We start from the raw sequence: 50,840 nt of genomic DNA, 5'->3' as shown, positions 1-50,840 counted from the left end.
AGGCCCGAAGCTTTACTGTCTTTTTTTCAAATGCTGGCTGACTCTTTGCCATTTTTAAAAAAATTTCAGATTTACAGCTGTTGAATTTTTTTGTTTCACTCATTTTGATTTGATCATCTGGAAAAACAAATTTTGGAACATTTGGCTGATCAGACTGACATTTAATTCCATACTCGTACAGTAAAGGAATGCTGAGTTTCGTTAAAATAATGCATACATAAAGAGGGCCAATAACTAATCAAGATCTTTTTAAACCCTGAACGAATATGCCTTCATTCTTGCTTACCTTTAGTGTACTGCAGCAGAACTTAAGGTTCAAGGTCTGGGTGGCACTGTGAAGTATAAAAATTGCACTTCATTTGCGATGAGCTGCGACTTCACATGGTACAAGAAAACTATACCAACAGCCTCCATTTTGAAACACTTCTTTATAAAGTCAGTATTATTAATATTTTGGTAGATAGTAGCAACGTAAGCTGAAAAAAGACCCAGTTTCTGGAATTTTCACTTAAAAGGCGAGGGCGTTGCTTTCATTAAATAAAAATAGATTCTTAATACAAGTAATTATATTCTGCGACATCTCTTTAAAAATTTTCTTACTATCTAAATACCCAAAATAAATATGGCATGCTTCAGTTACTGACTGCAAAAAGTTAAACTTTCAAAAGATCTGCACTATTCAAACGGCGTTTTCCTGTATGCTTCATTATTGTATATACAAAAAAAGTAAATTGATGCAGATTATCCTTTGTTACACAAGATATAGGAGTTACAAGCTACACTGCACATTTTTTTCCCCCAAAAGATGTTTATTTTAACGTATGATGGACTGGAGAAGTGCACTGCAAAGAAGCCAAAATATAGGATCTGAGGTATTTGTTATCCGATCTTCTAACAACCTTTTCTGACCAAATCAAAGCTGACAGTGCATCTACTCAGCCCACTGACATTAAAATAAGCATGCTGCTTTTCATAGAGCAGTAAAGTTATCAAATCTCTACCACACTCTCCAAAACTTCAAAGTGTAAACAGATAAAATAATCCAATTAAGAAACTTACATTTTTCATACATATAAATGATAGCAGAGCATTCTCATCAATTGACTGACCAAACGGGTTTCAAAACAAGCGGCATTACTGGCTGGGTTCCTGACAGTATAACATAGGCTCCCAATTAAACCACAGATTAAACCACTACTTCAGAGAAACTCTTTGTGCCCTCTTGGAGAGGGAAATTGAAGGGGAGAGGGAAAAAATGTGTCAATTACCCATCACTAAAAGCGTGACAACCTATTACAACCCAGTCTTGTAAGTACAAAAGCACTACTGGCAGTTGTTAATGGAGGGGGGAGAGGCAGCGTTAGCAGAGTGTCAACAACTGCCCCAGACAGATTAAGAGCAGTAACACTAGGAGCGTGGGAATGAATTTTACAGGATATTTTGTTCATGTTGGCAACCCTGCTAACAGAACTGTATATTGCAAATAAACATAATTACCCCCAAAAGGTAAAATCTGTCCAAACATCACAACTTAAGAAATATAAACGTTCACGATTTCAGAATAATATTCTAGCAATCATGTAATAAGAAGTAGAGTTCGAAAAGGTGCTTTTGGTCCTGCAGGCATTAAATCTTTTAAGTGACTTAACTGAGTCACAGCCACCTGTGTAAATGCAGAAAATGACAGCTCTGGCAGAGAAATATAAATTCCACATGCACTACAAATCAATTTTGAATTATGGCAGTCTAAGGCAGATATCCAGAGCTGCCAACATATATGCAACAATTCTGATATAGAATTAGACTGTGGGAGGTGATGGTCATCCTCACCTTGGGATCCGGGACTGCTGCTGACCAATGTTAAGGAGTCTGGATCATCCAAACTTTTGAACAGGCACGTGTAATCCCGGTGAAGATTTTGTCATGACTAATTCAATTTGGCCTGGATTTTGTCTGCAAGGTCACACTGTCAGAAGTGCTTAGGTCTATAATCTGACAAAGAATAAAAGCCTAAATTTAAAAATGAACAGAAAAATAATCCTATACGGTACGAAACGTGACCACCCTACAGAACAGTAATCAAGAGAAATATCCCTGACCATTCATAACTCTCATTTTATCACCTTGTTTACAATCAATTGAATCTTGGGATTCATCAGGCCAATGTGGAGAAGGGTAGAGTGGTACTTGTGTATGAATCAAATCCAAGTATTTAGCGGCACATAGCTGTTTACGGCTACATCATACCTTTAAATGATAAACTCCACCAGCAATAGGCAAAATGCATTATCGTTACAAACATTGCACCTTGATCAACCCAAGACAGAATTACAAACAAGGGTGACTTTCCTTTTGGTAAAACTATGTCATCATTTTAACTTGCCTCCACCCCCATCACTTAATTCCAATTGCAATGGAGAACACAAGTTGGAAGCCTCTCAATTAGTTGTGATCACAAGTTCAGGCTTCTTTTCCATAAGCACATCACTCATCAGTCACTGAACCAAGCAGGGCAGTAATGATGCAGAATCAGGTCTCATGGACAGTGCAATTCATTTAAGATCAAGGGAAACATCTCAGCATTAGATTAACACAATTCCTAGAATATCAAATCATCTTCCCAAATGATTAAGCCAAGAGATCTACACAGATACAAATCCACAGTTCATCAGCAAAATCGTGAAATAGATGGTTATGCTTAAACAGGTACTATTGAATAAATTACCCAACATCAAAAGGCAGAAAGATATGCACCTTTTTCTACTAAAGCTAAAAGCACAGGTAAGCAAGTAATCAAACTTCCCAGATCAGCGTTTCTAATAATATGGACTTGAAAAGTCTGCCATGATTGGAAGGGACATTGTGGTCGGGGGGAAGGTTGGGAAAAGGGAGAGAAGATGCAAAACTGTGAAGTGATATCACAATAGAACTTTTCCCATATTATACAGAAGAGTCCAATGCCTAGGTGCCTTTTTTTAAAAAACGTTAGTCAAAGCAAATTGAAACAAGTCTGTAAGATTGTGTGTTTAGTTCTAAGTTTTCAGGTCATCATCTAATTAGAATGATTAAATGCAATCGCCAGCCATTGTGGTCCCACTCAAACTCTTCATCCTCTTGTCTTATGTTGCTCGCTATCTTTAGAAGGTTTCTCAAAGCCTTATCTTCTTGAACATTATTTGATTAATTTCCAAAACTGCTCCAGTACTGCCAGTAGCTGTGTCTCTATGAAGCATCTTGGGATGTTTCCTACCTTAATGCCACTATACAAATGCAAGTTGTTATAGGCCAGGTGCTGGGAATTACTTATACCTCTGCCCATTACACATTTAATTCATGGAATTAAACCTTGTTAAAAAGACAGTATGGAGATTTGAAATTGTATGTTGAAATTTGGCAAACACGTAAGGGAAGCAACTTGGTACCATAATGTTAATTCATCCCAAAAGGCTAAAAGAACTGAAAAACATGTGATCTTATTTCATAAGTAGCAAAACCGGAAGATGAGATTTGATTGCAGGATCAAATCACTCATCAGGAATGATGACAGTTTGGAGCATTTAAGGGGGAAATTCAACATATAATTTCAGTCTTTGAATTGAGGATATTTACAATAGGAAAGTTGTTAATTTAAAAAGTGAAGTCACAATGGTACTTCAGCTGCCTCAGTTGGCAAATCCACCACACAAGGTTCTTAGCCACACAGATCAGTAAATTGCCAGTTAGTCCAAGTTGAATTAGCTGATCTCAAATGGGGATGGCAGCAGATTGTGCTACAGTTAGTATCATCACAATCGATTAATTGAGGGATAGAAAAAGAAAACTGCCATTATCACTGTTTGAGTGTTGTCCGGGTGTCTGGAAGGCGTTGCACAAGGCCTGAGCTCAGCTGCAATTCGCTCCACAGTTCATTAACTTGTTGCTGTTTTCCATCAATGCTGACATGAAGAATAGCCACTTAGAGAGAAGGTAACTGGCACTGAAATAATCCCACAAGTCAGTGATTTTGGGAGAGGAAACTGAAATATGTGGGATCATAAAAATAAACTTACACAGATAGTGAAATGCTTTGCAAACAATCCCATCTTTTCTATCCATATAGCATTCATTAATACTAGCACACCCTCTTCCCTAACAATTTGAAGAGTGGATGTCCTGGGAATTAAGATTTGTTTGCTACCCAAGTAGGTATAGTTAAAATTCAAAGTTTCAAAAGCTGCAGAATAGTCACATCACTGAATAACTCAAATAGCATGTTGGCCTGAAACTCAATGTACAGATCATTCACTCAACCAAGTGTTCCATGTCTATACAGCACAAGTTGTCCTGGACTGAAAACCAAATTTGTATCAATTTGGCATTAAAAAGCTCCGGCAAAGCTGCAGTTTGTTATGAAATAAACCTCCTGCACAGAACTACCAAATCCTAAATCTTACCATTTGCACAAACATACTGAGTGATTTACTCAGACTGATATTTAATTCATTACTGTCATTACGGAGGACTTTGCTTGTCTATACATTGGCTTAATTAAGCAAAAGGACACTTGCATCTATTTCTATTTGGTGTCACTTGGAACCAACATAATAGGCCACCTTAGCACTCTCAAAATCCCAGTTGTTTGGCCATGTTAAGTTAGTGATAGCAATTGGTTATTCATTATCACTAAGTTTAAACTCCTAGACTGCACCATGATACCATTTATAGACATTAAAACATGATAAAACATGCAGTTTATCTGAAGCCTGCTTGAGAACAAAACAAAAGCTGCTGTATTGCAGGTACATTTATACAAGTATTGTTCTATTATGCACACACTGACAGAGGAACAAACAACATAATCAATAATTAAGAACCTTAAAATCAGGTCAATCTAAAATTTTCACAGAAGAATTATAGACTCCAATAATTGGCTGAAACATGGATTTAGGTCTTAGCTGCAGCACAAGTTCAAATTTAACACCAGTCAAAAAAGGATTCCTCAGTAAAAAAAAAATCTCACAGCCAGTGTTCAAAGAGCATTTTGACACTTCAGATATAAAATATTCAGAACATAATTAGGGGAAAAATATAAATTTCTGGAGGAATAAAGTAAATTCAACCCAAATTAATGACTTTAAAATAACAATGGAATGAATGGCCTCCCTGTGCTGTAAATTTCTATGATGCTTAGATATTGTTTATGATGAAGGGAAATGCAACCAACAAACCAATCTGTAATAATTGGGGTCCATAAGGATAGAGACCAGGAAATGCACTGGAATGACAGAATCCTCCATCTCACCGCAGACCAAGGTATCCACCACCAACAGTGGGTGACCATCCTTAGGGTGAATATTTTAATCTTTTATCAGTTTAACATTGCAGTATAAAAAAATCAAGCCAGTATGTCCAAATACTTAAAAACCCCCCACCTACCCCTCCATAAAGTGCATTCAACTTTATTCCTATGGTCTTCCCATTTTTATTCCGGAATTTTACATTGTTTACTTCACAGCCAGGTCTATAGCAGATTTACTAAGTACACCAGCCTGCAGTGAGACAGGAACCCAACTTCAGAGTTCAAATGACCCCGAGTAAGACATAATCTCTAATGCCACCCATAACATTAAGAAGCATTTGGATTTAAAGTTAATGCACAGACATCTAGAAAAGTCTCTTCTTCAAGATCTACGAAATGTTTTGAGGCAAACTGCACTGAGTAATGCCAGAAACTAGTAAAAAAAAGTCAACATATTAAACAGAATTTCAATAAAATTCCTCAACAAATCAACTGCAATTTACTTCAATTATGCTATTTTAACATGCACCACTTAAAAAATCACTTTCCATTCGGTATTAGAAAAGTATGAACAAAATGTATCCTACATTACAACTCAACTGGTTCCAATTGCAAATACAGTACTTTCTACCATTAAAATCAGAGAATAGTATAAAATACATCAAAATTGTTACTGGCCACTCGTGAACCTGCCCTCACAATACATAAATTTGGATATTTGTCCATTTTCTTACCAGCTTTGATGCTTCAGTGGGTTCATGACGCACAGGGCTATACAGAGCCGAAGGGCTATCAAAGTTTTAACAATCTATCAATAGGGTGGCTTTGACAGTTCTAGTTAACTTTCTGGGACACCTTTTTAATGGGACGGGCTTGTTGGGGGGAGGGAGTGTGGTGCAGGAAGTAAGACAAGAAGGAAAAGTGAATGTTCCCTGCTCCTAACTGCAACCGAGTGCCTGTTGCTGGAACATGCATGGGAACGTATTTGGGCTTGGGTATGATGACCTCCACCCTAACTGTGGACAAACCTACAGACAACAGATGCCCAAGAACATTAATGAACAATGATTTTTTTGGGCACAATATCAGACAGCCAACAGCATCCTGGGAACTTCACCTTAATATGAGTCTCCCTCTTCAGTTAAGACAAAATGGAGAAAAACGAATAGGAAAACTGACTTCTCAATCTCCTTCATAGCCTCGAGAGCAGGAAGGCTAATCAAACCAGTTTGACTTGACAAACCCATTAAGACCAATGGAGCATTTAATTATAGGTTAGGCCTTGAGGAGTTTTCTATGAATGCATGTCTTTTATTAGGATTCAGGTTCGTCTTTAAGATATATAGGTTACATCATTCAGTGGTCATACGCTTTTTGGTCAGGTGTGATTACTCACCATGAGTTTTTGTCAACGTTAAGCTCTTCATGTACACATGACATCGGCTTACGAATCCTTGTTGTTAATTGTTAAAAGCTTCTTGGGGTGTTCAATGAATTCCACAGCAAGACAGCGTAATCTGCCCATTGTAAAAGTTTATTGTTGGGCACACTTCTAAAATTAAGTTGAGCTGAGATTGTCAGTTTGACTATGTGACAAAAGGACCTGAAATGGACAAGGACAGCAATGAAAACGGGAAAATGGTTGTTGTACTGTACTCCATTGTTGCAACTGTGAATACTCTTTATTAGAGATAGCGAAACAGGGTGAAGTGTAAATTTGAATGAGATATGGGGGAAAATGTTTTAAATGTTTTCCTGTTTTAATAGCTGTATCTTCCTAAACAAAGAGACAATGGCGCATATGGTTGCAAATGAGGTATGGCGAGAATCTGTCTTTTTAAATCTCCCCAATTAAGAACATTGAATCACAAAATCTGCATTAGAAAATAACGTGCAATTGTAGATATATGGACTATCTACTTCAAAAATTAAATCATTTACTCTATGGAAGTTCACAATTCTCTTCCTGCATTTTTGTTACAAATAGGATTCAAAAACTTTCAGTCTAGATTCTTAACATTAGACTTCAGCAAAGATTTTCATACACGAACAAGACTAACATTGAGAGTTAACCTGCAGATGTCTTGTGGTTCTCGGTCATAGTACTCATTCGGCTCTCCACATCTAAAAACAAGCAGTCCGCAACACCTGGACTACAGAGCACTCTTTTTGTAGCTTTCCAGAGACAGAAGGCTTTCATTAACGCCTGTAAAATTCGATTCTGTGAACATGTGCCAGCTGTGAAACTAAGTTACAGTAATGGACACTACCTAAATTCACATCATGCGGACAGAGCAATAATTCACTCTTTCAAATATCAGACAGGAATTTTTTTCTTCCACTTGAATCAATTAAAAGGCATTCAAAACAGCATGTAGAAGTTTATTACAAAAGTAGTTTCTCTTAAGAAATTTAAGACATCTGCTCAGAACAATGTTATCCGTGGCAAAAACTGGATCACTTCATTCTCATACCCATCAAAATAAATGCAGCGCCCAAAAAATTTACTCAGTTTACAACTTCAGTTAGCCATTTCTAATACAATTCACAGCAAAAAGACAACTTTGCTATTGAAAACATAATGTGCTCATTTAAAAACCTGAAATAATTTCCACCATTCTAAGCATCAACATAAACAACAGATATTCACGTTCATTTATTAAGTTGAACATCATGGCAATTGAAATACAACACAATCCTGGCCTACCTACCTTCAACCTAACAAAATTCCATATGGTTCAAGTAAATCTAAAAAGAAAACTATCACAGCATCACCTAAAATAGCTGTCCATTCTGCATTCCTCAAACATTATTTACTACAGTTTAGGAAATACTTACCCATAATAAAGGTTTTTAAAATCAGAGCAAAACTAGCAGGTAATTTAATTCCTACAAGCATTACATGCTAAGTATGTGATCAGGACATGTTAATTTCTGCATTGTTAATCAAATTTCAATGTATATATTGAGAAAGAAAATAGAGGACATGGGCAAAAACAATTTCAAGTGTTACTGCACAGTAAGTCATCTCTATTTCAGTCACAAGGTTTAGTGTACTTACAGTGCAAAGCTCCTTGAAGGAACAGAATCAAGGATGGTGCACAGCATACGCCAGGTTACCCTTACAGAGCTAGCTCTACATTGGCTGGAACACACCTGTACTTCAATAAATACAGTGGCAAACAGAGACTGCAATTGCATTCATCTTTTGCATAATTAAACTGAGCAACTATCAGAATATTCAAGTGCTTACATGGGGAAAAAAATCTAATTGGCAGAGAAACAATCACTTTCAAATAGAGGGAAAAATATGCAGAAGCAATTCAGATAATCTTTCGAGGTTTTAAAATGGCAAATTCCAACTAAATAACGTGAAAAATAATGCATCTAAAGCAGGTCATAATGCATTAGAAAAACAATTCCATTGTCAATTTGAGGAACTACTTAATCATTAACGATACTTTGACTGATACCTTACCATCAGCTTTCCTAAACTCCTTCTGTCAGAAAAAAAAGTTATGGGGCACTATTTTACATGGCAAGAATTGCAGACCATAAAAACAAATTGACAAACTGCCTCCCAATAAATTTGTCACAGACAATTAGAATAAAATTGCAAACAAAAGCTAAGGATGCCAGCCACAAGATTAAATAGCATTTCACGTTCATATGTTTTGCTATAGAAAGATTATGCAAAAGATATACTGCTTGCAACTTTGCATTATGCATCATTACTGATGAGCTAAATTGCAATCACGATGGCTTCAGGAACCTGGACTACAGCAGCTATTCGGATCTGAATTGAAATTATGCACATTTAAAGTCTCAGTTTGACCCAACAGAAAATTCCATATCACAAAGAATGTGTTGTCATACCAGGTTACAATTCACCCATAGATCCAACTTACCCACAAACAAGGGTTTTCATATTATTTATTGTCAAGCACAAAACAAGCATTTTTAAAAGTGAACAGTATACAATGAAATTAATACATTTTACAACAGAAGCACATGTCACTATAGTGACTGAATAGAAATTGAAAATACATATGCTGGAATGTTCAAACTATTGTGTTTCACTAAAAGCAAACCAAATTTGCAATTCTACACAAAAATAATGGTTATCAAGTTCGCTACCTCTTAAGTATGACAATAGCAACAAACACTATTTTTCTTAAACCAAAAACAAAATTAAGATCTTCATCAAGGCGTCTGCATCCATAAATTTTACAAAGGCTTTTCCCCAAATGACGCAAATATCTCCACTTCACATTACTGGGCCTGCACAGAAGAAATACATAGAAATACACAAGTGGTTACCAACATGAAACATTTCAAGGTCACCGAGTGTGGACAGGATCCTCTATCTGTAAAAAGAAAGGTTAAACATAGTGCTGGACAGCAGCTCTCACTTTTCGCATTGCCTGTTTCGGGGGGGGGAACTTTAAGTAAGAACAGCCATTCAAATAATATGCCATTCAATGCTCTTCAAATATGTTTTGCTGAATTTAATGTGTAGTTAACTTTCAAGAGTACAAGGGTGTTGATATACAATGTGTTCTGCACATCATATAAACTTAATTTCACTACCCCAAGTAACTTATCGATGAGCCTCGCAGAAGTTATCAGTAGGGATACACCAAGGTTTTTGCATGCAGAGTCAAAGATACACTCTCAAGTACTCTTTGTTTACTGGGATTTACCTGTGGGGGTTGCTGTGCTGGCGGATGCTGTGGAATTCCCTGGGAGTTTGTCTGACTGTAGTAAGCCGCTTGCTGCCTGTAATACTCAGCCCACGCAGCACTGTAGTCTGGTTGCCCGCCTGGCTGAGCTGCTGTACTAGAAGCTTGAGCTGCCTGACCTGAAACAACAAGCAGGACTGAATCACTGACCAAATTCAGATGATTCAAATTTAATTGAATCGCACTTTCCAGAGACATACATACTTTGTTTCTTGTAGTATTCTTCCCAAGCTTTGGTGTAATCCTGTTGGGCTCCTTGTGGTTGTCCCTGTTGCCCTAAACAAAACATGGGTAACATTTTTATGAAAAAAATCTAATCAAGTGAAGAACATACAAAAAAATGTAGATAGTTTGGGTCTTTAAAGTAACAGATTCCAACATGCAGAATTATTCATTCATTTAGGTCCATCTGGGTCTGAAACTCTTGGCGTCATCACCCAATACCTTCCTTAAAAAAACTAGGGCTACATAAAATCTTATTTATCCTTTGGAATATCTAAAGATTAACAATGTGCACAACAATTTACATCAAGGCTGTTCAAAAATGGCTTTGAATTAGTAATTTCTAAAAGTTAGGTATTTATTATACTGGAGTGAACAATCAATATGTTTGAACATAAAGGCTCAAAATACTTATGCCATCTGCCTACTATGCCTTTTGCAATTGGATTTTCTTTTGGGCTGCCATGAGAAGCAGAGATCAGATTTAATCTCAGGTGATTAGCAGGAACACAGAAATGATACGCACCTCAGTTAAACAAAGTAGGCACGGCAATCGTGCTGTTTATAGGCCAATGCTGTTTTAAAATTGGACTGAATCCACCCAGGTAGAAACATGCAGTTTCTCTGCATCTGAGAGTAAGCCCTACAATCTATCACTGAGCGAAACTGATATTTTACGGAATGCTGAATTCAGTAGAAATGAGCAGGGTTGAGTTTTAGAGTGCTGGGGCCTCAACTTTTTACAATTTATATGAATGACTTGGACGAAGAGGCCGAAGGAATGGTGGCTAAATTTGCTGACTACACAAAGATAGGTAAGAAAGTAAATTGTGAAGAGGACGCAAGGAGGCTACAAAGTGACATAGATAGTGGCAAATGGAGTATTCATGTGGGAAAATGTGAAATCCTTTATTTTGGCAGGAAGAATAAAAAAGCTTATTGTCTAAATGGTGAAAGATTCAGAGCTCAAACTCAGAGGAATCTGGGTGTCCTAATGCATGAATCACAAAAGGTGAGTATGCAGGTATTTGGGAAAGCTAATAGAATGTAATCATTTATTGTGAGGGGAATTGATTACAAAAGTAGGGAGGTTATGTTTCAATTGTACAGAGCGTTGGTGAGACCACATCTGGAATAGTGTACAGTACTAGTCTCCTTATTTAAAGAAAGATGTAAATGCGCTGGAAGCATATCAGGGAAGGTTTACTAGACTAATACCAGAGTGGGCGGGTTGTGTTATGATGAAAGGCTAGACAGCTTAGGCTTGTATCCACTGGAATTTAGAACAGTAAGAGGTGACTTAATTGATACCTTTAAGATCCTGAGGGATGTTGACAAGAGTGGATGTGGAGAGGATGTTTCCTCTTGTGGGAGAATCTAGAACTAGGGGTCACTTTAAAAATAAGGAGCTGCTCATTTAAGACAGATGAGGAGAATTTTTTTCTGAGGGTTGAGTGTCTTTGGAACGCTCTTCCTCAAAAGGCGGTGGAAGCAGAGTCTTTGAATATTTTTAAGGCAGAGCTAGATAGATTCTTGACTAACAAGGGAGTGAAAGGTTATCGCGGGTAGGCAGGAACGTGGGGTTGAGCTTACATTCAGATCAGCCATGATCTTAATGAATGGCGAAGCAGGCTCGAGGGGGCCGGGTGGCCTACTCCTAATTCATATGTTCACATTACTAAGGATTTTTACACCTTCAGCCTTTTCCTCTTGTCTTTTGTGCATCTTCTTCTATCAATCTAAATTTTGATCAGGCAAACTAAAGTATTTACCTAATTTCTTGTAATATTCTTCCCAGGCTTTGGTATAATCGGTCTGAGGAGTCTGGGCTGCGTTGGGTTGGTTTGGATCACCTGCTGATAAAAGTACAGCAACGTGAATATCATGTTAACACCCAGGCTGTCAATTCCCATGGAGGGAAGAGAAGGAGAAGGCAGTTTTGTAACATAAGGAAAACCCAAAAGCTGCTAGACTAATTGAGAAGAGCTTTTCTAACCCTCTTTGTGTAAAGTGATTTAGGCACATAATGCCACTGATTTAAGAAACAAGAATAACATAACAGCTAATACTGGTTTCCAAAAGAAGTCAGAGCTTATGAAATTTCTGTTGGGGTAAGATGCAAGCTTAGTTCTCAAAAGATTTTAAAAACTGCAGCAATTAACTTTCTGTCAGTGTAGCCAGAAGATCTAATAAAAATACCCGATGATTTACCCTGTGCAGAATTTGGGGTATTGCCCTGACCAGTGCTTGAAGCTGCAGGTGGCTGCTGTGCTTGTTGCTGATAATACTGAGCGTAATATGCTGCCCATGCAGCTGTATTTGCATCTCCAGCTTTATCTACAATAGATTAAAAATATTTTATTACTGCTGGTATTCAAACACTGTAGGTAAAAATGTTCAAGTTATTTAATACATTACAGTATTATAGCAAGGTCAGTGGATCACTTTTCTTTCCTCCTTCCTCCCCTGAAGGCATCAACTCCTGCTCATGTATGATTCCACAAGTGCAAGCTACTCTCCAGTATCCCATCCAAGTGGTCAGTCTGCACGTGTCAGCCGCAACAGTGCAAAAGTTGTACAGCTATTTAACTGGAGAGGACATCCCAGTCAAAGCTGACCCTGACCTCAACTGATGCTGGCACACACACGCTTCTACAGCAGGGGTCAGTAGATAGCAATTAGGTTGGGAACCCTAAATGATCCCACCCTGGCTGAGATCAGCCAATTCTGCACACACCAGGAACCAAACCTGGGCCCTGTGCGTCTGTATGGCCCAGTTACATGCTGCCTTTATCAAGTGAGCCATTGAGGAGCTCGGTGGATTGCTTTTTAGAAGTTCTAATATGAAATGTTAAAAAAGTTGTGTCTTACTTGGATCTGGTTGACCCTGTTGCTGCCAGGGCTGATAGGCATTCCCCCATCCTTGTGGAGCATACGGTGCTGGTGGACCACTGCAGAGGTTGAGAGATTAAGTAATGGCAACATACTACATACCTTACTCTCTAGTCAAGTTTAAAACAATTGTGCTATTTAAATCAGATTACTTACTGTTGAGGAGGACCAGGTGGCCCTGGATTATAGGGCCCTGGATTATAGGGTCCCATTGGAGTCCCAGGGCCTGGAGGACCAGGGGGCCCATGAGGGCCAGGAGGCAAGTGGGGTCCATGAGGACCATGGGGACCAGGCGGCCCAGGAGGACCAGTAGGAGCCTAAATACACAAACATATATTGTGAAATATAATCAGGCACACAAATAGCGAAGTTCCTGTGAAGAGAAGAGATCACCAGCCCACAAGAAAATCGAACGTATGACTATTCGCAATGAGAGTTAAACGAGATGATATTTTTAAAAAAGGACATTAAAAATATTCCCCCTTCAATGCAAATTCCAGACCAACAGAAGTCAACTCCATAATTTCCATAAAGCAGTAGGCTAAACTTTACATTCCACATTAACCTAGCAGCATTTCATCATGAAGAGGAAAATAAGCTTATAGTCGTTTGCTAGTATATATGCTGTTACTATACAGTAGCAACATGAGTGGTATTCGCCACTAACAGGATGCTGCCATCAAGATGTTCTGCCTAACACACAAATGAGTAATGTGGTATATGAATTTCAGTGCAGGGTGATGTTAGGTATGTAGGCCGTATGTCCCAAAGGCTGGCGGATCGTGACTTGAGTATTGCTGAAGAAAGAGACATGGCTAAGCTTTTCGTCTCACACTCATCAGAACACGCCACAAGAATACCAATGTTAGGGGAAGATGACAATTTATACTGTTTGTGAAGAGAGTGCTGATAGGTTGGCAAGTGTCGTTGCCATGGAGAATGCGCCACTGATGGGCTTTTTTTATTCATTCATGGGCTGTGGGATTCGCTGGCTGGGCCAGCATTTATTGCCCATCCCTAGTTGCCCTTGAGAAGGTGGTGGTGAGCTGCCTTCTTGAACCGCTGAGTCCATGTGGTGTAGGTACAGTCACAGTGCTGTTAGGGAGGGAGTTCCAGGGTTTTGACCCAGCGACAGTGAAGGAACGGCGATATATTTCCAATGTGTTGCTACTGTATAGTAACAGCATGAAACCACTAGCTTCACCTGTTGCTCAAATTTTTGAGATATCTTGCCCTTCCAGGGTAATCTAGGGCCAAAAGTGACGGACTTAGGCCCGTTCATGAGCTTGTGTGAAATGATCCAATCACAGTAGCCATTACCCTGCAGGGTGGCTTTGATACATCTTATTTCAGCACCAAGCAACGAGCTATCGCTTGAATATATGACAAGGTTTGTCGACACTCTGTGCTGCGTCCACGTATGTACGGGCTGCCCAAGATACACAAAAGTGATGTTCCTCTATACCCCATCTTACCTATGACCGGTTCTGCACAACATGAATTGGCCAAATGGTTGAGCGAATTGTTACAATCAGTTTTGTACATACACAGTGTAGGATTCCATCACATTTGCAAAGGCCGTACAGGATTTGTATATTGATAGCAATGCTGTGTCCATGTGCTCATTTGACATTGCTAGCCTATTCACCAATGTTCCACTTAAGGAAGCCATAGATATTTGTGCTACAGCACTATATAATGGCGATCTAGATCCACCACCATTGTGTGAATCAGTATTCATCAAACTTATTAACTCGGCAACTCGCGCAGTTGAGTTCAGTTTTAACGGCACCATGTATGCCCAAATAGATGGTATTGCCATGGGATCCCCTCCTGTCCCAGCTCTCTCAAGCATCTTTGTTGGGTTCCATGAGAAACCGCTCTTCGATGGAATGACACCTAACCTCTTACGTCTAGCACATTTCTGATATGTGGATGATACGTTTGCTATATATAAATCCACAACTGCATGGAACAATTTCCTTACATGTCTTAATGGGCTCCATCCTGCGCTCAAATTCACCTATGAAATGGAGCAGTTAAACGAACTCCCCCTGCCTTGATGTGCTAGTTGAGGAATCTGCCAGGGATTCTCTACCATGGTCTACCATAAGCCTATCTTCACTGGTCAATGTACGTGTTGGGATTCTTACAGTTTCACGCGGTATAACATTGGTCTTATTGGCAACCTTGTAAATAGGGCCCGAGCCATTTGCTCACCATGCAAGCTTGACACCGAAATAAGGCACATCAAAAACATCCTGCAGGATAATGGCTACCCTGATTGCATCATTTCATGCTGTGTAACACACGAGCTCATGAATGGGCCTAAGACCGTCACTTCTGGCCCTGAAAAGTGCCCAGTCTACCTCAGAGGTAGGGCAAGGCATCTCAAAAATTTGAGCAACAGGTGAAGCTAGCTGTTTCACGCTGCTACTATGTAGTAGCAACACAAATGGTATTCACCACTAACAGGATGCTGTCATCAAGCCAAAAAGACTTTCTGCCTATCGCACAAATGAGTAATGTGGTATATGAATTTCAGTGTCAGTGTGATGCTAGGTATGTAGGCCGTAAGTCCCAAAGACTGGCAGGTGGTATCAAACAGCATGTCCCAGCCGCTGTTCCAGACCGTACCCAACCAGCCCATGCTTGCAAAACTCAAAAGTGTCCAACGTTAGATGTAATTCCACGATTGGACAACATATGCTGAATAATCCTTAGTGTGCGAAGAATTACACTGACAACCAATTTAAGATAGTCAGTCGAGCTCGCAGCGTGGCACATTTCCGTGCACTGAAAGCTACATATATTAATACACAGGGCTCTTTTATTTGCACACAGAAAGAATATGTACATATGTTGCGCCTGTTTCAGCTGAAGAAAGTAGGTGCCAGCCATTTGCTGACTCATTCCTCAAGGCAGTGCCTTGACCAATCAGGGTCAAGCTGTCTGGTTTAAATTTCAAACAATGCTGGGCAGTTAACTGTCAGTCACCATCAGTGGTGAATTCTCCATGGCAACGTCACTTGCCAACCAATCAGCACCCTCTTCATATACAGTATAAATCGTTGTCTTCCCCTTATATAGGTATTCTTGCGAATGTCCTGATGAGCGCAAGACAGAAAGCTTACACGTTTCTTTTTCAGCAATTTTCATAATACTTACATTCATAAAGCTACAAATTTAATCCTAATTTTAGGACACTTCCTCTTGCTTTGGCTTGTGGCAAAAATGGAGATTGTAGATTACCAACCCAATTACATTTGGATTTGTTAATGATTGTGCAGCAGCTTACCTCAAAATTAACAATGCATTGAGCAAGATGATTTGATCAGCTGATTTGTCATGCAGCAGGGTTATGAGGTATTGTTACACTATCGATCACTAAGACACTGTGCTCGTGCTGGAACCATGGGCCCATTAAGGCTCACCCAATCCACTGGAGGGCAAAAAAACTTGTATTTATACAGGACCTTTAACTTTACCCCAAGATGCTTATCAGGAGCATTAATATCAAATTTTGCTTCATAATCAAAAGCTTGGTCAAAGAGGTAGGTTTTAAGGACCATCATAAAGATGATGAAAAGAAGCAGAGATGTTTAGGGAAGGAGCTGCAGAGTTTAGCGCCTTGGCAGCTGACAATCAAAATCAGGATACCAGAATCAGGGTTTCGGAGCTAAAGGTTAGAGAGTTAGGGAGGTTACGGAGGTTATTGAAAACGAATGTGAGAACTTCCAAATCAAGGCGTCAACTGGGAGCCAACATAGATCACTGAGCACAGGGTTAATGGGTGAACTGAACTCAGTGCGAATTGAGACATGGGCAGCAGAGTTTGGATAACAAACTTATAGAGGGTAGAATGTGGGAGAATGGCCAGGAATGTGCTGGAATCATCAAGTTTAGAAGTAACAAAGGCATGAATGAGGGCTGCAGCAGATGAGCTGAGGCACAGCAGAAGCAGGCAATGTTATGGAGGTTAAAATAAACGGTCTTACTGATGGCACAGATGCGCTAAGAAGCTCATCTCGGAGTTACATTAGACACCAAGATTCCAAACAGTCTAGTTCAGCCTCAGGAAGATGCAAGGTTGAGGGATAGAGACTCGTGAAAGGAGTCTGCAGTGCAGACTGAAGACAAAAGGATTCTGTCTTCCCAATATTTAACTGAAGGAAATTTTTGCTCATCTAAATTGGATGATAATTTGAAAAGTGTCAGAGTCAAGCCTGGTGGTTTGGCTAGTTAGAGGTGGGGGCCAGATGAGGTGCCAAACTCTCTGATCAGTAACAAAGCTGTTTCCTGGGGAAACAGCTAGGACTGCAGGAAATCACTCCCTGACTATCCACAACAACAATCAAACAAGCTCCAGGAGATGAAGGTCATCCATGATGCATAACTAGATAAATTTAACAATCTGCTCCTTTACCACAAAGATCTCCATTAACATTCTTTGCTTTGTACACAGTACCCATCAAGATCCTCCTTTGCAACTTCTCAGCAGACTTTGGTAATGGTCCAATCTACTCCGCCTCTTTGTCCATTATTTAACATAAGAACATAAAATTTTAGAAACAGGGACAGGAGTAAATGATAGAGGCTCTCAAGTCTGCTCCGCCATTCAAAACGATAACGATCTTCTGCCTCAACTCCACTTTCCCAGTTGGTCCACATATCCTTAGATTCCATCAGACCAAAAATCTGGACCTCAACCATAAAAATCCTTAGATGGCATATTCAGAACCCCCTGGGGTAGAGAATTGCAAAGATGCACAGAGTAATGAAATTTCTCATCATCTCAGTTCTAAATGAACTACCCCTTAACCTGAGATTGCTGGTGTTCTAGATTCCCCAGCCAGGGGAAACAATGTCAATGTTGACCCTTGTCGAGCCCCTTCAGAATCTTGCATAATTCAATGAGATCTAAGCTCCAAGGAGCCTTTCATCATAAAAGACAAACCCCTTATCCCCAGAATCAATCTAGTAGATCTTTGCTACACTGCCTCCAATGCACATATATCTTTTCTGAAATATGGAGACCAAAACTGCACAGTACTGCAGGGTATGGTCTCACCAAAGCCCCATATAATTGTAGTATGACTTCCTTATTCTTGTACTCCAATCACCTTGCAATAAATGCTATTTGCCTTCCTCATTACTTGCTGTACCTGCATGCTAACTTTTGTGTTCCTTGTACGAGTACACCCAATTGCCACTGGACAACAACATCTAGAAGTTTTCATGCCTTTTAAAAAATATTCTGCCTTCTATTCTTACTAACAAAGTGAATAACTTCACACTTGATCACATTACACTCCATCTGCCACCTTGTTGCACATTCACTTAACTTGTCTATATCTCTTTGCAGCCTCTATGTCTCTAGGCCCTTAAATTGAACTATTTTAGATATCAGCCATTACATCGCATATTTGCAAAGTGTTGTTCAATATGTTAGCCTCTAGCTACATGCAGAAACTGTGGAATCCAGATGTGGCTGACTGCACTTTCCATTAGTAAGTTTAAAAAAAATCAGTAATAGACATTGTTGGGAATGTGACATTATTCAAAATTGCATAGCATTTGCATGTGTACTTTAACCTTTTAGTACTTTTGGTAAACAGTCAGATGAAAAGCAGAGTCTGCAAGTATATTTTTGATCATAGTTTGCACTTTACTTCTCTAGTTACTGCTTATTTGGTTATCTGCAAATAGACGGGTGAAGTGCCAGACTTCAGCACATATGGAAACACCAGCAACAATGTATGAAGAGCAGAGCTGCCATCATGGTCAGAATAACTGAAATTATTTACCATTCACTTGCTTAGTGTCCATATAAAAGAACATCTGCGTGCTTTATATGTGGAGTACTACACAAACATTAGCTGCTCCATATGCTATGAAGTCCAATTATGAAGAGCAAGAGTCTGTGGTTCCATCAACCACTTGATTCAAAGCAATGCTTGATTATTCTACCAGTGACTTCCCTTCTACCATCACTGTTGATCTACTTTACGTAGCACTAAATCCCTTCCCTAAATCCTAGAAGTACTGTCTGGCAACAGCCTGGAAACAAGCATTTAGGAAGCCCATCATGAGGTATTAAAACCATTAAACCACTAATGTGAATCATGGTAATCCGTTCATATACTTGGCAAACAAGTGAAAATTGTTAATCTACAATAACTAATCCTAAAAATCCCTCACATAGCTTTATCACAGGATTAATTTTAAAAAGTTGATTTTTTTTTGTGTCTCAAAAATCTCATTTAATAAACACATTAGAGCTTACCCCAATCTTCTCTTCAATAAGTTGTCTAGCATAATCAATCTGTTGAGTTGATCCACGAATAATAAACATTTTAAAATTGGGATCAGCATTTGGAGGTGGGTTTCTCTGAAGCTCTATCCGTGCTCCTGACTGTTGGCTAATTGCCTTTACAGTCTCACCACCTAAGGCAGAACAGATTTTCAAAAAGAAAACTTGTGTTAATCTGTCAAGCATGAATGTCATTCACATTTTCACTCCTTGGTTAACCCACAATCAGTAATCAAACATTGTGCCCTTACACTTTTTAGTCAAAGCCAAGGAATGCTGGGAAATTTAATGTTTTGCCATTTTACATGACAGTGTCAGCAACAATCATTCCCAGGTCAGATATATCAGAGGTTAAATGCAGAGTAAAGCCTCCAACACTTTGCCCAATTATCTGCCTTCACTTTAAGTTCTCCTCCCTTCCCTCAGTCCTCAGCCAAAGCAGAGGCTAAAACAAACATACGAATAAGAGCAAGAGTAGGCTATTCAGCCCCTTGAGCCTGCTCCACCATTAAAATGATGGCTGATCTGATTGTGGCCTCAACTCCACATTCCCACCTACCCCCTCAATAACCTTTGGCTCCCTTGTTAGTCAAGAATTTAGTATGAACACACAAGTTAACAGCAGGAGTGGGCCATTCATCCCCTCAAGCCTACTGACCCAGTCCAGCCTGCTGTTCAACTAAGATTGCATCTATCCTTTTTTTGTTGGGCGGTTGAAACTTAACTTCCAGGCACTTCTGCAAATGCAGTTAATTACTATCCTTTGACCAAAATACCTTAAACTGCGCTTGGGTGTATTAAAAGTCTCTCAAGGATACCACAACCACCACCCCCCCTCCCCCCACACACACAACAGCCCCAGGGGAATCAGTGTCAGATCAATAGCCATATCCTAAATGCTGATGTTTTACTTGTGAACCATCTGAGAATATTCAGTGCAATTTTCCAACATTTTAACCTGCAAAAATAGCTGGCCTTGCTAATCGCGTCAGAATGTTGTTGTCAGCAGGCTATTTCTAGTCAAGTTATAACGTGGCCCATTTTCCACCTCTGACCAATGCTGAAAAACAGAACCACCTGCACCAATGGTTAGAATATGGAACTTGCTACCACATGGGGCAAACAGCATAGGTGCATTTAAGGGAATCTAGATAAATATGTAAGAATGAAAGGAATGGAAGAGTTATGCTGATAGGATTAGACATACAGGTCACAGGTGCTTGTGCAGCATAAACACTGACATGCTTCTTAAGATGAATGGCCTCTGAGTTGTAAACACTATGCAATGCAATTAGAAAAAGATAACTTCATTTGAGCAATTCTGTAAAAGAAAAGGGCTCTCTCTAAATGTGTGTAGTTATTTGTGTGTATAATATAAAATCAGGAACGAATCAAGAGCAACTTTTCAAGACAACACATTACCTTTGCCAATGATTATGCCAGTCTTGCTGCTGGGTACTGTGAAAGTGAACTCTTGAAGTCCACCAGGAGGGCCCATATTCCAGTTCCCTTGGCCTCTCCCTCTTCCTCTGCCAGGTCCAGGACCACCAGGACCCGGAGGCATGCCAGCCTAAAAGTGGGGGTGAAAAAACTTCTGAACTACTATTTACAGAATGGTCCCAAATGGCGAGCATCATAAAGATATTTCCAAGCTGCTATCAAAATTAAACACAATATAGGTACGGCAATGAAAACTAGTCAAACACTCTTAGGACAGACATTTAAATTGGCATGCTTAAAAAGAAAGCATTTGTAACCTAACCTCCACACTCCGTAGGAGGTCTGTAAGTATTTCTGCAGCATGCTGACATCTGTCTGGAGGGCCCAGGATCTGAGCTATTCTTTCTGGCGTCGTCCCGTCATCTTGTGATAAAAAAATTATTGGCAAGTTTTTTTTGGGAAGTTAAACAAAGAAAGGCATGAAATCTAATTTATTCAATTGCAGAACAGTTAAGGTCACATTAAATTCACCTGGCTTGAACTGAATCCTCACACCAGCATCGTTCTGTATCTTCTTGATCATTTCTCCACTTCTCCCTATTACAATACCAACAGCAAAGCGAGGTACAGGGACCTAACAGAAAACGTAATTAGTATCTCTACAACAAAGAGGCCCTTTGGACAAAACCAGTGGCAATTATAAATAACATTGCCAAATTTGCCTGTAAAAGCAATGCACCAAACCTGTCAATACAGTAAAAATTAAACATAAGTCAATCAAAAATAACTTGGTCGCTGAAACTCAATAATTCTTTGTTGCACGGACTATAGATTTGAAAAAATTGTGTCCAATGTTCAACCCGTTTGTACAATTTGCTTGGACAATATATCTTGCACTTACATCCAATGCTTCGTTTGTTCCTCCCAAACGGGATCCATACTCATTACGCTGCTCCCTAAAACCACCTTGGTCTCGGTCACGAATTAGATCCATCACCATGTCCTTGGCTTGCTAAAGAACACAATAGAAAAGTACAGAAGCTTATACTCATCTTCCAGTCATCGGTAACACTGTTGTAAAAAGGTTAGGAAGGAGTGCTGAACCTTACCTGTACTTTGAATGGATCTCCTGTTATGCGGAGGGGTTTGTCTGATCCTGTTGGCTGAGGTCCATCTTGAATCATCACCATCTTGACTCCTGCACGTTCCTATTTTGCAACAAAACAACTCCATGTACCCACCTTCGCAAGTTTAAATACCATGTCTCAGCATTTATGAAGCAAAGCCAAAACAGTAAACATAACTCTTACCTGCAATTGCTTGATTGTTTCTCCACCTTTCCCAATAACAAGTCCAGCCTTGCTTGCAGGAATCATGATTTCCTGCACTGAAGTACCTGGTCCATCTCCATGATGTGTACCTGGACCAATTCGGCCTCTTTCAACTATTTGATCAAGTAGCCTCTTTGCAGCTCTATAATATCAAATGCATTAAAAAGACAGTGTTTTAAGTATGGCAATGGTGGATGAAAGGGGAAGAGGAAAATCTTCATGCAAGTTTGATATACCTCTCAATCCGCTCTGAGATTTGAATACAAGATAAGGGAGATAGCTAACTATAACTGGACTGCTAATGCATAAACCATGCATACACACAACTGAACACCATGTATTATTCTACAGGCTATGATATTATGGCATGCACTATATAGAAATCGCTGATTATTTGAAGTACACTTACAGAATGGAATCAGGACTTCCTGTCAACATGCAGGATCTTTCTGGTAAACCGCCACTGTCTGAAAATGAAATGCACATTAGATCAGGGTATACAGAGCCAGGACACAAGTATAGCAGAACAGATAGAAAACTGGCTGGAAAACAAATTAGGGGTTAATGGTTAGTTGCTTAGACTAGTAGAAAACAGGAATGGTATTCTACAGGGATGACTGCTGGATCGTTTGCTCACCATATAAATAGATGATTTTGTCAAATCGAAGTACGAGACCAAAATATGTGGATGACGCAAAATTGGGACTTTAGCTAATTCTGAGCAAGACTGCAATAAAATACATGACACTAACGACCTCACAGAATGGGTGCATAAATGGCAACTCAATTTCAATTCATTAAGTGTGAGGTGGTGCATTTTGGGAGCAGAAGTAAGGAGGTCACCACTCCTGGAAAATAAGAGAGTCTAAAAGGTGTACAGGTACAGTACAGATTCACAAATCATGACATGTGCCAAGGCAGCTTAACAAAGCCATAAAAAATGTAAGCTTTGTTTACAGAGGAACGGAATTTAAAACAAAGGTTCTGTTACTACATGCAGAGAACCATGTTCACAGATCTGGTCTTCATATTACATAAAAGATATAGAAACCCTTGACAAAGCACAAAAAAGATTCACAAGGATGATACTACAATTAAGTGTAGGAGAACTAACAAAAAAGATGCATTTAAAGGGGTTATGGCAATTAGCTTAGATGCAATTAAGGGGAAGCTACATTAGGTGCATGGGGAGAAAGGGATAGAGGGACATATTGATCAGGTGAGATGAAGTAAGGTAGGATGATGGTCATGTGGAGGATAATCAATATACACTCGTTAGACTCAACAGCCCATTTCTGTGCAGTAAAATTGAATGTAACATTTAGACAATCTAGAGCATCAAATATAATTAACAAAGTGCAGTAGCTGTCCTTCAATGAAGAGGAAACAAATTAAGATCTCGACGGCTGATTAACGTGAACAAAATCAGCACGTTTGGAGTAAACTAATTGTATGTAGTTCTAATTCTGAATGTGTTAACTGTCTATTTATTCCAATTGACTTTTTCAGTTTTCCTCTAAAGAAGTGCTCAAAGATAATTTGCCCAGGCCACCGTGTACTTAAAAACTAACTGCATATAGCAAAACTAGGCTTTTGATTCAATGCGAATACAAATGATTTGGCTATAAAAAAAATTTCAAAGATGAAGAAACTCTTACCAGGCGCAATCTGTACTTTGCACCCAGACTCTTGCTGTATGCGCGAGATCTGTTCCCCACCTCGGCCAATTACTAAAATAAAAAATTACTTTTATTATAAGCATCATTAGCTCATCAAAATGTAATTTTAAAGCAAAGACAATCCATACATTAAGTCAAATTTGCTTGTGAACACAGCTTTTCCACATTTGCTATGTTGCAACAATATCAATCTTTCCCATGTTTGCAATTGATTCTGTGCAACACAAATGAGCAAATCCTATCTCTTCGATCCATCCCTAGTTATACAGAAAACTTCTGGTTTTACACAATGTTTGCAAACTCTATTCCCTGGTAAAAGATTGGATGGGGGAAGACAAAGGAGGAAAGAGAAGGCAGGAGGTGGTGGGAGAAAAAGACACAGGCAGCCAGCAAGGAAGGCAGGGAAAAGCTTGGGGACAAGAGGGAGACAGATAAGGAATGAAGTTGGGTGTGAAGAGGGCAGGAAGAGGGCGAGAGACAAGTGAAGGAGTAAAAGAAAAAAACTGTTTCCCCTAATTTAAGTCACAAAACAAGGAACGAAATCAGGGTAGCGGTGGTGGTGAAGAGAACTGATTTTCTCACTCTCATTCAGCGTGCATTACAGTCCCAAACAGGCAGGTGTCATATAAACTGTTGAAACTTTTAACATTTGCTAAAATGAGGGCATTCTTATCTTTCTGCATTGACTCAGAACCAAACAGAATATAACCTTTCTGACAAGCGTACCTATCTGGCCCTCATGTTTCTTTCTACACTAAAGTTCAAAACGCCTGTTAATTTATAGAAAATTCCCATCAGTTTTTTTTTTCAGAATTCCTTTGAAGGAAGTAGCATATTTAACATCGAAATGTAAGTCAGCCAACGTAAACGAAAGGGTGAGTCAGCCAAGGCCAGACCCAGACTGGAGGTCTGACTGTCTGCACTGGGTTAGCTGATCCCACTTGTGACTATGCTGAATGGGGGAAGATCACAAGCAGTGCTAGTGAATCCCCTGAAAACTCGATTTGCGTGCAGGTCATCAATGGATGGTGCGAGTCTTGGGTGTGATTTGTCTCAGCCACCAACTCTTTCTGCTCTATGAGTGGCAGATCAGAAGATTGTTGTTCTTTATATTCTGTCCAAAGAATGACTAAAAGGTTAATAAGGAGTGAGAAATTAGAGTACAAGAGAAAGTTGGGCTAGAAATATAACAGCAGTGTTGTTGGAGCTGCACTCATCCAGGCAAGTGGAGAATATTCTATCACACTTCTGACTTGTGCCTTGTAGATGGTGCACAGGCTTTGAGGAGTCAGGAGGTGAGTTACTAGCTGCAGGAGTCCTAGCCTCTGACCTGCTCTTGTAGCCACAGTATTTATATAGTTTCAGTTTCTGGTCGATGATAATCCCCAGGATGTTGATAGTGGGGAATTCAGCGATGGTAATGCCATTGAATGTCACTTGCCACTTGTCAACCCAAACCTAGATATTGTCCAGATCTTGCTGCATTTGAACTTGGACTGCTTCAGTATCTGAGGAGTCGTAAATGGTGCTGAACATTGTGCAATCATCAGCTTATGATGGAAGAAAGGTCATTGTTGAAGTAGCTGAAGGTAGTTGGGCCTAGGGCGCTACCCTCAGGAGGTCCTGTGGTGATAACATGCAACTGAGATGATTGACCTCCAACAAATCTTCCTTTGTGCTAGGTATGACTCTAACCAGCAGAGAGTTAGCCCCCCCGATTCCCACTGAATCCAGTTTTGCTAGGGCTCCTTGATGCCACACTTGGTCAATTGCTGCCTTGATGTCAAGGCAGTCATTCTCACCACACATCATAATTGTGAATCAGGTGGTGAAAGGGAGGGAGGAACTTAAAACAATTACAATCACCTGGGAAAGGGTACAAAGAAAATTTATTAAATTTTAAAAGCTAAAAGCTGACAAAGTCCCCAGGTCCTGATGAACTTCACCCTAGGGTCTTAAAGGAAATGGATGCTGAAATACTGAATGCATTGGTTTGAATTTTCCAAAATTCACTAGATTCGGGAAAGATCCCATCAGATTGGAAAATAGCGAATGTGACTTCTCTACTCATGAAAGGAGGGAGACAGGAAGCAGGAAACTAGAGGCTAGTTAGCTTAACATCAATTATTAAGGAGTTATAGTGGGACACTTAGAAAACCTCGATAAAGCCATGTTGACTTTGTCTGATTGTATGAAAGGGAAATCAAGTTTGACTAATTTATTGGAGTTCTTTGAGGAAGTGACAAGCAACATGCATAAAAGGGAACCCGTGAAATGTTCTGTATGTAGATTTCCAGAAGGCATTTGACAAAGTGTCACATCAAAGATCACTACACAAAATAAGAGCTGTAGGGGGTACCATTTTAGCATGGATAGAGGATTGGTTAGCTAACAGGAAACAGAGGGTAGGCATAAATGAGTCATTTTTGGGTTGGCAAGATGCGACAAGTGGAGTGCCCAGGGATCAGTGAAGGGCCCTTCACTGTTCACAATATATATCAATGACTTGGATGAAGGGCCCAAATGTATCGTTGCTAAATTTGCTGATGACACAAAGATAGGGAGGAAAGTAGGTTGTGAAGAGGACCTAAGGGGTCTGCAAAGGGACATAGATAGGTAAAGTGAATGGGCAAAAATTTGGCAGATGGGGTATAATGTGGGAAAATATGAACTTGTCCAATTTGACAGGAATAATAGAAAAGCAGGATATTATTAAAACGGAGACAGATTGTAGGACTCTGAAGTACAAAGGGATCTGGGTGTCCTGGTACATGCATCAGGAAAAGTTAGTGTACAGGTACAGCAAATGATTAGGAAGGCAAATGGAATGCTGATATTTACTTCAAGGGAAACGGAATATATAAGTAAGAAGGCTTGGCTACAGTTGTTGGTGACACCACATCTGGAGTACTGTATACAGTTTTTGTTTCCTTATTAAGGAAAGGATATTAATGCGCTAGCAGTTCAGAGAAGTTTCGCTCGACTGATTGGTAGGGGTGGGGGGACGTGGTTATTTTATCAGGAAAGGTTGGACAGGCTGGGCCTGTTTCCATTGGAGTTTATAAGATTGAGAGGTGATCTTATTGAAACATATAAGATCCTGAGGGGACTTGACAGGGTGGATGCTGAAAGGATGTTAGCCCTTGTGGGAGAGGCCAGAACCAGGGGACAGTTTAAAAATACGCAATCTCCCATTTAAGGTGGAGATGAGAGATGTTTTCTTCGAGTGTCACGAATATTTGGGACTCTCTTCCTCAAAAAGTGGTGGAGGCAAAGTCATTGAATACTTTTAAGGCAGAGGTAGCTCGATTCTTGACTAACAAGGGAGTCAAAGATTATCAGGCTAAGTGAAATGTGGAGTTGAGGCCACAATCAGATCAGATATTAGGACAGGTGGCCAAAGGTGATCCTTAAGGACGGCCTTAGGGATGACTGACGTGAAGACAGGGCAGCAATGACATGTTCCGGGAAGGCGGCGGGGGGGGGGGGGAATGCAGAGAAAATATTTGAGTTGGGGTGAGTAGCAATTTAAAGACCACTGATTAGAATTTTAAATGAGGCATGGGGAAGGGAGGTTGGGGGTAGTAGCCAAGATAGATATTAGCAAGGGCAAACAACACAGGATGAAAGATGGGAGGCTGGCCAGAAAAGAATTAGAATAGTTGAGTCTGGAGATGGCAAAAGTACAAAAGTTTCAGCAGCAGATGGGCAGAGGCAGGTGTTGTAATGGAACGGGAATTTTAGTCACAAAGGAGAATGTGGGGTCAAATGCTCAGCCAGGGAGGCCAACAACCTGGTTCAGCTTAAGACTGTGGGTGATGGGGTTAACAGAATCAGTATTAAAAGGTATGAAGTTTATGGTAAAGAACCTCAAAGATAGCTTCAGTCTTTCCCAAAGGTAACTTGAGGTTCAAAGATTGGATGTTGGATAAGCAGGCTGACAGCATAGCAATGGAGGGTTCAAGAGAATGGTCGAGAAATAGAGCCAGGTATCATCTGTATAAAACTAAAATAAAATAATTTATATATTTACTTACTAAATCCAACCATACCGTCGGGTACTTTGTACTCCTCTGTGGCGATTGACCTAAATTTTTAAAAAACATTCACAAATTATTCAACACAAAGTTTGTGCTGCGTTTAGTTGCCCTCCAACTTGCTTCACAGCAGCCAATGAGTTCTGAGTCAGTACTATTTTATTAAAACTGGCTTCCCTAACTATTCCATTTGTTCTGGCATCAAATATGAGCCAGAGAAATCAGTAACTTCTCAGCTTTGTTTCACCCAATTTATACAGTTATCACAGCTGACGTGGAGGAAGAATGGTGCTACAAAAGTGAATTAACTGAATTAAAGAATAAAATTCAATCAGGTTGGCAACCCAATGACTGCTACCAGAAAGTGGGCATATGCAGATGTCAGTCCAGACAGAATTTTACTCAGCTATGTTGTGGTTTTCCAACATTCCAGGCTCACACACAAAAGACTGTCATTTGGATAAGGTATCCCAGGCTACCCCAGTTTAGCCAAAAAAAGTCCACTGCTGTTTAGCAACATTTTATTTATGGACATCTTTTAAAATCGTTTGCTTGAGTCAAATTAATTTGAACTAGGATAATACAATTACACAGCTGGACTATGCAAAAAAAACAGTTTAAGACGGAAGTATTTCCCAATTACTTCACTTAAACTAGCCAATAGTTTCAGATAGTCCCCACGTGATGTTGACTCCGTTAAAGGTGTTTCTCTGTAACGTTATTAATAGAGACAATATATCTGTTTAACGTTGCCAGTTTCACTTTGTCATTTGCCAGAATTCCAGCTGAGACCTGCATGCTCACATGACCTTTTCCCCAGTGCTTCTGCACCCGCCCTCAGCGCTGAACTCCCTCTTGGTCCTGTCATAAATGCTGAAGTCCCTCTTGCTCCAGCCCTCAGTGCTTAAGTCATCTTCCCCTCCCCGGATCTTATTCTCACCCTCTATTCTTCCTTTTAAAGTCCCTGGTGTTCGTTGCCACCAACGGGGGATTTCTTTAGCTGTTCCTCTTCACCCCAGTCCCATCCTTGCTCTACCCCCACCCTCGTTTCCATTCTCAGTGCTGAAGATCCTCTTGCTCCCACCCCGGCTCCCTTCCCTGCCCTCTGTTCTCACCTTTAAAGTCCCTGTTGTCCAATGTCACCACCATGGACTTCTTCAACTAGCTCCTCCTGTCCCTGCTCCCACTTCAAGTTCGCATACTGAACTCCTGGGACTTCAGCTGTTACCAGCACCGACCAATATCTGCCACTAGATGGAACCCAGTCAAGCCAAGACCAGCTGAGTGCATTTATTTTACATTTACTGTATATTGTATTCCCTTTATTGTTAAATGTATTTTCTTTTAAAGGTTATTTTATTTATGAATGTGAGCATTTAAGAACATACAGCATTTCAACTTATGTTTTAATGCTTTTTCTGCTGAGAAAGCTAACTCTAAGAACTTCTTTTATATTTAGTGATTTATTTTATTTTGCAAGTTATTTCAGCAGAAATGCACAGTACTGCACAAGTACAGTACAGCATTTCAACCTGTACATAGGTTCCTTTGGATATTTCTCGTGCAGAAAAACCAAACTCCAGTTTTAACATTGGACCTATGATTCACTTAAGATAAAGGCAAAATACGGCAGACGCTGGAAATCTGAAATAAAAACAGAAAATTCTGGAAAAGCTCAGCAGGTCTGGCAGCATCTGTGGAGAGTGAAACAAAGTTAACGTTTTGAGTCCATAGGACCCTTCTTCAGAATTCTGAAGAGTCATGCGGACTCCAAACATTAACTTTCTCTCCACAGATGCTTCCAGGCCTGATGAGTTTTTCCTGCATTTTCTGTTATGATTCACTTAAAGTCATGATTTTTAAGAATGCAGCTACAAATTTTAAGTGAGGACTTACCGTACTGTAATTTTTTTTAAAGGAACATCCATTGGTGTTTCCAATTTCAGGACAGAACAGCCACAGAATAACTCAATAGAGCAAATGTACTGCTTGGTCTTCACACATTTTTAAGCTCTTAAAATTGGCTGTGAACCACGTGCCCTGGTCCAATTATCTCCTAACTTCTAAACCCATTTCACCTGAAGACTATACTTGATCTTGACCTCTGTGCACAATGCCACATTCAGTTGCCTAGTTGCAAACTGCCAATGCTCAGCAAACCTCAATCAAACCTGTATTTATACAATTTAGAAACAGGATTTGACCGAGATCCATTACATAGAATCATAGAATGGTTACGGCGCAGAAAAGTGGTCATATCTGTGCCAGCTCTCTGCAAGAACTCAGCTAGTCCCACTCCTCTGCCCTTTCCTGTAGCTCTGCAAATTTTCTCTCTGAAGGTGCTTTTCCAATTCCCTTTTGAAAGCCCTGATTCCATCTGCCTCCACCAGTCTCGGGTAATGCATTCCAAATCTTAACCACTCTAAGTAAGTTTTTTCTCGTGTTGCTTCTGGCTCTTTTGCCAATCACCATTAATCAGTGCCGTCTTTTTCTTGACCCTTCTGTAAATGGGAACAGTTTCTCCTATCTACTCTGCCTAGGTCCCTCATGATTTTGAGCACCTCCATTAAATCTCCTCTCAGCCTTCTCTTCTCTTAACAATAACTTCAGCTTTTCCAAGCTACCCACTCAACTGAAGTTCCATATGCCTGGAACCATTTTCTTAAATCTTTTCTGCACCCTCTCTGAAGCTTCCATATTCTTCCAGAAGTTAGGTGTCCAGAATAGAACACAATCTTCCAGTTGAGGTCGAGCCAGTGTTTTATGCTTTTGTACTCTCCATGCCTCTACTTAAGCCTAGGATCCCATGCCTCCTTAACTACTTTCTCAACCTGTCTTGCCACCTTCAATAATCTTGTGCACAGAAACCCCTAGCTCTTTGCCTGCATCCATCTTTAGAACTGTGCTTTTTATATTGCCTCATCATTCTTTCTACCAAAATGTACCACTTCATACTTCTCTATATTAAATTTAATCATTTTGTAGATATTTAACTTAAATTGCTATGAAGCTACATTACTTAGCACTGGTTTTAATAATCATATCGTCAGTTATGCGAGAAACATAAAATGACCATATGATACATCCACAACTATGAAACAGTACCTTATGATTCACTGTGTAGAAAGATATTAAATGTTTCCTTACCTCTGTTGATGCATTGCAGCTAGCTGTGCTCCAAATGCTTGAAGGAAAAAAAAATATTAACCAATAATCTGTCAATCACCATTAAAAAAGGAGCAAATTGAACATCAGAAAATGCACAACATGAAAAGGTCAGTCAGATAACATGAATTACATTGATATAGATCATAAGGAGCATCCTGCATAGAATTTACAATAGAATCAAGCCATTCGGTCTAACAGTTCTAGGACTCTGTTTAAGCGCCACTCCGTTTATCCTCCCACCTACCTGATCGAACTACGTTTGCATATCGTTCCTTTCTGCTTTACATGCTTATCAAACTTGCCCTTAAATGCGTCTATTCTATTTGCCTTAACTGTTCTATGTAGTAGGTTCTATGTAACCACTCTCTAGGTAAAGTTTCTCTTGAATACCTTATTGGGTTCACTGGTTCTTAAACTTTGGTATAGGCATTACCCCATTACCGCTTTCTTACTCATTCCACTCTTTACCTGGCAAGTTTCCAACGAAGCTGAGGTGCATACTGCATTTACACATACACCTTGCGAAGTAGACATTTAAATGCCAACATCTATGCTCTTCAAACTTCCAACATCTCAGTGCCATTTATCATTTATTACTAATATGGTTTATTTGGACTTTCAGAAGGCTTTCGGCAAATTTCCACGTAAGAGATTAGCGTGTAAAATTAAAGCGCTTGGGATTGGGGTAGTGTATTGAGATGGATAGAAAGCTGGTTGGAAGACAGGAAACAAAGAGTAGGAATAAGCGGGTCTTGTGCCACTAGTGGGGTACTGCAGGGATCGGTGCTGGGACCCCAGCTATTTACAATATATATTAATGATTTAGATGAGGGAACTAAATGTAATATCTCCAAATTTGCAGATGACACAAAGCTGGGTGGGAAGGTGAGCTGTGAGAAGGATGCAGAGATGCTTCAGTGCGATTTGGACAAGCTGAGTGAGTGGGAAAATGCATGGCAGATGCAGTATAATGTGGATAAATGTGACTCTGGTAGCAAAAACAGGAAGGCAGATTATCTGAATGGCTATAAATTGAGAGAGGGGAACGTACGAGACCTGGGTGTCCTCGTACACCAGTCACTGAAGGTAAACATGCAGGTGCAGCAGGCGGTAAAGAAGGCAAATGATATGTTGGCTTTCATACTGAGAGGATTAGAGTATAGCAGCAGGGATGTCTTGCTGCAATTATACAGGGCCCTGATGAGACCACACCTGGAATATTATGTGCAATTTTGGTCTCCTTATCTGGGGAAGGATGTTCTTGCTATAGAGGGAGTGCAGCGAAGGTTTACCAGACTGATTCCTGGGATGGTGGAACTGACATATGAGGGGAGACTGAGTCGGTTAGGATTATATTCGCTGGAGTTCAGAAGAATATGGGGGGGGGGGCGATCTCATAGAAACCTATAAAATTCTAACAGTACTAGACAGGGGAGATGCAGGAAGGATGTTTCCGATGGTGGGGGAGTCCAGAACCAGGGGTCACAGTCTGAGGATACGGGGTAGACCATTTAGGACTGAGATGAGAAATTTCTTCACCCAGAGAGTTGTGAGCCTGTGGAATTCGCTACCACAGAAAGTAGTTGAAGCCAAAACATTGTATGTTTTCAAGGAGGAGTTAGATATAGCTCTTGGGGCGAAAGGGATCAAAGGATATGGGGAGAAAGTGGGAGCAGGCTATTGAATTGGATGATCATGATTGGCAGAGCAAGCTAAAAGTCCGAATGGCCTACTCCTGCTCCTATTTTTTATGTTTCTATCTGCCCACAGGAAAAGGCAAGAGAGAGTAAATAAGGTGAGGATGACCCTACTCGACTGACCATTAAGTGAACGAGCAAAGGGAACTCGGGTCAGAGGGCGTGAGAAATTGAAATTCCATGATCTTCTCACTGTTAAGACATGAGTACATTGCTGTTTGTGGGAGATTGCTGTGTATAAATTGGCTGCTGCATTTTCCACAATACTGACAACACTTCAGAAGTACTTCATTAGCTGCAAAGCGTTTCGGGATACCTTGAAGTCATAAAAGGCATTAGGAAAATGACATTTTTACTCATCAAAACTGGCAATTAATAAAGCATAAAAAGGGACAAATTTAGATAAATTTTGTTCCAACTAGAAGACAAAGTAAGGCTCACGAAATGATTTGTGAGATCACTTTCTAGAGCACATTTGTTCTCACTCAGGAAATGGGAATTCAGGTCAGATAACTATTTCTGTTTTTGAAACCAATTGCTATTTACAAAGACAATACAGGCAGTTTGGCAGTTAAGTGGAGAGAGAATGCAGACCTCAGTGGTACAGAGGGATCTTGGTGTCCTGGTATAGGGATCATAAAAAGTTGGAATGCAGGTACAGCAAGTGCTTAGGAGGGCAAAGTGAATATTAGCATTTATTTCAAGGGGAATGGAATATATAAGTAGGGAAGTGTTGCTGCCGTCGCACAGGGCACTGGTGAAACTGCATCTGGAGTAACGTGTACGGTTTTAGTCTCCTTATTTGAAAATGGATACAATTGTGTTGGAAGCAATTCAGAGAAGGTTCACTCGACTCATTCCTGGGATGAAGGGCTTAACTTAAGAAGAATGTTTGAACAGGGTGGCCCAAACCCACTGGAGTTTAGAAGAAAGAGGTGATCTTATTGAAACATACAAGATCCTGAGGGGACTTGATAGGGTGGATACTGGGAGGATGTTTCCTCTTGTGTGAGAGACTGGAACTAGCAGACACCATTTAAAAATAAGAGGTCTCCATTTTATGACGGCAACGAGGAGAATTTTTTTTCTTTTATGGAGGGTTGTTAGTCTTTGGAGTTCTCTTCCCCAGAAATCAGTACAGGCAGAGCTAGACAGATTTTTGATAGACAAGGGAATCAAGGGTTATGGGGTGGGGGGCAGACAGGAAAGTGGAGTTGCAGAATATATTGAGATCCATATCATCTTATTGAATGGCAGAACAGGCTCAAAAGGCTGAATGATGATGTCTATATGTTCCTACATCTGTGAATTGAAAAATTATTAGTGCTTTTCATGGGAAGGATCCATCCAACAGCTTCATGATCACTTTTACCAATATCAATGGTTATTACCAAATAGAAATCAAATTCTCAAACTATAGTGGCTGGATTCATACTTGCTGAACATCATTTTGGAAAAACAAAATCTCATGAAGTAGTGACCTACAAATACAACATTTTAATCCATTTTAAACTAAAATTACTTTTTTATGTTAATTTCATAATGACCCTGAGCTGGTTTCCAGGATTTCCAGTTTTTATTACCAAGTCACTGCCATTACCTGGATATGGTTTACAAAATAGTATCACAACTAGGTGGCAAAGCCTGCTCAATCAACTCAATCCATTTTGGGATAATAGATGTTTCAGCACATATGTCAAAAGACCTGTAAAAGGTTTAAACTGGTTAAAAGTATGTGATGCTCCCATAACAGAAACAAGAAAAGGCCACTACACCATTGTACCTGTACTGGCACCAACTCTTCAACTGCAACAATCTAATCTAATGTGATTCTCTAAACTTAAAGTGGATTGTATAAACTTTGAATACATGTATCAGAATCAATTGAAGCGCATAACATAAATTTCATTCAGAAAACAGAAGAGGGAATAACCACGCAAAATTTTTTAAAAATGCGTGGGAAAGAATCCCATTTTAAAATGATTGAATAGGGCAGAAACTTGTTGAAAAAGCACTACTTACGGTCATTCTGCGCAACTTTCTTCGTATCTGGTTGATCTGCAAAACAAAGCATTTTCTCAACTGATGCAAATAACTGCTCCACTGCACCAAAGAAAATTAATCTGTATGAAGAGGCCAATCAATTTTCATCTTTAAAACAATACATCACCCAATAAATTGGATTTCGAAGGAAAAATTTGTAACTTTGCAGTACTACAGTTGGAGAAGATTTTAAATTGCTTAATGTCCCAAGTAACAGTAATAACATTTTTGCACTACAAAGGAATAGGAACCAGGGGGTCATGAGAATCCTTAAAAGTGCAGGCAGCTCTAACAGCAATTTAAACACTTGAGGGTACAAAAGGTGAAAGCTATATCCAAATGGTTCCCACGCTTTTAGATTTTATTAAAAACTATGACCGGTCCTGCCCAGGGATCTGAAATTGTATCTAAGGGTCCAGCTTGGGATTCACTACATTTTCTAACCAGTCTTTTAAAAAAGTGCAATGGGGTCAGTGGGCCTGTAAACTTTACAAACTTGTAAGTTTTCATGTTTTGAGAAAGCTAACCCTTGTACCCACACTCAAAAATTTTAAATTTACCAGCCAGAAGCAATGATCCATCAATATAACTGAGTAAACACACAGAAAGTTCTCTCCTGGTGATCTCACTACAATTTTCAATAGCCAGCACAAAGTGGACGTACACAAGTCAAGACACAAAATAGCGCACCCAATCCAAGGACTGGCATCGCATTCTTACTGTTCCATGAAATTCTCCTTCTCCTTCCATCAGGTTTGAAGAGCAGCTTCAGTATCGAAACTGGCAAAGAACTCAAAAATTAATGCCCCCAGCTCTGTAGATTGATGGGAGTTTCTGAAATCAGGGGAGGATGGTCCTACTATGAGATTTTGTCAGCAAACTTTCTCCTACACAAAAAAATGTTGCAAACTAGAAGAAAATCTATTCTGATTGTTATATTTTGAGAGATGTGGGTGGATTGAATTAGATTTATTGAAGAAAATGAAGTATTAACTACGGGGCGATAATATTAAACAGTGTGACCCTGTAAGCCCTCCTCTGCAGCAAATACATCTGCATTAATATGGCACTAATCATCAAAACTTAAGCACAGCATATGGCCAAAACGTGTATGTTGGTGACTACATATTACACGTGTATTACCTGCCAGTATCAGTACGCCATCAAGCAAAACTCTTCCTATTTCCATCAAAGCAAATAGTTTCCCACCTTCAAAAACAGAAGGTGCCCCCTTACCTTCAGACTTGCCCAACAGTCATGTCTACTTATCCAACAAAAAGTTACAACGATCGACTCTCTAAGTGTCACCAAGACTTTTTCTTAGGCCAAAATTGCATTGCTGCTTAGCAAAGAGGCAGGAAGATTCTGCACTAATCCTGAAAATCACCCCAAAAAGCTCCAGAACAAAGAATGAACAGAGCTATTGTGACATAGAAGAATTCAAGAGTTCTATTTTAATCTAATCCTCAAACTGACCCAAAACAATCTCTAGAACCAAGAATGACAAAGGCTATTGTAGCATAACAAAAAAGATCGTAGTGAAAGCTTTCACAGCAGAATGAATGGTGCAACCTAATTAATTATGGCAAAACTCTGAACAAAGTCCATCATTGTTCACAGATTTCAGAACATTTTAAAGTCGAAAATTAATGGAAAGCAACAGAACAACTGGCATCAATGCGGAAGATGCATTTTCCAGGCATCTAGAAAAAAAACACTTAAAATGTTGACCTGTGTGGATTGGGCTATTTGTGCGAGTGCCACTGATGGGATAATCTGGTTCGCTCCATTTTTATGAAACCCTAGACCTTTAGATGAATGCAACAAATACTGCACAGTAATCCTTCACCTCCTGCAGCTAGTATAGTTCACAATCCTGTCATAAAATAAGTTTGAATTTAGATACTTTAACTAGCTATCCATTATGCATCACAAACTAATCTTTCATTACATTCAAGGTGTCTTAAAGGGGCAAGCAATTGTTAGATGTCATTCCATCATTAGCATATATCATATAAATATATAACTCCAATTTAAAAAGCTGCTTATATGGTAAATTAACAAATATATCAACTATGACTCTCGCCAAAATTAACCCATGATACAATATCAGATTAAATGTAATGATGAATTTGTGGAGAATAAGATGATTTCCAAGGGCTCACCTCCATCTTCCAGGGGCCTTTTCTGTCCACCATATCCATAGTCAGACGTATTTATTGTTGTTCCTGTATCTCCTCCAATTTTTGCTGCGATCTGTAGTAAGAACACGATCACTAAGTGGTTTTTATGAGGGGGTAAAAGTATACAAAATCATTCCTTCCCAACTGTGGATGCCGACAGGGCTGGCAGATAATCCAAAATACAGCAAGTTTTTTTACTCCATTACTGTTGATGAGCAATAAATTTTGGCCTTGCCAATGACGTTCACATACTGTGAATGAATTTTTAAAAAACCTCCAGCTGTGCTGTAGCAGGAAACAAGGGGTAGGGAAAGAAATAAACAATGGATAGGAAGGAGTTCAACCCCCAGTCTTATTGCTTTTTTTCCCCCCACAAGGTTTTCACTTTTTTTGTGTGCACAAAGTTAAAAAAGGTAATACTGGGCATTTCTCATTGCACCATTTCCACTTCCAATGCTAGTGACCACTGTAGCTTTTCCAAGTAATATTCCGAATTAAAGCTAGGAATACCCACAGATACTGGGAACTGTAGTGGGGCTAAAAGATTCCCTTTCACAAGGACATAAACCTGAGTCTCAAAATTAAAAATCTATGCTTTTGATCTAGACCAAAGAAATCTGATGAACCACAACCAAATGAAGGTCTGCTGCAAATATAAATTGATACATCCACAAACAGGTGATATGCCTAGTTTTCCTTTAACAATTTTGAAGACATTTATAAATTCCTCTTCAGGACAATCACTTACTTTCTGCTCAATAATTCTGCTGCAACAGGTAAGATGTTCAGAACAGGGCATATTAGCATGCACCATGATATATGGGAAGAATGCAGAACCAAGACAACTGTAATGTCAATAAACCAATGCAATAAGAACTTTTCATCTCTTACTGTATGTGCAACCATGGATCTACAGCTTCTAAAAATGTATCTGTGACTTTTCATACCATCTCAGTGGCATGCAGCTAAACTGTACAGAAGCTAAGCAGATATAAATACATAGGCTACAATTCTGTTTCTGCATATCATCCAATGCCAGCAAATGGTCTTTCACACCACCCACTGGCTTGAATTGAGCATGACAGCTCAAACTTGGGCATTTTAAGAGGATTTCATGGATTATCTAGCAACTTCAATCCACCCTCCAAGTTACTGTGTTAAAATTTACTCAAATCCAAACATGTTAAAATTTATTTCCAAGTGAACATTTTGAATTCAATTCATTTTGAATTATTTTCATGAATGAAAACATTTTAAGCAAATTGATCAAACTCTAATAGCTTGCCTTTTTATTTTTGAAATGTAGACACCTGCTGTGTACATAGAGGTACCAGGAGGACCAGAAAATACTACTGTGGATCATCTGTCTGGTGTTAGGGCAATTCCAACATTCAAAAAAAGATGCTGGAAATATTAAGCAGGTCTGGCAGCACCTTTGGAGAGAGAAAGAGTCAATGTTTCAGGTGAATGATCAGAACTGATGAAAGGTTATTGGCCTGAAATGTGAACTGTTTCTCACTGTCCAGATCCTGCTTGACCTGCTGAGTGTTTCTAGCAATTTCTGTTCTTAATTGAGATTTCCAGAATCTGCAGTATTGTGCTTTTGTATGTTCTAGCTTTCTTACCTTGACTGTTTTCAGTAGTGGTTGCTGAAACACTTTACATATAAAGGTAGTGGAAAAGGGCCAAATAATTATATTAAATGTAACATAATAACAAGAATCAGTAGGTCATTCAGCCCCTCGAGCCATCAGTAAGATCATGGCTCATCTCACTATGGCCTCAACTCAACTTTCCTGTCTGCCCCCTATAACCATTGACTTCCTTGTCTATCAAAAATCTATAACTCATCCCAATGATCCAGCCTCCACTGCTCACTGGGAAAGAGAATTCCACAGACGAAAGGCCTTCAGAAAAAAAAATTCTCCTCACCTCAGTCTTAAATAGGAGACCCTTAATTTTTAAACTGTGTCCCCCAGTTCTAGACTTCCCCCATAAAGGATAATGCTGTCAACAGGAAAATATGCATCAAAAAAAGTGCTTTTACAAGTTTTCATTTCTTTCCACCTGCAGCACTTGACTTGGATGAATAGAGAATGAAAAACTCTCAACTCAAAAGCTTACTTAAGGTGATGAATACCTGCAAACCTTGTTGTGGAAATACTCTGCTTACTATTTTTATTTTTCACTACATACGTGGTGCCATTGCCTACCTGCTGCAACTTTGTTGACGCCAAAACATCTGATCTCAGACGTGGTGATAGCGCACACTAGCCAAGCCATGGAACAGTTCTAAGTGAGCTAAAGCCACTCTGAAAAAAGTACGAATGACCACTCTGATCATAGGTTTGTGCTTGAATGCCAAAGCTGCTTCAATGTTCTCATGAATCTTTCAAGGCGTTAATCGCAAAAATTCTTAAAATGACAATTAAGTTCATGAATCTCTTGGCTGTAAACATATCCTGCTTTAGGAGGATGCCAAGCACTTCAGTCAAAAATGCAGTGCCGCTGTAAATGAGAGTACGTGGCAAATTTGCACTTGTTACTGTGCTTACAACAATTTTATTTCACCAGCTAAATTTGAGCATATTTTTAAAAAAATTCTCATAATTAGTCACAGACTGGACGCCAATACTAGGTTTTCACCATAATATCACTGGCTCCAAGATGGACTGAGGTAGTGAATTGACCCTAAAATACTGTTTCTGAAAGCTTGAACTTTAAGTTAAAACTTTAACTTACAAGCTTTACCAAAGTGAAAACTTTAGGAACAAAAACTTGTATTTCCATAAATGCCTTTAGCATCATAAAGTGTCCCAAGACACTTCACAAGGGCGTTATCAAACAAAATTCGACAGAAGTCATAGAAGGAAAATTAGGGCAGATGACCAAAAGGCTGGTCAAAAAGGTAGGAAATTCCAGAGCTTAGGCCCTTGGCAGCTGTTAACACCATCAACAGGGGTGCAGCGATTTAAATTAGAAATGCTCAAGAGGCTAGAACTGGAGAAGCGCAGATATCTATGGGTTGTCAGGTGAGAGGAGATTACATGACAGGGAGGGGCAAGGCCATGGAGATATTGGAGAATTTTAAAGATCAAGGCATTGCTTAACCAGGAGCCAATGTCAGGTTAGCAAGCATAGGAGTAATTGGTGAACAGGACTTCGTCAGAGTTAGGACATAGGCAGCAGAGGTTTAGATAACTTCAAGTTCATGGGCGGTAAAAAGTGGGAGGCTGGCCGGGTATGCGTTGGGATAGCTATGTCTAGAGAAAACAAAGGCATAAGTGACGGTTTCAGCATGAGATAAGCTGAAGCAGGTGATGTTACAAAGGTCTTTTAGTGATGGCGCAGGGGTGTGGTTGAAAGCTCACCTTAGGGTAAATGTAATACCAAAGTTGCAATCAGTCTGGCTTAACCTCTGACATTTGCCAGAAAAGCGATTAAGTGGCTGGGGAACAGAGTTTATGACAAGGTTCAAGGTCAATGTCTTTGGCCTTCCCAACACTCAGTTGAAAGAAATTTCTGCTCATTCAGTACCAGATATTGGACAAGCAGTCTGACAGTTTTGAGACAGTGGAAGGGTCAAGGGAGCTGGTGGTGAGGTAAAGCTGGGTATTGTCAATGTATATACGGAAACTGATGCTGTGCTTGCCAATGATGATGACAAGACGCAGCACATAGATGAGAAAAAGGAAGGAAACAAGAATAGAACCTGATTCTAACAGTGTGTGAACCGGAAGTGAAGCCATCGCAAGTGATACTACAGCTACAACTAGGCAGATAACAGTGAAACCACAGGACCGCCATCCCCTCAATGGAAGATGGTGGAGAGGTATTGGAGGAGGATGGTGCAGTCAACATCAAAGGCTGCAGTTTACCATTTTCAGTCATTGGGATCTCATGTGTGACTTTTTGAAGTGCCATTTCAGGGCTGTGGGAGTAAAAACCTCATTGGAGGGATTCAAGCATGGAGTTGCAGAAAAGATAAGTATGGATTTGGAAGGCAAAACCATGTTCGAGGAGTTTGCCGAAGGAAGTCTGAGGGGTGTAAGGGATAGGGTGATGATTTGCAAGGAAGGAGTGGGTCAAGAGCTGTTTTTTGAGGAGAGCGCTCATGGCTGCAAATCTGAAGGAGAGAGGGATAGTATAAAGCCGAAAGAACCATTAACAATATCAGCTACCATGAGAGCCAAGAAAGGAAGTGAGCAGTCATCAGTTCAGTGGGGACAGGGTCGAGAGAGTTAGAAGTGGGTCTCAAGCACAAGTTCAGCTCAGAGAGGGCATGAAGGGAGATCAGAGATAAGTAGAGAAAAATGTAAATTCAGGGTTCATGCAGAGGGAAACCTTAAGAGGTTGTTAGGCCCAGTGGACTAGGCAAAGGGGGTGAAGCAGCAGAGATAACTGAATATCACTAAGGTTTATCACAAAGATTGAGGCCATCCAAATATCGGAACAAAGGACTTAGGAGCAGGAGTAGGCCATTCGATAAGATCATGGGTGATCAGATTGTGGTCTCAACTCCACTTTCCTGTCTGCCCCATAACTCTTGACTCCCATGTCTATCAAAAATTTATCAAAATCAGCTTTGAATTTAATGACCCAGCCTCCACTGCTTTCTGGGGAAGAGAAAGCCACAGACTAACAAATCTGACAGAAAACATTTCTCATCGCAGAGTTAAATAGCAGATCCTTATTTTTTTTAAAACTGTGTCCCCTATTTCTAGATTCCCCACAAGAGGAAACATTCTCTCAGCATCCACCCTGACATTATCCTCAGGATCTTGTGTTTCAATAAGATCATCTCTCATTCTTCGAAACTTCAATGGCTACAGGCCCAACCTGTCCAACTTTTCCTCGTAAGATAACTTCCCCCCACCGTCCCAGGAACGAGTCGAGTGATCCTTCTCCGAACTGCTTCTAACACAATTATATTCTTTCTCAAATAAGGAGACCAAGACTGTAAGCAGTACTTCAGATGTGGTCTCACCAAGGCCATATACAGCTGCAGTAAAACTTCCCTACTTTTATATTCCATCTAAATTCCAAAAGAGTCCATGTGCTCCTATAACTTGCAGGTGGTGAGGATGGAAACAATAATGACCATCAACACATATATGTAAATTGGGGAACTTTTCCACATATTATTGAACAGCTGCAAGGTTGCTGGCTCTGCTACCGGGTTTCACTTCAGAGCCTCTTGAGTCCTGGGTGCTTTTCATTAGAAAAAAAATTGAGGTAATAGAGTTTTGAGCACTTCTATCATACCAGGAAAGAATGGAGAGAAACTGATTATTTCCAGCTGTTGAGGGGCGAAAGAGGGACAAAAAAAGCAGAGAATTGAGAGTAGAACGCACGAGAAAAAGGAGATCTGAGATTGTAAAATCCATTAGTGGTTGAGACAGGAACTGTTCACATGCAAGATCAATCAAGTGTTTTGCTAGGTGGGGGGTAAATACCAGCACCTATTAGGGTGATGTCGATATCTTGCACTGTAACGTTCTCCATATTTCAACATAGTTGGCAAAGAGGAAGCGGAGAAGATTTGTAAAAGTAGCTATGGACTGGGAGTTTGACTGTGCTTAAATACCCACAATCTGGTTTCTACCATGCATCTGAGTTGAGTAGTAGTGAGGGAGTAAGCAGAGGAGCATTTGTCACCAAGCGTCCCAGGTTGCAGAGGTAAGTATTTTCCAGTTTATCGATTCAAGTCTGCATTAATATAGGTACGAAATGTTTTGCATTAGGAAGCCACACATCCAGCAATTCTACATTGCTGTGAAGTTGCACAGAAGCAAGAGCCCTTCGAACATGGTCCCCATTCTTCTTAGTGCAAGGGGAATGGAATATAAAAATAGGGCAGTTATGCTGCAGTTGCACAGAGGGTTGGTGAGACCACATCTACAGTCGTGTACAGTTTTGGTCTCTTTACTTAAGGATATAATTGCATTAGCAGTTCAGAGAAGGTTCACTTGACTGATTCCTGAGATAAAGTGCTTGTCTTATGTGAAAGATTGGACAGGTTGGGCCTGTATTCATTGGAGTTTTGAAAGAATGAGAGGTGACCTTATTTAAATATATAAGATCCTGAGTGGACATGACAGGGTGAATGCTGAGAGGACATTCCCCCTTACAGAAGAGATTAGAACGAGGGAAGTTTAAAAATAAGTGGCTTCCCATTAAAGACGGAGATGATAATTTTTTTCTCTCAGGGGGTCGATCAGTCTGTGGAATTCTCTTCCCCAGACAGCAGTGGAGGGCAGAGTCATCGAATATTTTTAGATTAGTTAGATAAAATTTGGATTGACAAGGGGTTCAAAGATTATAGGGGGTAGAGAGGAAAGCGGAGTTGAAGCCATGAACAGATCAGCCATGATCCTATCAAATGGCATCCTGCTCCTAATTTTGAGTTTCTGTATGTTTATAAGTAGTTGATGGCTGCTCTGTGCCTCAACTCCCATTACCTGCCCTTGATCCACCTCTCCGTAGTCTTAACAAAAATCGGTTGATCTTGGTGTTCAACTGACAATGGCTCAGCATCCATAGTTTTACCGGGGGAGCAAATTCCAGATATCCATCACCCTCTTTGAACAACTACTAAATATCCTAACTGGAAAGAGCTTATCTGTATTCACCCTTTTTTTTTATCGTTTTAGGCATTGCAAACATCAAGACACTTGAGACATGTGTGCTGGGATGTTTTTTTGTTCACAATCAACGAGCCACAGAAACGTTTCCTTGTTGAAATTTGATTGCCAAAATCACCCAGTGGTGCCGCTCAGACTTAAAGATCAAATTTTACAGTGATTTGGGGGAGGAAAGTACGTTAGGATGGGGGTGGGGGGAAAGAGTGGCGTTTTTCTTCGACTTTTTAAATATATATTGTATATAAAAAGAAGCCCTGGCCCCCAAAAAAAGACCAGGCTTATATCACATCACCATATAGACCCCCCGTCACGACTTCACTTAGCAGCCCAGGGAGGGCTTTTCGCTTTCGGAGTGCAATCGTTGTAGGAAATCACGACACAAATCCCTCCAACCATCAGGTCCCCTTGTGTTCAAGCCAGAGGCAGGCGGGAACAGTTTTAACAAAGAGGTAGAGGTGATGCGAGATGGGGGGGGGGGAGGGGTGAACATGTGCGTTCCTCCTGGAAAAATCCATATGAAAACGGAGAGTCAGATCTGAAACAGCACCAACCAAATTGAGGGGGATGGGGTGAATAGCGCAAGTTCGAGACGACGAAGGAAGCGGTGGGTGGGATGGGGGGGAAATCAGAAGCCGATCGGCGCCCAATGCTGAATGTGCCCCCACTCTGTATGTGGCCGGCAGGCCGGGTGGAGAATGAATGAGTGCCCGAGGCCTGAGCGGGAGGCCTGGGTCTCTCCTGTTCCTGAGGCGCTGCATACCAGACCCTTCATCCCCCCCCACCCCCACCCCCACCCCACGAGGGCGATCAATCGGGGGCCCATCCCCACGCCCCGAGGCCTCCGACCCCGGGAAACGCGGCCCATTCCCGCCTCAAAGCGCCGCCAGCTGCCTCCCCCCCGAGGGCCGGGGCTTGAGTTGAGGTAATTGGTTGCGGCTCAGTCGAGGCCTCTCTGTCTGTCTCTGTCTCTCTCTCTCCATTCCCGCCCCCCCCCTACCAACCACCTCGGCCTCCATTTTATACCAGGCGGTGTGACCCACCTGCCTCGCCCGCTGAAGGGCGTCAGCGAATGCGTCGTTCTTAAAGCCGCCGCCGGCACCGCCACCACCTGCTCCACCTCCTCCCGCGCCGCCGCCGCCGCCACCACCGCCTCCTCCGCCGCCGCCACCGCTTAACGCGCTGGGCGGCGCCACTGCTGAGTATTCGGCCATGTCCCGCCGCGCTTTAACTGACTGACTGAGTTGAGAGAGTGAGGCCGCTTCAGACCCGGAGCTGCTGCAAAATGGCCGACCCGCTGAAAGAGGGAGCGCGAGAGCAGAGAGGGGGAGGGGAGGGCCGGGCCGCGCGGAACTTTCGCGAGAACTCGAGGAAGTGGGCGGGGCTTCCTTTTACATTGAGTGGGCAGGCTACCGCCTCCTGGAGTGGGCGGGGCTTCCTTCTCAATGAGTAGGCGGGGCTTCCTTCTCAATTTGTGGGCGGGGCTACCTCCCCCCATGAGTGGGCGGGGCTAGCTCCCCATGAGTGGGCGTGGCTTCTCCTAATCTCTCTCCAGACCCTTCATGATTTGGAATACCTCTGTCAAATCTCTTCTCAGCCTTGTCATCTCCAAGGAAAACAGTCCCAACTTCTCCAATCTATATTCATAACTAAAGTTCCTCATCCCCAGAACAATTCACGTGAATCTTTTCTGTGCTCTCTCCAATGCCTTCACTTCTTTTCCATGATGAATGCAGTATACCAGCCAGTGAAGTGACATACACCTCACAACCCCAAGGCTACCACATTTCAAAAACAAATTGCAACTAGAAATCAGTAGTTCTAATTGCCATCTGATTATGGGATTATTTTAAGGTGAGAGGAGAAAACTTTAGAGGAGATGTGCGGGGCAAGTTTTTTACGCAGAGGGTAGTGAGTGTCTGGAATTCGCTGCCAGAGGAGGTGGTGGAAGCAGGTACGATAGTGGTGTTTAAGAGGCAGCTTGACAAATACATGAATGGGATGGGAATAGAGGGATACGGACCCCGGAAGTGCAAAATGTTTTAGTTGACGGGCAATATGATCGGCACAGGCTTGGAGGGACGAAGGGCCTGTTCCTGTGCTGTACTTTTCTTTGTTCTTTGTTCTTGTTCTTTGTACCAGGAAACTGTGCCCATGTGTCTTGATCTTACCTCACACATCACAAACCCCTTTCTCCTCCCAACCCATAACATTATCATTAAATTATCTGGCTACATATTGAAAATACCATCAAGCCACTATTCGCAAACACAAAAGTTAACTATACCCAAAAATTAACTATACCCAAAAATTTACTATACACATATACTATTCACCTTCCACCAACCTGTATAATTCAGCTACCCACAGAATACTCCATCACCAACCTTACCTTTTCTTCTTTTCCTCCCTCCTCCCTTTCCCCGTCTCTGTATTTTCTCTAACTTTTCCCAGTTCTAACCTGACCCATGAGTTTTTCCAGCAATGATATATCTTTGGGTTTATCATATGGTTGTATATGTGCATAAATCATTGAAGGTGGCAGGACAAGTTGGGAGAGTGATTAATAAAGCATACAGAATCCTGGGCTTTACCAACAGGGATATAGAGATCAAAAGCAAGGAAGTTATGTTAAACTTGTATAAAACACAAGTCTGCCTCAATGGAAGTATTGTATCCAGTTCTGGGCACCACACTTTAGGAAGGATGTGAAGGCCTTTGAGTAGGTGCAGAAAAGATTCATGAGAATGGCTCCAGGGATGAGGAACTTCAGTTCAGTAGAAAAATTGGAGAAGTTGGGATTGCTTTCCTTGGAGGAGAGAAGTTAGAGGTATTCAGAGTCATGAGGCATCTGGGCAGGGTAGATGGGGAGAAACTGTTCCTATAGGCGGAAGGATTAAGAAGCAGAGGGCACAGATTTAAGGCAATTGGCAAAAGAAGCAATGGTAACATGAGGAAAACCTTTTTTCACGTAGTGAGTGATTAAAGATCTTGAATGTGCTGCCTGAGAATGTGGTGGAGGCAGGGTCAATTGAGGCTTTTAAAAGGGAATTTGATCATTATCTGCAAAGGAAATATTTGCAGGGCTACGGGTAAAAGGCAAGAGAATGGCACAAGGTGAATTGCTCCTTCAGAGAGCCAGCACAGACATGAATGAAGACAGGATGAATGGCCTCCCTCTGTGCTGAAACCATTATATAGTTTGATGGTCCGATGATCAGATTTCCAATATCTCTCATGTTTTGTCTTTGCATTAAATTTGGAGTTGAGTTTAATTCCTTTTGAGGCAAGAGATTGGAATCATTTGAAACATGATGCATGAGCTAAATAGACAGAATAAAACATGCAACCTGTGACGGGTGAACATGGTTCAGTGGTCCGGATGGATGAAGCTGATTTCTGCAGCTGGGGGCAGCAGCCTCATCTGTTCTGTTTGCAGCTCTTTTGTTCTCTGCGTTCTCGCGCTAACTGAGGTGCTAGGAAGCTCCCTCTCCCAGTCTTTCTCTGGATCACTTGAAAACTGCCCAAGGTGAATTTTTTTCTCTCTCGAGAGCCTATTTTTAACCCTTCTCAGATGGCTGGTTTACATATGGGTTACGAGATCCAACCTTCTCAGGAATATGTGTGCTAGAGACATATCTTTGGCAGAGATAACAGGCCTGTCTTGTGTTTTTCAGCCAGCAAGTTGCTATGGAAGCTTTCTTCATAGAATTTCGATAATGTTGAATAAATTTCTTAAGATTGTATGCAGTGATTTCTTATACTGAGGCGAATAGGATTAAATTATGAGGACAGATTGCATAGATAATTAAAAACAGAAAATGCTGTAAAAGTACTCAGCAGGTCTGGCAGCATCTGTGGAGAGAGAAACAGAGTTAATGTTTCAGGTCTGTGACCTTTCGAACAAAACTGGAGAAAGTTAGAAATGGAATAAGTTTTGGGCAAGTGAAATGAGGGAGGGTGGGAAAAAGAAGGAATAGATCTTTGATAGGGCGGAGGGAGGGCAGGAGAGATGAAATGACAAAAGGGCTCATGGTGCACAACCAAAGGGAGTGGTAATAGGACAAGATGTGACTAGAGGAGATGTGAAAGGCAGTATGGTGTAGTCGTAGAGTTTGGTACGTTAATGTGGGTCTGAGTACAGTACCCCCCCCACACAGTGATGTAAGAAGGCACATGACCCAGAGCCAGGGTCAGTCTAGAGATTGTAAAGACCTAGGATGAAGTCAGCTCCATACCTGCACCCTCTGCCGTATATATGTATATAGTTATGAGTTGTTCATGAAGACTTGCTGTTAATACACTCAAGAATACGAAGCCTACTTCTTGGTGTCCAAAGCAGGATTCTACATGGTGGCAGTGTACAGATCAAAAACCCTTATCCTCACAAGAACACAAAAAAAAACTAAGAAAAAGGACACCTTCAATGGATTCTGAACTGAAACAAACTCCCAACTGAAGCTACAGATGCAGAGAAAATTCACCAGAAAGAAAATGCTCCAGAGAGAGAAGAGCCTGGAAGCAAAAAGATAGAAGCTTTACTCCAGCATAAGACTCCACTGAATCTCCCTTGGAAGTCCAGCTTCAGCAAGCAGAGTTCAGTCTGCAAGGGTGGGATTTTTTTTTTTAAATTCCAGGCCGGCCATCCCTGAGAAACCCCTTTTCATTCATTCAGTCAGAAGTGCCACTTGAAAGAAAGCCGTCGCTAATCCTTGACTCCACGTCTCAACAAGTGGCTCCCGAGTTCAGCAGAGAAAACAATAATTAACAATTAATTTCATCTACTTTGGGTACCTGGCGACTGTCCGATTTCATAGACAGCACTCAGACTCGCAATGCTACATCACTGATTAAATTAAGTCGGCAGCCAGCTGACTCTTAGAGCCACTGCCGACCCTTCTTCAGGCAGAAGTGCTCCATCGCCATTTTGGAAAGCCTGCCAACACCCGACAATCGCAGGAAGATCCATTGTTTGGCAGTGAACGGTGACACCATCGTGGGAGCCTGTAATCTCTTAAAGCTGCACCCACACTTTTAAAAAATCTTCAAAGTGGATCACAATGCCACACCTCCAGCTCCGCTGGGATTCACTCACAGCCCAGACCAGTGACAGAGTTGGAGTCTTTGGGGGAAAAGATTTTTAAGATACAGCATTGCTACAGATCTAAATAAAATAATAAATCAGAAGTAGAAAAAGTCAATACACTTATTTACTCGATTGGGACAATTGTAGATGACATCAATGCACAACAAGCAAGATGATGTTTTAAAATCCTTTGATGTTTTTTCAACCTGAGATCCAATAAAGTAGTGGAGAGAGCCAAATTTAATAAGAGAGTCCAACTGCCGGGGAAAACCTGTTGATTCCCTTATAAACGCTCTCGACAGGCTGGCAGAGGGATGTGAATATGGCAATTTAATGTCTGAGCTCATCCGAGACAGAATCGTGCTGGGTGTTGCAGACAATTCACTCTCTGACCATCTACAAGTTGAAGGTGGTCTTCGTCTAGACAAGGCAATCCAGTGAGTTAAACTATCTGAGCTACGTGAACAACACAGGACTGTCTTATGGAGAGAGAACACTACTTGGGGCAGAAACCAACCCTCAGTCCACCATATCAGGTCACAGAAACACAGGGACCATCCAAGTCAAGGAAAGCAACTCCTGAACCGTCCAGCAGAGTGACCTTGCCAGTGCTACGGTGCAAAACACCCTCGCAGGAAAGATCAGCATCCTGCAAATACAGCCCAATGCTTCCACTGAAGTCAACAGGGACACCAGCCAACAGGTGCAAGTCATAGCCCCAGTACTGCACAGGCATCCCAAAGGTCATCCACGAGGCCAAGACTGAAAACCCTGAGACACTCAACCATGTTTCTTGGGTGACATCAGAGAATGTGTCTCTTCATTTTGAAATGCTAACATCCTGGTAAATGGTCATCCAACAAATTTTAAATTAGATCCAGGTACCAGCGTGGCAGTCCTGTCAGAACATACGGACATATGAATTAGGAGCAGAAATAGGCCACTCGGCCCCTTGAGACTGCTCCACCATTCAATAAGATCATGGTTGATCTGATTGTAACTTCAACTCCACATTCCCGCCTACCCCTGGTAACCTTTCACCCTTCTTGCTTATCAAGAATCTATCTACCTCTGCTTTAAAAATATTCAAAGACTCTGCTTCCAGTACCTTCTGAGGAAGGGAGTTCCGAAGACTCAGTACCCTCTGAGACAAAACATTTCTCCTCATTTCCGTCTTAAATGGGCGACCGCTTATTTTGAAACAGTGATGCCTAGTCCTAGATTCTCCCATAAGAGGAAACATCCACTCCACCCTGTCAAGACCCCTCACAATCTTATATGTTTCAATCAAGTTGCCTCTTACTTTTCTAAACTCCAGCGGATACAAGCCTAGCCTGTCCAGTCTCTCTTCATAAGTCAACCCTCCCATTCTAGGTATTAGTCTAGTAAACCTTATCTGAATGCTTCCAATGCATTTACATCCTTCCTTAAATAAGGAAACCACTACTGTACACAGTACTCCAGATGTGGCCTCACCAATGCTCTGTATAATTGAACTACAACCCCCCTACTTGTGTATTAAATTCCCCTTACAGTAAATGATAACATTTTATTAGCTTTCCTAATTACTTGCTGAACCTGCATACTAGCCTTTTGTGATTCATGCACTAGGGCACCCAGATCCCTCTGCATCTCAAAGCTCTACAATCTTTCGCCATTTAGATAATGTGCTTCTTTTTTTATCCTTCCTGCCAAAATGGACAATTTCACATTTTCCCACATTATATTCCATTTGCCAGATCTTTGCCCTCCCATTTAAACTATCTATAGCCCTTTGTAGCCTCCTTACATTCTCTTCACAACTTACTCTCCGACCTATCTTTGTGTCATACCTTCGGTCCCTTCATCCAAGTCATTTATATAAATTGTAAAAAGTTGAGGCTCCAGCACTGATCCCTGTGGCACACCACTCGTTACCACTTGCCAACTAGAAAATGATCCATTTATGCCTACTCTTCGTTTCCTGTTAGCTAGCCAATCTTCTATCCATGCCAATATGTTACCCCCTATACCGTGAGCTTTTATTTTCCACAATAACCTTTGATGAGGCACCTTATCAAATGCCTCCTGGAAATCTAAGTATGGTAC

General features: G+C 40.8%; 1 protein-coding gene across 3 annotated transcripts; it reads right to left on the bottom strand.

The window, feature by feature from the left end:
* Nucleotides 1-7,645: 7,645 nt before the first annotated feature.
* Nucleotides 7,646-44,975, bottom strand: fubp1 (far upstream element (FUSE) binding protein 1). 3 transcript variants are annotated; one of them, XM_078560704.1, is made up of 21 exons: nucleotides 44,710-44,975; nucleotides 37,008-37,098; nucleotides 34,822-34,857; nucleotides 31,082-31,118; nucleotides 27,935-27,984; nucleotides 23,877-23,948; nucleotides 22,628-22,685; nucleotides 22,198-22,360; nucleotides 21,997-22,095; nucleotides 21,789-21,899; nucleotides 21,419-21,521; nucleotides 21,210-21,310; nucleotides 20,870-21,017; nucleotides 19,421-19,581; nucleotides 13,291-13,451; nucleotides 13,114-13,193; nucleotides 12,454-12,579; nucleotides 12,015-12,098; nucleotides 10,225-10,296; nucleotides 9,982-10,139; nucleotides 7,646-9,559 (listed from the first exon to the last, which is right to left on the bottom strand). In XM_078560704.1, the coding sequence occupies exons 1-21, from the start codon at nucleotides 44,878-44,880 to the stop codon at nucleotides 9,551-9,553; spliced, it is 2,091 nt and encodes a 696-aa protein (XP_078416830.1). In that variant the 5' UTR covers nucleotides 44,881-44,975; the 3' UTR covers nucleotides 7,646-9,550. The 3 variants fall into 3 exon arrangements, with proteins under 3 accessions (XP_078416830.1, XP_078416827.1, XP_078416829.1); XM_078560701.1 differs by having other exon boundaries at nucleotides 12,015-12,095; nucleotides 44,710-44,974; XM_078560703.1 differs by lacking the exon at nucleotides 12,454-12,579 and having other exon boundaries at nucleotides 44,710-44,974.
* Between the last annotated feature and the right edge of the window lie 5,865 nt (nucleotides 44,976-50,840).

Source organism: Cetorhinus maximus, chromosome 17, assembly GCF_964194155.1.
Source record: "Cetorhinus maximus chromosome 17, sCetMax3.hap1.1, whole genome shotgun sequence".
NCBI lineage: Eukaryota > Metazoa > Chordata > Chondrichthyes > Lamniformes > Cetorhinidae > Cetorhinus > Cetorhinus maximus.
Note: the sequence above shows the minus strand (reverse complement) of the source record. Positions and strands in the feature narration are given on the sequence as shown.

Excerpts from the sequence above, each read along its gene's own strand:
- fubp1 (XM_078560704.1), bottom strand. The coding sequence starts at position 44,880 with ATGGCCGAATACTCAGCAGTGGCGCCGCCCAGCGCGTTAAGCGGTGGC. Across the intron at positions 13,194-13,290 it reads CCACCTGGTCCTCCTCAACA|TGGTCCACCAGCACCGTATG; the intron begins GTAAGTAATCTG and ends CAACCTCTGCAG. Across the intron at positions 12,580-13,113 it reads ACAGGGTCAACCAGATCCAA|ATAAAGCTGGAGATGCAAAT; the intron begins GTAAGACACAAC and ends AATCTATTGTAG.